Source organism: Phocoena sinus, chromosome 8, assembly GCF_008692025.1.
Source record: "Phocoena sinus isolate mPhoSin1 chromosome 8, mPhoSin1.pri, whole genome shotgun sequence".
NCBI classification, from domain to species: Eukaryota; Metazoa; Chordata; class Mammalia; order Artiodactyla; family Phocoenidae; genus Phocoena; species Phocoena sinus.
The window spans coordinates 109,659,407-109,715,981 of record NC_045770.1 but is presented as its reverse complement, the minus strand read 5'-3'; the positions used below and the strand labels follow the sequence as shown (position 1 = coordinate 109,715,981).

General features: G+C 58.3%; 1 protein-coding gene across 1 annotated transcript; it reads left to right on the top strand.

Annotated features, from left to right (window-relative positions):
* Positions 1-10,591: 10,591 nt before the first annotated feature.
* MUC2 (mucin 2, oligomeric mucus/gel-forming) lies at positions 10,592-40,638 on the top strand. The gene is made up of 50 exons (XM_032641239.1): positions 10,592-10,667; positions 11,733-12,003; positions 12,809-12,923; positions 13,216-13,306; positions 13,387-13,496; positions 13,655-13,865; positions 14,054-14,179; positions 14,666-14,783; positions 15,211-15,349; positions 15,439-15,549; positions 15,635-15,704; positions 15,848-15,985; positions 16,080-16,244; positions 16,712-16,806; positions 17,351-17,477; positions 17,872-18,127; positions 18,249-18,301; positions 18,420-18,520; positions 18,908-19,059; positions 19,352-19,490; positions 19,808-19,918; positions 20,004-20,183; positions 20,311-20,550; positions 20,995-21,151; positions 21,302-21,433; positions 21,914-22,061; positions 22,397-22,440; positions 22,813-23,010; positions 23,374-23,409; positions 23,954-24,260; positions 27,513-31,639; positions 32,378-32,668; positions 32,952-33,136; positions 33,507-33,681; positions 34,155-34,402; positions 34,967-35,150; positions 35,439-35,664; positions 36,337-36,515; positions 36,797-36,866; positions 36,987-37,087; positions 37,200-37,231; positions 37,704-37,881; positions 38,096-38,200; positions 38,430-38,470; positions 38,688-38,810; positions 38,905-39,006; positions 39,423-39,551; positions 39,756-39,795; positions 40,123-40,249; positions 40,356-40,638. Exons 1-50 carry the CDS (start codon positions 10,592-10,594, stop codon positions 40,636-40,638), a joined length of 11,163 nt encoding a protein of 3,720 aa, XP_032497130.1.
* The last annotated feature ends 15,937 nt before the right edge of the window (positions 40,639-56,575 follow it).

The window sequence follows — 56,575 nt, the reverse complement described above, 5'->3', positions numbered from 1 at the left end:
GGGCGGGACAGCAGGCCTTCGCTCCTGACGGTGGACGCTTAGGGGGGCGCTTATTTTCTGACGTCACAAAATGCTGCTCCAGGTCATCTCAATGTTCTTGCCCAGAAGCTCAGCTACTTCTCCAAGGAACCCTGGTGCCTTTTATTGGAGGATGGTGTTGAGAACCAAGAGGGGCTGTGCATCACATTGGGTGGTCATTGCTCGTGAGGTGTCCTGTTCGCAGGCCCTCTCGGTGGACAGCGCTAGGAAGACACCAACTGCATACACACCTATCACCCATGTGTCTATCTATCTATCTCCCATCTGTCTGTTATCTATCGCCTGTCTATTATTATTATTATCTATTACCTTTCTATCTACCTCTATGTATCTATCTATCTGTCTATCTATCATCTATCTATCGTCTACCTGTCACCTATCTAGCTATTATTATTATCACGATTATTATCTATCACCTATCTATCTATCTATCATCTATATATCTATGTATCTATCATCTATCCTGTGTTTATGGTTTGAACACACTGGATTTGAGGTGCTGTGCTGTGAGTGATGGCTGATTTATACCTGTGGCTGGGGACTCCCTGGCCAGCTGCCTCCCTGGAAGGCACTGTTGGCGGGTGGGGAGGGGAGAGGGAGGAGGAATTCCCGGCCCCTTTCTGGCTTCTTTTGGAGTCCCTGCTGTCCCAGAGGGTGGCTTTTGGGTGGTCCCACCACCAGCTGCGCCCTAGCCCCAGGAGGCCCCTCCTCTCTGCTCCCCCCAGCCCTGGGGGTGGAAGCCACTTCCTGCCGCTCCCTCAGGGCCTCCTTTTGTCCTCACAACTTCCAGCACTTGCGTAACTGGCTCTGTGCTGAATCCTGTCTGTTTGAAATACCTTCTGTGGTTTCATTTTTCTGATGGGACAGTAATTGGTACCGGGTGGACTTCCGAGGTCAGCCCAGGGTCCAAAGTCAGGAAAGAGACTGGAGGGCAGATGGGCACCCTAGAGACAGAGCCCCAGGGAGGAGGGGATACCGTGAAGGCAGTGTTTGGGGGACCTGTCAGGCACGAAGCAGCTGCAATAGAAATGAGGAAAGAAAGGTCGCACATCAATGCCTCAGAGTCCACCTTCAGAAATTAGAAAAGACAAAGAGCAAATTAAATCCAAAGTAAGTGGAAGAAAGGAGTATCGTTAATAAGATGAAGCAGAAAACAAAGTACTGGAGAAGAAAGCAAAAAGGACCCAAAAGTAGGCCTTTGAGAAGGTCGATAAAATAGATAAACTTCGAGCCAGACTGATAGAAGGAAAAGAAAGAAGACACAAATTACCAGTATTAGGAATGAGAGTGGGGACATCACCACAGATTCTATAGATATTAAAAGGATAATAAGGGAATATTATGAACAGTTTTCTGCCAATAAATTTAGCAACTTGGGTGAAATGGACAAATTCCTTGAAAGACATAATTCACTCAAGAAGAAGAAATAACTGAATACCCTTATATATTCAAGAAATAGAAAACAAAACAAAACCAAAAACCTCCCCACAGAGAAAGCTCCAGGCCCAGACTGCTTCAGTGGTGAATTCCATCAAGCATTTAAGGAAGAAATAATACCAACTCTGCACAGACTCTTCCATAAAGACTGAAAAAGAAGAAATATTTTCTTTCTTAAAAATTTATTTATTTATTTATTTTTGGCTGTGTTGGGTCTTCATTGCTGCATGCGGGCTTTCTCTAGTTGCGGCGGGCGGGGGCTACCCTTCCTTGCGGTGTGTGGGCTTCTCGTTGCAGTGGCGTCTCTTGCGGAGCACAGGCTCTAGGCGCACAGACTTCAGTAGTTGTGGCTCGCGGGCTCTAGAGCACAGGCTCAGTAGTTGTGGCGCATGGGCTTAGTTGCTCCGCGACGTGTGGGATCTTCCCAGACCAGGGATCAAACCCGTGTCCCCTGCATTGGCAGGCGGATTCTTAACCACTGCACCACCAGGGAAGCCCCAGAAGGAATATTTTCAACTCTTTCTATGAGGCCAGTATTACCCTGATGCCAAAACCACACAAAAACACCCCACGGGGGAAGAAAACTGTAGAGCATCTCCCCCATGAACATAGAGTCTGAACAAAATTTTAGCAAATCAAATCCAGCAACATATGAAAATCATGGCTAAATTTTTTTTCCCCAGGAATACAGGGTGGGTTTAACATTCATGGATCACTATAATTCACAATATTACCAGACTAAAGAAGAAAAATTATAGGATCATCTCAATAGATACAGAAAAAGGCATCTAACAGATTTCAACACCACTTCCAGATAAAATCTGTCAGCAAACTAAAAATAGAAGAGAACTTCCTCAACCTGATAAAGAGCATATCTACAAAAAGCCTACAGCTGGAGTCATACTTACAGACTTAACGCTTTTCCCTGGAATCAGAAACAAGATCAGGATATCTGCTCTTATCACTTCTAATCAACATTGTGCTGGGAATCATTACCAGTACAACCAGGAAGAGAAAGAAAAAAAAAAAGAACTAGACTGGAAAGGAAGAAGTTTAGTTACAGGTAACACGATCTTCTATGTAGAAAACCTGAAATATACAAAAAAGCTACTATAATTAGTGGGTGAGTTTATCAAGGTTGTAGGTACCACAAAAATCAACTATTTTTATATATTAGGAACAATCAGAGATTGACATAAAAAGACCATTTACCATATGATAAAAAACATGAAATGCTTAGACGAAAATCTGACAAAAGAAATGAAAGACCCGTACATTGAAAACTATAAAACACTGCTGATAGAAATGAAAGATCTAAATAAATGGAGAGATATACCTTGCTCATGGGTTGGAGGACCCAGTATTTCTAAGATTTAATTCTTCCCAAACTGGTCTATATATTCAATGCAATCTCAGTCAAACTACTAGCAGGCTTTTTCTTGGTAGAAATTGACAAATTGATTCTAAAATTCAGATGGAAATGTGGAGGACAGAGAATAGCTAAACAAAACAAAACAAAACAAAACCCACAATTCTGGAAAAGAAAAACAAAATCGGAGGGTGAGCATTAGGTGATATTAGAATTATTGCAAAGCTACAGTGATCAGAACAGTGTGGTATTAACACAAAGATAGACAAATAGATCAATGTGACAGAAGAGAGTCCAGAAATAAATTCACACGTATAAAAAACTAAATTTTTACACAGGATTAACACAGGGAAGCAAGGATAGCCTTGTCCAGAAGGAGGTGGAACAATTGGGAAAGGAAAGGAAACTTCAGGCCATGCCTTACACCATATGCAAAAATAATCTCAGAATGCATTGCGTAAAACCTAAAGGTATAATACTTCTAGAGGAAAATGTAGGAGAAAATATTTGTGACCTTGGGTTGGGCAAAGCTTTCTTACCTATACCCTATCATCTGGAAGGCACCATCCATAAAAGAGTAAATGGGTGAACTGGGCCTCATCAAAATGAAAACCTTCTACTCTTCCAAAGACACTGTTAAGAGACTGAACAAAACAAGCCACAGAGAGGAAGAATATTTGCAAAGAGTATCTCTAGCACCGAACTGCTATCTCGAATAGATAAATCACTCTTAGAACTCAGTTAAAAATACCACCCAAATAACCCAATAAGTAATTGGCAAAAGATCTGAGCAGACACTTCAGCAAAGAAGATAGGTAGGTGGCAGATAAGCACACAGAAGTGTTCTCAACTTCATTAGTGGATAGAAATGCAAATTCGAACCAGGATGAGATACCACCATGCACCTGTTAGAACAGCCAAAATGGAAAAGGCCAAAGGCATGGCTGGGACGGGGTCGGGGAGGTCTCATCCACCGATGAGGGGATGTGATGCACAGCCCCTCTGGAAATTTCAGAGAAATTGGAACACGCACATGCCGTGCGGTCCAGACACTCCGCTCCCAGGTCAGTGCAAAGACGCCTGTGTACACGCTCACGGCAGTGTGATCTGTGATGGTCCCAAACTGGAAACAGCCCGAAGGCCATCAGCAGCTGAAGAAATGAACACTTTTATTGCCACCCAAAAGAAAGCCACTCAGTAATAAAAAGGAATGAACCATCCCTGCAGGCAACATTGTGGAGGCATCTCAAAATAATTATGCTGATTCTGTGAAGAACTAGTGGCAATAATGACAAACAGAGGAAGTAGCCAGAGACCAGAAGCTGGAAAATCAGAATAAAAACCAGTTGATGGGGACTTCCCTGGCGGTCCAGTGGTTAGGACTCCGCGCTTCAACTGCAGGGGGCCCGGGTTTGATTCCCGGTCGGGCAACTAAAATCCAGCAAGCCGTGCAGCGTGGCCAAAAAATAGGAAAAAAAAAACAACAGTTGATGATCCCCTGAGAAACTGACCACCCATGTCCAGAAAGCAGATCCCCACAAAGTAAGCTTTCTCTTCCCCCGCAACGTGTGTGAGGAATACGGGTTGACCCAGTGAACGGAAATAAGAGGGAAAAATTCAAAGTTTAGACAATACAGAAGAGACCTCAGAATTTATAATAGTCAAAAGATATGGATATATCTGGAAAATAGGCCGGGGTTTCAAAGGCTTTTGCTCCACTGATTTGGAAGCGGTGAGATTTATAATCTCTCCAAAATAAAAGTCACCCTTTTTTGGAAAAAAAAAAATTATGCTGAGTGAAAGAAGCCAAACCAAAAAACAGTACCTGTGTATGGATCTATTTACATAAAATTCTAGAAAATGCAAGCTAACCCTTGGGGCCAGGAAGCAGTACGTGGGGAAGGGGTATGAGATTTCCTGGGCGACTGCTGTACATACATTGACCGTCCTGATGGTGGCGATGGCTTCAGGTGTGTATTTATGTCAAAACTGATCAAATCAACACTTTATTGTATATCAATTTCACCTCTGTGAAACTTCGAAAAAATATTTCAGCTTGGTTCTGTTAGAGAAAATTTTGTCCTGAGTCTTCCAGACCAGTGAATCCTAAGTGTTTTCCTTCTTGCAACACAATATCATAGCCATAATTTATAACGGCTGCGTGATGTTCTAGAATTAATTTAGCAGTTAGAGATCTAAAATTAATCATAAAAATATATTCAAGCCAAAACTATAGCGATGGTGAAAAAGATCAGTGCTTGCTGGGGTTTTGGTGGGGAGGCTTGAGGAGGTGAAAGGAGATTTGATACATAACGGGGGTGCATGACACAATGTATTTGTCAAAACCCATAGAACGTTGCAGCACAAATAGTGAACCTCAATGCATGCAAAATACAAGAGCTAATTAGGAGGTTGAGGGACCCCAGGATGGCGTGCAGAAATGTGACACAGCAATCTAGCTGTATTGCAAATGGATGAATCAGCTTCACTGGCGGGGGCGGGGGGGGCAGTGCAGGAAAAGCGGGGGATGGGGGGAGGTGCTCTGTCCTTGGGGAACCACTCCAGGAAGGCAGGAGAAGCAGATTCCTCCCCTGGGGCTATGACACCACCCAGGAACCTGATTTTCTGTTACTCATACTGGTTTCCGCAAAGAACAACAGTCAACCTTCTTGAAAAATGGTCACACAATTGCCAAGTGGTGGACAGCGTGGGCTGGGGGCAGAGAGGACCACTGTGAGTGGCCTCTGGCTGGGCGAGCTCAGGGGGCTCCTTCACTTTCTCCGATCATTGGTTTCCCTGTCTCTAGAATGAAGTAGTGTGAGCACCTGCCTCCCAAGGTTGTGGAGGACTTTAATGATAAGGGGGGTGATTGAGTACCTGGCCATTGCCCAAACACAATGAACCCTCATGAGGTGGGAGCACTGTGGAGCTACTACAAAAGGCACACCCCACCCCTCCTAGAGATTTTGTTTGTTTGTCCACTCATTCACCCATCCATCCATCCAGCCATCCATCCATCCACCCATCTACCCATCCACCCACCCATCCACCCATCTACCCATCCATCCACCCACCCATCCATCCATCCACCCATCCATCCACTCACCCATCCATCCATCCATCCATCCACCCATCCACCCATCCACACACCCATCCATCCATCCATCCACCCATCCACCCATCCACCCATCTACCCATCCACCCACCCATCCATCCATCCACCCATCCATCCACTCACCCATCCATCCATCCATCCATCCACCCATCCACCCATCCACACACCCATCCATCCATCCATCCATCCATCCATCCACCCACCCACCCATCCATCCACCCACCCATCTACCCATCCACCCACCCATCCACCCATCCACCCATCCGCCCACCCATCCACCCATCCGCCCACCCATCCATCCACCCATCCATCCACCCACCCACCCATCCATCCACCCACCCATCCACCCATCCACCCACCCATCCACCCATCCGCCCACCCATCCATCCATCCATCCACCTATCCATCCATCCATCCATCCATCCATCCATCCATCCATTCATCCATCCATCCACCCATCCATCCATCCACCCATCCATTCATCCATCCATCCACCCATCCATCCATCCACCCATCCATCCATCCATCCATCCATCATCCATCCGTCATTTACCCACCTATGCATCCACTCATTCACCCATCTACCCACCCATCCATCCACCCACCCATCCATCCATCCATCCACCCATCCATCCACCCACCCATCCATCCATCCACCCATCCATCATTTACCCACCTATGCATCCACTCATTCCCTCATCTAGTCACCCATCCACCTAGCCACATACCTACCCAGAAGCAAAGTTATTGAGTGTCTACTGTGACGCTAGCCCACAGAGGAGCCCACATAGGCTGCTGCCCTCAAGGTGCTCACAGCCTGAAGGCCAGCAGTGGTCACACAGTGCAGCCAGGTTGGTGAGGAAAATGGTCAGTGTAAGGACCAGGTCTCGAGGCGGGGATGACTGCTGGAAGGTGACTGGTCTCCTGAGGTGCAGTGGCCCTTTACCCTCAAGGAGGCTGGGCCTGTGCCTGCCTGCCTTGCGGAGCAGAGCCCGCTGACCTGGCCCTGCCCCACTTGCTCGGGAACAAACACCTTTGTGTGTTAACCCACCTACTCTTCAAGCATGGCAGGGGCAGATACGTCATGTCCTGCTGTAAACCCTTGCAGGCCAGGGGAGGTGGTATGAGGTCTGGGCCTGCACACCCCCAGGTCTTTCAGATCCTCTGAGGGTGCTGGCCAGGTCTGAGTTACCCTTTCCACTGCCTCAGGGAGCACATGGGGAGGCGGTGGGCATGGCTGGTGTTCTCTTTGCCTGTCTCCGAGTCCTCAGACACTTATCTACCGGGGACTCTGTCCGGTGGCTGGCTGGGGCTGTGGGCTCCCTTGGGTGTCCCGAGGGCTAGGAACCCACGGCTTCCCTGGGCACACCCTCCATCTGCCCACCGAGGCCGGACCACCGGAGCCGACGGCCTGGGGTTGGGCCCAGGGTCTGAGAAGGGTCTACACATATAGATCCTTGTTCTTTCACAAACCCCCTCCGCCCTTCCTCCCTCCCACTCCCGATGAGTCGCCCCCTCACGCTGCCCCCCTTCCCCGCCCTCCCACTTCCTGATGAGGCAGGGTTTGTGGACAGATCGCCGTGGCCAGTTGTTTTAGGCTGCGTTTTGTGACGTCTCAGTGGCCTCCTCCCTGCGGTCAAGACTGTGATTCCCGAGACTGTAGTCCTGGGAACAGTGTCCTGTTGGGGTAAACACTGCTGGGTGTGGGGCCTGGCGGAGGGAGGCCCAGGGCTGCCCAGGCCGCTGTGCGTGTGTGTGTGTGGGTCTGTGCCCCGGATGGTCCACCTGACGGGTGGGCAGGCAGTCAGCCCCCTCAGCAGCCCCCGACTGTGGCTGGCCAGAGTAGTGTCCTGGTGGCCTTCGGGTGTCACAGCCTTGTCACAGAGGGCCGCCGGGAAGTTTCCTCAACTCTGCCTCAGTGAAGGGTGGGGGTCCCAGTAGGGCGGGAACGGGGCTCCAGCGCACTGAGTGGAGTGTCACAGGCTGGGGGGCCTCCTGCTGCATCCACAAGAATTAAAGTGATGGATGGATGGACATGTCTAAGCACTCAGGTGTCCTAGTCAGGTGCTTTCCAGGGACTTACCTGCTAGGGGCCCGCCATGACTGAGTTTGCCCAGCGGCTGGGAGACTGACCAGAGGTCGCATGGGGCCCCCGAGCCCTCCATCTCCTCCCGCCAGCCCCGTCCCTCCTGCCCTCTCATGCCCACCCCAGTCTGAGCGCCTGATGGCACTGCTCACGGGTCCCACCCGAGAACCTGCGTCTGTGCCAAGAAGGGTGTGGGCCTTGGGACACCGGCTTCCCCACCCAGAGGGTCCATGGGGCTGACCTTCTTAGACCCAGGGAAGACCCAACCCCACCTTCTCAGACTCGGGGCTGTGCTGCGCGTCCTGTCTCTGGCCAGGAATCTCTGATTCCCACCAGGGCAGAGGGAGCCTGGCATGGAAAATCACTGCCCCTGGGGGCCGCAGAGGGGGCCCTGTCCTTGGGTTTCCCCAGGGCGCAGTGCCAGCCCATGCAAGCCCCACGGGAAGTGGCACGATGGGCCTGCTGGGCCAGCTGCTCTGGTCGCCTGATCCCTGATCCTCCTGGCTCGAGCCAATCGCTGTCCCCCACGTGCCTGGGTCCCTGGGCCTGGGGCTGGCAGCACAGCAGGACAGGATGAGGGGCTTTACCTCAGGCCCCCAGGAGGGTCAGGCCTGGGGACCAGGGCTCCCAGTCACTCTCTTTGACCCTGGGGGTACCCGTCCTTTGATGTCTTGGCTCCGCGGGGACCCCGGGAATCGTCAGGTGCTGTGAGCAGAGCTCGTGGCCCTGGGTGCTGTTGCAGTGGTGTGGAGGGCCTGTCTGCAGAGGAAGGGCCCCCGGGAGGTGCCAGGCCAAGGCCCCGGCTTCTGGTCACTGCCTCTGCAGGGGCGCCGGACTCAGGGTCCCACGGCCCCCACCACCGGGCAGCCCCCTTGTCCAGAGTAACAGTTGAGATGAACCTCTCCCACTCGCCCCTGAAACTCAGGGGCCCCGAGGTTGGAGACCGAGGCCCCCCAACCATCAGAGCTGTTCTCCACAACTGCGCTGGCCAAAGTCAAAAGCCGAATCCAAGATGCACATTTGTTTTCAGAATGGAGGAATGCAGGGAGGGGAGGCCCCGACCTCGGTTTACCCACCAGCGACAGGGGTGCCCACCCAGAGGTTGCTAAGGCTTGGGGCCAGCGCAGCTCAAATGCCACGTCCTCAAGGCATTTCCAGACGTGCTCGGGCTCACCTGGAGGGTCTGAGATGCCCTGGAGGCCATAGTTCCTCTCTGGGGCAGGACCCTCTTCCCACCAGAGGCCCGGCCCGGGAGCACCTGCGTGGCTGCCCCACCCTCTTCCCTGATTCTCCCCACCGTCCTGGGGAGGCTGCAGGGCCGGGCCTATGCCTGCCAGGCCATGCCCGTGTCCGGCCCCAGCCCCATTCCCCTTGGGGACGGCTACTCTCAGCCTCGAGCCAGGTGCCCTGTGTCCCAGAGGATGTGATTCTGTTAAAGCATCCCCTGCCTGGGCTCCCCAAGTTCCAATTACATGTAATTCCAGAGGCTGGCTTGGCCTGGGAAAGGAGGGGATTAGAGGGTGGGCCAGAGCCGGGGGCCCCTGACCAAGCTCAACGAGGTATGGGAAGGAATTGGTGCGGAAATGGGGCACCCCCTGGACCCCACAGGAGCCCATGCCCTCCCTGCCTCGGCAGTGGGGTTCAGGGAGAGCAGGGGCCCCCTTACCCTGACCTGGAGCTCGGGCCCCTGGCTGGGGAGGCTGAGGTCCAGGAGGTCTCCGATAGGCCCCCAGAGTGGGAGCCCACACCAGGCAGTAGCAGGTCGGGGCCCCTTGGGAGGCACCCCATTTGACATTCGCCGTGCCAGAGATGCTGAATGGGTGGGGTGGGGCTTGGGGAGCCTGCTGGCTGCCAGGACGTGCTTCCGGACGGCCCTTGTGGCGCAGTGGTTGAGAGTCCGCCTGCCAATGCAGGGGACACGGGTTCGAGCCCTGGTCCGGGAAGATCCCACATGCTGTGGAGCAACTAAGCCCGCGCGCCACAACTACTGAGCGTGCGCTCTAGAGCCCGCGAGCCACAACTACTGAAGCCCGCACGCCTAGAGCCCGTGCTCCGCAACGAGAGAGGCCACCGCAACGAGAAACTTGAGCTCCGCAACCAAGAGTAGCCCCCGCTTATTGCAATTAGAGAAAGCCCGCGTGTAGCAACAAAGACCCGACACAGCCAAAAAAAAAAAAAATTAGATTCCACATTAAAAAAATGGGGGGCCAGGTCCTCCCTGTCCCGGGCCTGGTTCCGCTAGTGGCTGGGAGGGACGGAGGTCCGCCTTGGGTGTGTGTTGGAATTGGGTAATTGGGGCTGCCACATTCTGGGCAGAGCCAGCTCTACCCCGGGAGCAATAAAAAATAAACCTCAGATAACCTGAATCAATATTTCCCCACCAGGGCCCTCGGAGCCCCCGCAGCTGCTTTCCTGACAGCCTGGCAGGTGCCTCACCCACCTCTCGCCCCTCCCCTGCCCTCCCCACCCTCCGACGCCTCTGCGGGGCCATATAAGGCCCAGACCCCTGCCCCGGTCGCTCTCCCACACCAGGTTTCTGGCCACCATGGGGCTGCCACTAGCCCTCCTGGTGGCCCTCTGCCTGACTCTGACCTGGGCCGGGGGCTCAGAGCTCCGGAGAGGTGAGAGGGTGCAGGCAGGAAGGCCGGGCGGCCCAGGGCACATGGTCCTGCCTGGGGTAGAGGTGTTTCCCTCGGCCCGGGCTTTGGGGTGGACAGCGTGGGCCAGGCCTCCTGCAGCCCCACCCCTGCTGACTTTGGGTGGAGGGATGGAGGAAGGAAGGAAGGGAGGGAGGAAGGAAGGAAGGAAGGAAGGGAGGGAGGAAGGAAGGAAGGAAGGGAGGGAGGGAGGGAAGAAAGAAGGAAGGGAGGGAGGGAGGGAGGGAGGGAGGGAGGGAGGGAGGAAGGGGGTCTTGGGTTCTCACCATGCTTCTGAAGGTGATTGCCTGGCCAGAGTGTGTATCCAGGGGACAGTCCCAGGCGGACGCACTGGTCTGGGTGGCTGCCTGTGGGCCTAGGGGAGGCAGGGGCCTGCCAGGAGGGGCTGGGCCAGGGGAGGCCCCCAGTCCCGGTCAAGTCCAAGCTGGGCCCTTCATGGGGTGGCTTCAGCCAGAGAAGACCATGCAGATGTAGGATGGGGACATCTCTGTCCCAGCAGGGCATTTGGGGACAGGGTGGTGGCGGGGCTGGGGGAAGGGGGAGCTGGCCCCATATGGATGAACATGACGCAGGCTCCCTCTGAGGGGTCCGGCACAGATCTTCTGCGGGATGAGGGGCGGCTGGAGCGGGGCTGGGGTGCTGGCTGGGGTGTCGATGGACGGAGTGTGGTGGAGACCGGGGTGGGGAGCTGGGCCAGGCTGACAGGGCGCCAGGGAGCCCGACAGCCCCTCTGGCCCTGCTCCCCGCTCAGCACACAGCCGCATCCCCCGCAGGGTCAGGGTGGGAGGGCGCGGCAGCTGGAGACGCCCTTTCAGGGGGCTGAGACCGCGTGGATGGGGTGGCCAATGTCCGGCAGAGGACCCCCGCAGGGCGACCCTCCCTGGGGCCTGGGCCGAGACCCCGACGGGCTCTGAGCTGCTGCGGGGCGCCTCTGGAGGGTCCTCAGAGGGCCGCTGCCAGGCCAGAGCCTCGGACGGACGGGCTTCCTGGCGACATGGGCTGCTCACGTACCCACCTGCTGCGCCCCAGAAGGCAGGACCCGGAACCACGGCCACAGCGTCTGCAGCACGTGGGGTGACTCCCACTACAAGACCTTCGACGGAGACATCTTCCGCTTCCCCGGGCTGTGCGTCTACAACTTCGCCTCTGACTGCCGGGACACCTACCAGGAGTTCGCTGTGCACCTGAAACGGGGCCCCGGCCGCAGTGGGGGCCACCCCCAGGTCGAGTACATCCTGCTGACCGTCAAGGATGATGCCATCTACCTCACCAGCCAGCTCGCTGTGGTGAACGGCGCCGTGTGAGTGCTCAGGCAGTGTCCCTTCCCACGTCCTGTGAGCAAGTGAGACCCGGCCGGTGCCCCCGCTTGCCCTCCCTTCCCCCCCCCTCCCCCCACTGCCCCACCGGCTAAGAAGGAGAGTGTTGGGGAGGGAGCTTTATTAAACCAGTGAGTCTCCTCCAGCCCCGCTGCTGGCAGCCCACCAGGCTCTGGGCTGGACCGTGCTGGGCAGGGTGGCCTGGCAGCCCAGGCTAGGGTTACAGGAGCCCATGGGAGGCCCGTTCCTCCTTCCCCCACTTTGTCCTGCGTTGTCTCAGGAACAAAGGGGCCCTGAGCTCATTCCTGCCCCGGGCGGGCGGGGGGTGGGGTGCAGGGGGGTCCCCACCTGCAGGGTTTGCCCTTCCCCTGCTGCAAGGGATTTCAATTCCCCGAAGCCCAGGCTCAGAGTAGGGGGTGGGAACAGGGCCCACAGGGGCAGTGTGGGGTGGGTGCAGCGCCTGCCCTGGGCGATGGGGTGGGTGGGGCTTCTCCAGCCTGGTCCTCCCTCCTCCCAGGGCTTTTACGGGCTCCCTGGGGGCCCTGCCCAGAGCAGAGCCCAGGGAGGGGGTGTGGAGAAGGCATTGGGCCGGCGGGTGTGGCTCGGCCCAGAGGACCTAGCCAGGCAGGTGGACAGGGGCTGGGCCACGGCTCGAGTGCCCCCAGAGGGTGGCCACACTGCTTGTGGCTCCCGGATGGGAGCCGGCCACCCCACCCACGCCCACAGCCTCAGCCCCTCTGCCATGTGGGTGCTGCGTGGGCCGGCATGAACCCGGTGCCCATCCCCCAGGGTCAGCAGCCCGCACTACAGCCCGGGGCTGCTCATCGAGAAGAATGACGCCTACACCAAGGTCTATTCCCGTGCTGGCCTCACGCTCATGTGGAACCGGGAGGACTCGGTCATGGTGTGTCACGGGCCTCGGGGACCCCAGGGGACCAAGAGGGGACTCTGGGCGGGCTGGGGCACTGTGTGGCCTTTGGGCAGGTGGAGAGGCTGGAGGCAGAGCGGGGGTCAGGTGGTCCACCCCGTGAGGGGACCCTCTGGCCCGGGGTGGTGTGCTGGCCCTGCCCCTTCCCCCACCCCCTCCCCCCAGCTAACCCCAGCTCTCCCACCACGGCTGACACCCGTTCAGGCAGGGTTCTGAGGCTGACCTGGCTGCCCCACGGCCTGCTCACTTGTCTCCCTTCCCCGGACAGCTGGAGCTGGACAGTAAGTTCCGGAACCACACATGTGGCCTCTGTGGTGACTACAACGGTCTGCAGACCTACTCTGAGTTCCTCTCCGATGGTGAGGGCCTCCTCGGGCCTTGGCGGCTGGGCTGCGGGCAGGCTCCCCGCCCGGCCCCGCTGAACGGCTGTGCCCCCCAGGCGTGCTCTTCAGTCCCGTCGAATTTGGGAACATGCAGAAGGTGAACAAGCCTGAGGAGGTGTGCGAGGGCCCCCAGGAGGTGCCGACCCCTGCGTCCTGCTCTGAGCATGTGAGTCGCTGGCCATTCGGGGGGGAGGGGGCCGTGGGAGCGGAGCCTGCACCTCCCCCCAGAGCCGTGCCCGCTGGCCTCTGTTGGGGACCCCGCGCCCGCCCCGGTGGCGCGGAGGGGAGAGGAGGCCGTGAGCAGCCCCACCCACTGCCCGCCAGCGCGCCGAGTGCGAGAGGCTGCTGACAGACACGGCCTTCGAGGACTGCCGGGACCTGGTGCCACTGGAGCTGCACGTGCAGGCCTGCATGCAGGACCGCTGCCAGTGCCCGCACGGCACCTCCTGCGTCTGCAGCACCATCGCCGAGTTCTCCCGCCAGTGCTCGCACGCCGGCGGCAGGCCGCGGAACTGGAGGACCGCCTCTCTCTGCCGTAAGTGCCGCGCGGCCAGGAGCCGGGGGCACGTGGGGCGTGATCCGCGGGGAGCGCGGTGCCCTTTGCGCCCTGGACCGGGAGCCATGCTGTGCCCAGCTCAGTCGGGGCGCGAGGCCGGCACGGACCCTTCGTGGCGCCCGCTGCGCTCTGCCCCTCGGCTCAGGGCCCTGCCTCTGCCTGTCCAGCTAAGAGCTGCCCTGGGAACATGGTTTACCTGGAGAGCGGCTCGCCCTGCATGGACACCTGCTCACACCTGGAGGTCAGCAGCCTGTGTGAGGAACATCGCATGGACGGCTGTTTCTGCCCGGAAGGTGAGTGCTGGGGACGCACGCAGGCAGCGGGGTGGAGAGCACTGCCCTGAAGTGCCACCTGCCACCTGTGCCTGGTGGGACGGCCGCCTCGCTGCCTGGGCCTCGGCTCTCAGCCGTGCTGAGGGAGAGTGACAGGTCGGGGCCCTGCAGGGACATCAGGGGACAAGGTCCAGGTAGAAGGGCTACAAGGGCTGAAGACTCCCCAACATACACACAGCAGTGTCACCTTCCTGCTCATCACCCGTGGATAGACCTCGTCCTGCCTGGCCCGTGGCTCTGAGCCTGGAAGCAGGTCCCTCTGATACAGTGTGGGGACCACAGTTGTCCCCCAAAGGACCATAGGTGTCTGTGGCTGGGAGGCCTGGCTGGCAGCGCCCCTTCAGGGAGGCCGGCCCCTGGCTGTGGCCCTGGAAACGGCAGCCCCGCCAGGCGGGACTCTGGCACTGTTTGGGCCGGCTGAATGGAACGTGTCTTGCGCTGTCCCAGGCACTGTGTACGATGACATCAAGGGTGGCGGCTGCATCCCTGTGAACCAGTGTCACTGCAAGCTGCATGGACACCTGTACGCGCCTGGCCAACAGATCACCAACAACTGCGAGCAGTGGTGGGTCCCGGGGCTGGGGTCCAGGTGGACTGGGGTCCAGGTGGGCTGGGGTCCAGGTGGGCTGGGGTCCCGATGGGCTGGGGTCCAGGTGGGCTGGGGTCCAGGTGGGCTGGGGTCCCGACGGGCTGGGGTCCCGACGGGCTGGGGTCCAGGTGGGATGGGGTCCCGACGGGCTGGGGTCCTGACGGGTTGGGGTCCAGGTGGGCTGGCGTCCCGATGGGCTGGGGTCCCGATGGGCTGGGGCCCAGGTGTGCTGGGGTCCTGACGGGCTGGGGTCCAGGGGGAGGGGTTCCAGGTGGGCTGGGGGTCCCAGCGGGTGGGGGGTCCAGGTGGGCTGGGGTCCCGACGGGCTGGGGTCCAGGTGGGCTGAGGGTCCCAGAGGGCAGGGGTGGCGGTCGAGCCTGACCCTGGCCCTGTCGCCCTACAGTGTTTGCAACGCCAGCCGCTGGGTGTGCCAGGACCTGCAGTGCCCCAGGACGTGTGCCCTGGAGGGCGGTGCCCATATCACCACCTTCGACGAGAGGAAGTACACGTTCCACGGGGACTGCTACTACGTGCTGACCAAGGTGGCTGGCACCCGGGGTGGGCATGTGGGCGGAGCTGGACCCCTGCCCCACCCGCTGTGTGGCTGCAACGCCCTCTGCCCTCCCCGTAGGACACCCACAACGACTCCTACGCCGTCCTGGGCGAGCTGACGCCCTGCGGCTCCACCGACAAGCAGACCTGCCTGAAGACGGTGGTGCTGCTGGCTGACGACAAGAAGAACGTGGGTGCCCCTGCCCCTGCCCTCCCAGCGCCCCGGGGGGCCCCAAGGCCTTCTCAGCCCCCTGTACGCTCGGCCTTGCCCACAGGTGGTGGCCTTCAAGTTGGACGGCAGCGTCCTGCTGAATGAGCTGCAGGTGAACCTGCCCCACGTGACGGGTGAGTCCAGCTCCAGGGTGCCCATGCCGGGGAGGGGGTGGGGCGGGGGGAGGAGGGGGGAAGGAGACGGGGGAGGGGGAGGGGAAAGGAGGGGAGCCCTCCCCATGAGCCCTCCACGGCCCTTCACCTCCCCTGCCTTGCAGCGAGCTTCTCCATCTTTCAACCGTCCTCCCACCACGTCGTCGTGACCACCGCCTTCGGCCTCAGGCTGCAGGTCCAGCTGGTGCCGGTCATGCAGCTCTTCCTGACGCTGGACCACGCTGCCCAGGGGCTGGTGCAGGGTGAGCGGCCCCGCCCAGCGCCCCCCACGCAGGCCACCCTCGGGCCTGCGCGCTCTGACCCCCGACACTTCCCAACCCTGTCCTGGCCCCTCAGGCCTCTGCGGGAACTTCAACGGCCTTGAAGGTGACGACTTCAAGACAGCCGGTGGGCTGGTGGAGGCCACGGGCGCCGGCTTCGCCAACACCTGGAAGGCCCAGTCGAGCTGCCGCGACAAGCTGGACTGGCTGGATGACCCCTGCTCCCTCAACATCGAGAGCGGTGAGGCTTGGCCGCTGGGGAGCTGGCCCTGAGCACACAGGGCTCCTGGTGGGACGTGGTGGGCGGGTGTAGTGTGGAGACAACAGAGCCAGCCGTCCACCTGCTGCTGTCTGCCTTGCGGCTGGTTTATGGTGGCCCACGGTGGCAGCCTGCCCAGTGACATGGCAGAGGGGCCGGGGCTACTAATCGCAGGCTGGTGGCCCTCATCCGGGGGCTGGCCTGGTGCCTTGACAGGACACCCTAACACCTGCCAGGTCACCTGCCATGTCCACAAGGTGGGGAGAGGAGAGGGGTGGGAGCCCTTGCCTTACAGAGGGGCACCGTCCTGTGCTGACCTGCCCTGAAGGGAGGGGCCTGGGTTCGGTCCAGCAAGGGGACAGTGTCTGCTCCAGCCTGGGCGGCTGGGCAGCCTGACCTGGGGGATTGTTGGAGGGGCCATCCGCACTGACGGGCTGAACCCTCTCCAGCCAACTACGCCGAGCATTGGTGCTCCCTGCTGAAGAAGACAGAGAGCCCGTTCAGGAAGTGCCACTCTGCCGTGGACCCAGCCGAGTACTACAAGGTGGGTGGGCCCACACAGGCACCCCCCTCCCCGCGGCCTGGGAGGCTCCTGTGGGAAACGGCTGCGTGTGTGTGCAGAGCACGTGTATAGCTGGGTGTGTGTGAGCACAGCACATGTGTACAGCTGGGTGTGTGTGTACAGAGCACATGTGTACAGCTGGGTGTGTGTGTGCAGAGCACATGTGTATAGCTGGGTGTGTGTGCAGAGCACATGTGTATAGTTGGGTCTGTGTGCAGAGCACATGTGTATAGCTGGGTGTGTGTACAGAGCACATGTGTATAGCTGGGTGTGTGTGCAGAGCACATGTGTATAGTTGGGTCTGTGTGCAGAGCACATGTGTATAGCTGGGTGTGTGTGCAGAGCACATGTGTATAGCTGGGTGTGTGTGCACAGCACATGTGTACAGCTGGGTGTGTGTGTACAGAGCACATGTGTACAGCTGGGTGTGTGTGCATGTGTGTAAATGCTGCGTGTGTCTGTGCTCACATGGGCGTGATGTCCCCCAGCCAGCTCTCCCCGTTCACTGCCCTGTTTGCCCCCACAGAGGTGCAAATACGACACGTGCAACTGTCAGAGCACGGAGGACTGCATGTGCGCGGCCCTGGCCTCCTACGCCCGCGCCTGCGCCATCAAGGGCGTCATGCTGTGGGGCTGGCGGGAGCGCATCTGTAGTGAGTGCCAGGTGTCCTGGGCCAGGGCCGGCCTCCAGGTCACTGCTGTCCCAGGTGGCAGCTCGCCTTGGCCGTGAAGGGTCGAGGGTGCAGGGCGGCGACCTCACTCCCAGCTTCCTCGGCTAGGAAGCAGCAGGAAACCAGCCCTGGGCCACTCTGCTTGCAGGGAGGGGCCTGGGGGCCTGGAACTGTGGCCACGATGCCTTAGCTCAGAGGGGAGGTGCGTGGGGGGGGGCTGGTGCACCTGTGTGGCCAGGGGTCCCGGGGTGACTGTCCTCGTTGGCCCCCTGGCTGGGTGGGTGTCCTGGCCAGACGTGGGGCTCGGGGATGGCTTTCGGGGAAGGGAGCTGCGGGCCGTCCTCCTGCCCCTCAGGCTGGCCCCTCCCCTCTGCAGACAAGGACGTGGGCTCCTGCCCCAGGTCGCAGGTCTTCCTGTACAACCTGACCACCTGCCAGCCGACCTGCCGCTCGCTGTCTGAGCCTGACACCCACTGTGTCAAGGGCTTCGCACCCGTGGATGGCTGCGGCTGCCCTGACCACACCTTCCTGGATGAGAAGGGCCGCTGCGTGGCCCTGGCCAAGTGTTCCTGCTACTACCATGGCCTCTACCTGCAGGCGGGGGAGGCCATCCTGAGGCAGGAGGAGCGATGGTGTGTGGCCTGGGGCCGGGGAGGGAGGACCGGCTCTGCTGGGGGCGCCCACACCCCCGCCCAGTCCCACAGAGCCACTGGGCCCGAAGGGCCCCATTCACCCCCCACCTCTCCCTCACAGCGTTTGCCGGAACGGGAGGCTGCACTGCCTGCGGGTCAAGCAGCCCTACCAGCGTAAGTGGCTGCTGCCCTGTGCACGGCCTGCCGCCCCCCACCCTGCTCCCCCTCCATCGCCTGCGCGAGCCCCCCACCCAACTTCACCTGAGCTGAGGTGGCCCCTTCCGTCCCGCAGGCTGCACGGCCCCGAAGATCCACGTCGACTGCAACAACCTGACGGCGCTGGCCACCCGGAACCCCAGGCCCGTCAGCTGCCAGACGCTGGCTGCCGGCTACGTGCGTGCTGGGTGGGGGCGCTGTGGACGGGGGTGCAGGCGGGCTCCCGTACCACCGGTCCTGCGGCTCTGGGCCCTAGGTCCTCTGGACACATGCGCTTCGCCGGCCCTCCTCGTTCCTCGGGGGAGGTGGCCACCTGTGGGTCCCCACCCAGACCGCTGAGGGCACAGGGACCAGTGTAGGGGCCCCTGGCAGGCTGCTCTCCCCCGTCTCCCAGCCCAGTGGTGAGCCCGGGGGCAGGGCTCCGGAGGCTGGACCAGGGAGAGACGTCAAGCGTCAGAGGGTGGGGGGTCGGGGCACGAGGGGTGTCTGCAGCAACAGAAGAGGGGCCAGCCACCCTGGGCCCGGCACCTGACCCCCGAACCCCGCTCCCCAACCGCCCGCCAGTACCAGACGGAGTGCATCAGTGGCTGCGTGTGCCCTGAGGGGCTGATTGATGATGGCCGGGGTGGCTGCGTGGTGGAGGAGGCGTGCCCGTGTGTGCACAACAAGGACCTGTACTCCCCCGGGGACAAGATCAGGGTGGACTGCAACACCTGGTAAGCACCCTGGCCCCCGACCCCCAAGCGCTCCGTGGGGAGCCGGCCCTGGACCACAGGCTTCCTCCACGGGGGTCTCCTCTGCAGGGCTGGCCGGGGTCTGCAGGGCCCCGTGGCCTCCCACCTGGCTGGCAGGGCCCTGGCCTGGGTGGGCGCTGGGATAGGAGGGCCTGGAGGTGTGCTCTGTGAGCTGCTGGGGGGCTTTCCGCACAGCGCCAGGATACACGCTGAGCAGGGGTGGGGGACCTGGGCCCCTGCAGCCCCTCCAGGCCCCCCATCTCGCTCTCCTCAGCACCTGCCAGAAAGGGCGCTGGGCATGCACCCAGTCCGTGTGCCACGGCACCTGTGCCATCTACGGGAACAGCCACTACATCACCTTCGACGGGAAGTACTATGACTTTGATGGACACTGCTCCTACGTGGCCGTTCAGGTGAGGCCGAGGGCATGGCCAGAGCCTGCCTCTGCTTCGTGGCCCCTGCGCTGCTGGCCCTGGGCTGCTCCCAGTCCAGTGAGGAGGCTCCGAGTGGAGGGGGTCTGGGGCGGGACGGGAGCCCTTCCTTGGCCCTCCCATTCCATGACCCTCCCGTGGGTTTCGGGGGTGTGGGGTGCACAGGGGCGTGTGTGTTTGGGGGGTTAAGGCCCCTCTCAACAGATGAGGGGCTGAGGCTCGACCAGGCCCAGCTTGGGGGAGGTGCCCAGGACCCTCATGGCTGGGCCGGCCTGGCTCACGTGCCCATGGGCCCCCAGGACTACTGTGGCCAGAACTCCTCACTGGGCTCCTTCAGTGTCATCACCGAGAATGTCCCCTGTGGCACCACGGGCGTCACCTGCTCCAAGGCCATCAAGATCTTCCTGGGGGTGAGTGCTGCCTTCCCCTGGGCACGCATGGTCCCTTGGGGACCCTCAGACTCGGCCAGTGACGGGGCCTCTCCCCTGGGCACAGAGGACGGAGCTAAAGCTGGAGGACAAACACCGCATGGTGATACAGCGTGACGTGGGCCACCATGTGGCCTACACCACGCGGGAAGTGGGCCAGTACCTGGTGGTGGAGGCTAGCGTTGGCATCGTCGTCATCTGGGACAAGAGGACCAGCGTCTTCATCAAGCTCGCCCCCTCCTACAAGGTGTGCACCGCCTGCCCGTCAGCCAGTCCGTGCCTATGCTGTCCCCGGGCCTCCCAGGCTCGTGAGCGGCCAGCCGCTCCCGCCGGCGAGCCCCCTGGCAAAGCCCCCGGCTGGCTTGTCTCTGCAGGGCACTGTGTGTGGCCTGTGTGGGAACTTTGACCAGCGATCCAGCAACGACTTCACCACGCGGGACCACATGGTGGTGGAGAGTGAGCTGGACTTCGGGAACAGCTGGAAGGAGGCCCCCACCTGTCCGGACGTGAGCGCCACCCCCGAGCCGTGCGCCCTGAGGCCGCACCGCCGCTCCTGGGCCGAGAAGCAGTGCAGCATCATCAAGGGCCCGGTCTTCGGCGTCTGCCACAGCAAGGTGGGCGGGGAGTGGGCGCGGGCGGGGCCGAGGGCGGGGCTGAGGGCGGGGCGGTCTCCCGGCTGCGTCAGCCTGTGCCATCTGTTCTCCAGCTTCAGCTCCATCTTCTGTGTCCTTCGGACACGTGACCAGAGGTCCAGCCTTCCCTCTGAGACCCCTGGTTGGACCCCCGGCCTCTGGACCTTCCAGGGAGGGAGAAAGGACACAAGCCCCTGAGGCCCAGATGGCCCTTAGCTCCCGGCAGCGGTGGGGGGAGGTGGGCAGGGTTGGGCAACCGTCGCTGGACCTCCCCTGACAGCCCCACTGGGGGGCTAGGGCTGGGTGACCACACCCTGTCCCGGGCGCGGAGTCGGCCTCGGGGTCCCGAGCTTCCTGGGCCACAGGGGAAGGCCTGTCCGCATGAGGGCAGTGTAGACACCGGGCACATGGAGGCTCCTCCCCTAGGTGGACCCCAAGCCCTTCTACGAAGCCTGTGTCCACGACTCGTGCTCCTGTGACACGGGCGGGGACTGTGAGTGTTTCTGCTCTGCTGTGGCCGCCTACGCCCAAGAGTGCACCAAGGAGGGGGCCTGCGTGTTCTGGAGGACGCCCGAGCTGTGCCGTGAGTGCCCGCCTGTCCTGGACCTGGGGTGCCAGTGTGGCGGGCCGGAGGCTGCTGCACCGGGGGATGGGGTGTCTGTGGCCCCCTCCCTGCCTCCCCCGCCCGGCCTCGGCCCTCCCCAAGCCTGACCCCCCCTCCCCCCTCCCCCAGCCATATTCTGTGACTACTACAACCCCCCGAACGAGTGTCAGTGGCACTACGAACCCTGCGGGAACCACAGCTTTGAGACGTGCAGGACGATCAGTGGCGTTCACTCCAACATCTCCGTGTCCCACCTGGAGGGTGAGGCGCCCTGTGGGGCCCGGGACCCTGCGTGCCAGGGTGGGCCAGGCTCACTGCGCTGACAGTGGGCTGGGAGCCTGAGTTGAGACCCCGCCCTAGAGGAGAGAGGCAGAAAAGGGGCAGCTTAACATGCCACGTAAGGTCAGGAGACCGTGTGAGGTCGGGGGCGAAGCTGCTGTGGGGAAAGAGCAGAAGAGGGCGAGGTGGGGGCTAGGGAGTCCTCTGCAGCGTCTGTGAGCCGAGAACACGGAGGTCTGGGGAGGGAGCAGCGGGCGTGCCCCCCAGGAGGCTGGGCGGGGCCTGGCTGTCCCTTTGGCCACAGGGCCGCGTCAGGGCCCCAGGAAGGGGGCGGTGTCCAGGCCCCTGCCTTCCCAGAGGACATCTGGAGAAGAGGACCTTCCAGGGTGGGGAAGACGGGTAGGGTCTGGTGGATGTGGGGTCCTCTGTGCCGGTCCAAGCCCCGTGCCCTGTGCCCACCAGGCTGCTACCCCCGGTGCCCTAAGGAAAGTCCCATCTACGACGAGGACCTGAAGAAGTGTGTCACACGGGACAGATGTGGTTGCTACGTCAAGGACACTCACTACTCACCTGGAGAGTCTGTGCCCATGAAGCACATCTGCCACTCTTGGTATCTAAGCTCACGTCGCAGGGGCCCCGGGGGAGATCAGTGCACACGTACACACGCACCCACATCCACGCACACACACTGGCACACAGTGTTGTTCATGTACACACATGTGGACACGTGGCCGCACGCACACAGGAACCAGGGGGAGGGGAGAAGTGGGCCCTCCTTCCTTCTGCTCCCCTTGCCTCGTCCCCTCTCTGCCCACAGTGGGAACCCAGGCGGGGGCTCCTGGACCTAGCCTTTGGGGTAGCGCCCTGAGGCTTTGGGCCGGTGGCAGAGGCGGCTGGGAGAGGCCAGCGTTTCCTCGGGCCTGCAGCCTTGCTCTTGCTTTTCAGTGTGTGTAACAACTCCTCGCAAGTTGTCTGCCAGCCAGACATAGGTAAGCTGCCCGCCCCTGGACTGTCCTCCTGGGCTGTGTTGGGGTCATTCTCCCCTTCCCCCTCCCCCTTTTCTTCTGTGTGGCTTCCCTGGGGCCCTCCCAGCTCAGATGTGCCCCTGATTTGCAGCAGCCCCTCGGGCTCCCCTGAAATGTGTGTATTTCTCCTGATGGGGAGCAGATGCCCCATCTGTGGTGTAGCTTCTGTGTCCTGATGGGCACCACTTAGAATTCTGGGAATGGGGTCCTGACGGGCGCTGGTTTGCCAGTGGTTGGAGGTGGGGGAAACCAGTCTTCCCCTTATTGGGACAGGCTGAGGAGGGCCTTGTGAGTCTCTGTCTTGTTCCTGACGTGTTGACGTCGGTCTCCCCCCAGGGAAGATTGTCACCTCTAAGCAGGATGGCCCCTTCTGCTACTGGGAGATCTGTGGCCCCAACGGGACGGTGGAGAAGCACTTCGGCATATGCGAGCACACCTCACCACCCTTGTCCCCCTCAACACCCGCCACCACCACCTCTGTCTCCCCCATCACCCCCTCCACCACCACGAGCACCACTCTGACCGCCAGTACAGGTAAGGTCTTCCCCTGATCCCAGCAGGGCAGCCTTTCTAGGTAGATGGGGGTGATGCCGACATGCCTCTCAACTCAGGGAGTGTCCCCTGCCTCCCAGCATCTTGACCACACCCCTGAGCCCAGATTGCAGTGATGGTGACTCAGGGCCATCTCCCCAGACCCGCAGGAAACTACCCCTAAGGGTCAGAGGAGGCAGAGAGACACCCTCTAGTCCCCGTGCATTTGCTCGGGCTGAAATTGCAGCTCGCGCTGAACGAGCCACCAGCCACCAGCCACCGGGAAAAGAAACTGGTAAAATTAAAAGGTTGGAAAAACCTCAAAGCTATAGAATGACATTCTCTTTTCCCCCCCTTTTACTGCAGTGCCATCTCCCTCTTCAACAACTCAGAGTAAGTCACGTTGACGGCGTTCCCAATGATACAGGGCGAGGACCTTTAGAAAGCTGCTGGGCGCCTCCCTCGAGACCCAGACACGGGGCTGGGCGGGGCGGGCTGGACCAGCGGCTCGCGGACCGAAGATGCTGTATTTTGGTGACTCGATTCCCGATTTGCTGAGCCCAGGGACACGTGCAGGGGACCTGACCAGCTCAGGGTGAAAACATTGGTCAAGAGTCCAGACCAAGTCCCTGCCAGCGTGCTTCTTCGCTGGACTGGGTGGCCCTTTCCTTATTTATTTGTTTGGCATAAGGATTTGAAAGTAGCTGAGGAAGGGGTGCTAGGCTGGCGCTCTGAGGCCTGGGTCTGTCACTGGCATGGCATTGGGGTCTTGGGTTTTTAGCTGCAGAAGGAGGGGAGAAGTGGAGGGTGGAAGTTAGGGCTCAGCTTAGAGCCTCAGAGCCAACACTGTGCCCTTTGGTGATGATGGGGACAGCTGGTCCTGGGGGTATCGGTTCTCCGAGTCCCACAGATCTCCCGAAAGGCGCGCCCCAGCCTGGCTGACCAGCGCTGCGTCTTGCTCGCCTAGGGCTATGCTGCTCCTGGTCCGACTGGATCAACGATTACCATCCCAGAATTGGCAGTGATGGTGGAGACCGAGAGACATTCAACCATGTCTGCAGGGCCCCCAAGGCTATCGAGTGCAGGGTGGCCATAGAGCCGCACCTCAGCTGGGAGAAGCTGGGCCAGGAGGCTCAGTGCAATGTATCCTTCGGGTTCATCTGCAAGAACGACGACCAGTTTGGAAAAGGACCTTTTGAAGTCTGCTATGACTATGAGATACGCGTCTATTGTTGCTGGCTGACAGATGAGTGTCGCACGAACCAGACCACGACGCCCACCACCACTTCAACTGGGACTCCAACTCTGACCCCCAGCACATCCACAAGAGGGACTCCAACTCCGACCACTACAGGGACCCCAACCACAACACCCACCACCACTTCACCTGGGACTCCAAATCCGACCCCCACCACAACCACAAGAGGGACTCCAACTCCGACCACTACAGGGACCCCAACCATAACACCCACCACCACTTCACCTGGGACTCCGACTCTGACCCCCACCACATCCACAAGAGGGACTCCAACTCCGACCACTACAGAGACCCCAACCACAACACCCACCACCACTTCAACTGGGACTCCAAGTCCGACCCCCACCACAACCACAATAGGGACTCCAACTCTGACCACTAGTGAGACCCCAACCACAACACCTACCACCACTTCAACAGGGACTGCAACTCTGACCCCCACCACAGCCACAACAGAGATTCCAACTCCGACCACTACAGAGACCCCAACCACAGCACCCACCACCACTTCAACTGGGACTCCAACTCCAATCCCCACCACAACCACAAGAGGGACTCCAACTCTGACCACTACAGAGACCCCAACCACAACGCCTAGCACCACTTCAACTGGGACTCCAACTCCGACCCCCACCACAACCACAATAGGGACTCCAACTCTGACCACTACAGAGACCCGAACCACAACACCCACCACCACTTCAACTGGGACACCAACTCCGACCCCTACAAAAGCCACAACAAAGATTCCAACTCCGACCACTACGGAGACCCCAACCACAACACCGACCACCACTCCAACTGGGACTCCAAGTCCGACCCCCACCACAACCACAATAGGGACTCCAACTCCGACCACTAGTGAGACCCCAACCACAACACCTACCACCACTTCAACTGGGACTCCGACTCCGACCCCCACCACAACCACAAGAGGGACTCCAACTCCGACCACTAGTGAGATCCCAACCACAACACCTACCACCACTTCAACTGGGACTGCAACTCAGACCCCCACCACCACCAAAAGAGGGACTCCAACTCCGACCACTAGTGAGACCCCAACCACAAGACCTACCACCACTTCAACTGGGACTCCGACTCAGACCCCCACCACAACAACAATAGGGACTCCAACTCTGACCACTACAGAGACCCCAACCACAACACCTACCACCATTTCAACTGGGACTCCGACTCCGACCCCCACCACAACCACAAGAGGGACTCCAACTCCGACCACTAGTGAGACCCCAACCACAACACCTACCACCACTTCAACTGGGACTGCAACTCAGACCCCCACCACCACAACAGAGGTTCCAACTCCGACCACTACAGAGACCCGAACCACAACACCCACCACCACTTCACCTGGGACCCAACCTCCGACCCCCACAAAAGCCACAACAAAGATTCCAACTCCGACCACTACTGAGACCCCAACCACAACACCCACCACCACTTCAACTGGGACTCAGACTCCGACCCCCACCACAACCACAAGAGGGACTCCAACTCCGACCACTAGTGAGATCCCAACCACAACACCTACCACCACTTCAACTGGGACTGCAACTCAGACCCCCACCACCACCAAAAGAGGGACTCCAACTCCGACCACTAGTGAGACCCCAACCACAAGACCTACCACCACTTCAACTGGGACTCCGACTCAGACCCCCACCACAACAACAATAGGGACTCCAACTCCGACCACTACAGAGACCCCAACCACAACACCTACCACCATTTCAACTGGGACTCCGACTCCGACCCCCACCACAACCACAAGAGGGACTCCAACTCCGACCACTAGTGAGACCCCAACCACAACACCTACCACCACTTCAACTGGGACTGCAACTCAGACCCCCACCACCACAACAGAGGTTCCAACTCCGACCACTACAGAGACCCGAACCACAACACCCACCACCACTTCACCTGGGACTCCACCTCCGACCCCCACAAAAGCCACAACAAAGATTCCAACTCCGACCACTACTGAGACCCCAACCACAACACCCACCACCACTTCAACTGGGACTCAGACTCCGACCCCCACCACAACCACAAGAGGGACTCCAACTCCGACCACTAGTGAGACCCCAACCACAACACCTACCACCACTTCAACTGGGACTGCAACTCAGACCCCCACCACAACCACAATAGGGACTCCAACTCCGACCACTACAGAGACACGAACCACAACACCCACCACCACTTCACCTGGGACTCCAACTCCGACCCCCACAAAAGCCACAACAAAGATTCCAACTCCGACCACTACGGAGACCCCAACCACAACACCCACCACCACTTCAACTGGGACTCCGACTCCGACCCCCACCACAACCACAAGAGGGACTCCAACTCCGACCACTAGTGAGACCCCAACCACAACACCTACCACCACTTCAAGTGAGACTGCAACTCTGACCCCCACCACAACCACAACAGAGGTTCCAACTCCGACCACTACAGAGACCCGAACCACAACACCCACCACCACTTCACCTGGGACTCCAACTCCGACCCCCACAAAAGCCACGACAAAGATTCCAACTCCGACCACTATGGAGACCCCAACCACAACACCCACCACCACTTCACCTGGGACTCCAACTCCGACCCCCACAAAAGCCACGACAAAGATTCCAACTCCGACCACTATGGAGACCCCAACCACAACACCCACCACCACTTCAACTGGGACTCCAACTGTGACCCCCAGCACAACCGCAACAGAGATTCCAACTCCGACCAGTACAGAGACCCGAACCACAACACCCACCACCACTTCACCTGGGACTCCAACTCCAACCCCCACAAAAGCCACAACAAAGATTCCAACTCCGACCACTACGGAGACCCCAACCACAACACCCACCACCACTTCAACTGGGACTCCAAGTCCGACCCCCACCACAACCACAATAGGGACACCAACTCTGACCACTACAGAGACCCCAACCATAACACCCACCACCACTTCAACAGGGACTCTGACTCCAATCCCCACCACAAGCACAAGAGGGACTCCAACTCCGACCACTAGTGAGACCCCAACCACAACACCTACCACCACTTCAACTGGGACTGCAACTCAGACCCCCACCACCACAACAGAGGTTCCATCTCCGACCACTACAGAGACCCGAACCACAACACCCACCACCACTTCACCTGGGACTCCAACTCCGACCCCCACAAGAGCCACAACAAAGATTCCAACTCCAACCCCTACGGAGACCCCAACCACAACACCCACCACCACTTCACCTGGGACTCCAAGTCCGACCCCCACCACAACCACAAGAGGGACTCCAACTCCGACCACTAGTGAGACCCCAACCACAACACCTACCACCACTTCAACTGGGACTGCAACTCTGACCCCCACCACAACCACAACAGAGGTTCCAACTCCGACCACTACAGAGACCCGAACCACAACACCCACCACCACTTCAACTGGGACCCCGACTCCAACCCCCACCACAACCACAAGAGTGACTCCAACTCCGACCACTAGTGAGACCCCAACCACAACCCCTACCACCACTTCAACTGGGACTCCAACTATGACGCCCACGACAACCACAACAGAGATTCCAACTCTGACCACTACAGAGACCCCAACCACATCACCCACCACCACTTCAACTGGGACTACAACTGTGACCCCCAGCACAACCACAACAGAGATTCCAACTCCGACCACTACAGAGACCCGAACCACAACACCCACCACCACTTCAACGGGGACTCCAAGTCCGACCCCCACCACAACAACAATAGGGACTCCAACTCCGACCACTACAGAAACCCCAACCACAACGCCTACCACCACTTCAACTGGGACTCTGACTCCGACCCCCACAAGAGCCACGACAAAGATTCCAACTCCAACCCCTACGGAGACCCCAACCACAACACCCACCACCACGTCACCTGGGACTCCAACTCCGACCCCCACAAAAGCCACAACAAAGATTCCAACTCCGACCACTACGGAGACCCCAACCACAACATCCACCACCACTTCAACTGGGACTCAAACTGCGACCCACAGCACAACCGCAACAGAGATTCCAACTCCGACCACTACAGAGACCCGAACCACAACACCCACCACCACTTCACCTGGGACTCCAACTCCGACCCCCACAAAAGCCACAACAAAGATTCCAACTCCGACCACTACGGAGACCCCAACCACAACACCCACCACCACTTCACCTGGGACTCCAAGTCCGACCCCCACCACAACCACAAGAGGGACTCCAACTCCGACCACTAGTGAGACCCCAACCACAACACCTACCACCACTTCAACTGGGACTGCAACTCTGACCCCCACCACAACCACAACAGAGGTTCCAACTCCGACCACTACAGAGACCCGAACCACAACACCCACCACCACTTCAACTGGGACCCCGACTCCAACCCCCACCACAACCACAAGAGGGACTCCAACTCCGACCACTAGTGAGACCCCAACCACAACCCCTACTGCCACTTCAACTGGGACTCCAACTATGACGCCCATGACAACCACAACAGAGATTCCAACTCTGACCACTACAGAGACCCCAACCACATCACCCACCACCACTTCAACTGGGACTCCTACTGTGACCCCCAGCACAACCACAACAGAGATTCCAACTCCGACCACTACAGAGACCCGAACCACAACACCCACCACCACTTCACCTGGGACTCCAACTCCGACCCCCACAAAAGCCACAACAAAGATTCCAACTCCGACCACTACAGAGACCCCAACCACAACACCCACCACCACTTCAACTGGGACTCCAAGTCCGACCCCCACCACAACCACAATAGGGACTCCAACTCCGACCACTACAGAGACCCCAACCACAACACCCACCACCACTTCAACTGGGACTCTGACTCCAATCCCCACCACAACCACAAGAGGGACTCCAACTCCGACCACTAGTGAGACCCCAACCACAACACCTACCACCACTTCAACTGGGACTGCAACTCAGACCCCCACCACAACCACAACAGAGGTTCCAACTCCGACCACTACAGAGACACGAACCACAACGCCCACCACTACTTCAACTGGGACTCCAACTCCGACCCCCACAAGAGCCACGACAAAGATTCCAACTCCGACCACTACGGAGACCCCAACCACAACACCCACCACCACTTCACCTGGGACTCCAACTCCGACCCCCACAAAAGCCACGACAAAGATTCCAACTCCGACCACTATGGAGATCCCAACCACAACACCCACCACCACTTCAACTGGGACTCCAACTGTGACCCCCAGCACAACCGCAACAGAGATTCCAACTCTGACCACTACAGAGACCCGAACCACAACACCCACCACCACTTCACCTGGGACTCCAACTCCAACCCCCACAAAAGCCACAACAAAGATTCCAACTCCAACCACTACGGAGACCCCAACCACAACACCCACCACCACTTCAACTGGGACTCCGACTCCAACCCCCACCACAACCACAAGAGGGACTCCAACTCCGACCACTAGTGAGATCCCAAGCACAACACCTACCACCACTTCAAGTGGGACTCCAACTATGACCCCCACAACAACCACAACAGAGATTCCAACTCCGACCACTACAGAGACCCCAACCACAACGCCTACCACCACTTCAACTGGGACTCTGACTCCAATCCCCACCACAACCACAAGAGGGACTCCAACTCCGACCACTAGTGAGACCCCAACCACAACACCTACCACCACTTCAACTGGGACTGCAACTCAGACCCCCACCACCACAACAGAGGTTCCAACTCCGACCACTACAGAGACCCGAACCACAACACCCACCACCACTTCACCTGGGACTCCAACTCCGACCCCCACAAGAGCCACGACAAAGATTCCAACTCCGACCACTACGGAGACCCCAACCACAACACCCACCACCACTTCAACTGGGACTCCAACTGCGACCCACAGCACAACCGCAACAGAGATTCCAACTCCGACCACTACAGAGACCCGAACCACAACACCCACCACCACTTCACCTGGGACTCCAAGTCCGACCCCCACCACAACCACAATAGGGACTCCAACTCCGACCACTACAGAGACCCCAACCACAACACCCACCACCACTTCAACTGGGACTCTGACTCCAATCCCCACCACCACCACAAGAGGGACTCCAACTCCGACCACTAGTGAGATCCCAGCCACGACACCTACCACCACTTCAACTGGGACTCCAACTATGACCCCCACGACAACCACAACAGAGATTCCAACTCCGACCACTACAGAGACCCCAACCACAGCACCCACCACCACTTCAACTGCGACTCCAAGTCCAACCCCCACCACAACCACAATAGGGACTCCAACTCCGACCACTACAGAGACCCCAGCCACAACATCCATCACTACTTCAACTGGGACTCCAACTGTAACCCCTACAACAACCACAACAGAGATTCCAACCACTACAGGGACCCTAACCACAACACCCACCACCACTTCACCTGGGACTCCAACTCCAACTCCCACCACAACCACAATAGGGACTCCAACTCCCACCACAACCACAATAGGGACTCCAACTCTGACCACTAGTGAGACCCCAACCACAGCGCCTACCACCACTTCAACTGGGACTCCAACTGCGACCCCCAGCACAACCACAACAGAGATTCCATCTCCGACCACTACGGAGACCGCAACGACAACACCCACCACCACTTCCTCTGGGACTCCAGCTCCGACCCCCACGACAACCACAACAGAGATTCCAGCGCCGACCAGTACAGAGACCCCAACCACAGCACCCACCACCACTTCAACTGGGACTCCAACTCCGACCACCACCACTAGAGAGACAATCCCCACCACTATCACAACCACAGAGACCCCAACATCAATAACCACCACCACAGTGACCCCAACACCACCACTGACCACCACCTCCACAGTGACTCCAACTCCGACCCTCACCATTAGCACCACCTCCACCGAGACTCCAACACCTACACCCACCATAACAGAGACCCCAGCTCCAGCATCCACCACCACAGAAATCCCCTCCCCGACCACTGCCACGTCCACAGAGACTCCAACCCCACTTCCCAACATTAGCACTACCAGCAGCACATCAAAATCTCTTCCTCCGTCTTCCCCTCCAACCTCCCAGTCCACCTATCCCTCTTCCATGGAATCTACCACGCTTGTGACCACCGCCCCAACAACTGTGGAGACATATAGCACACCACAGACCCCAGCGTCGACAGAATCAGCCATCACTACAACAGGACGAACCACGCCCTCTCCACCTACACCTGGCACCACCCCTCCAGGTACACAGAGACCATGGAACTTGCGTGGTTATTGGTGATGCGCTTACCGTTCCTTCTCCCGCCAGGGGAGCTTTACAGCTCTTGGGTCTTGAGACAGGTGCCCCCCACCCTACCCAGTGACAGCGGTCCCCAAGAAGGCTCCAGCAGGGCTCGCCTGCCTCTCCTGCCCCCCAAGTCCTGATGCTGAGTGTTCAGGAAGCTGCTGACCCCACAGTACGTCTCTCCTTGGGCATGGCTGCCTGTGGCCCACATCCCTCAGCCTATGGCTGTAAGATGGGCTACGTGGGCAAAGCCATCCTGAGGGAAGACCACCGAGGCATGTGTGGCCTCATGGGGAGTAGAGGCTGCCAGTCAGGTGCCATGGGAGACCCTCCCTCTGTCCCCCCTCTTCCAGCTGCACTTCCCCCCTGGGGCTTTGGAGGGCAGCTGGTCAGCCTCTCTTGATGGACCAATGTCCTGTGGCTCTCGTGCTGCCTGGAGCTGGTGCCTCACCCCCATGGCCTCCCTGTTACATACACCATAGACTGTGGGCCCTGACACTCTGCTCAACCCTGAGACTGAGGGCTGGGGAAATGGATGTGAGGCCTCCCACGCCAGGTACCACGTCCTTTGAGTGAGCTGCCCACACGCACTTGCCGCCAGGCCGCCTGTGCATCTACGATGGCTGGACGCCCTCAGCCCTGACTGCACCCTCCATTCTTACAGGCTCGCCAACCTCGGGTCCCACCTCCTCGAAGACTGCTCCCACCCGTGGAACCACGACTGGGCCCCCTTCATCCACCACAGGCCCCCCTTCCACACCCATACCCACTCCCACGACTGTGTCAACGACTTCCACGGGAACTTCCACACCAATAGGACACTCGTCGACCATGCCACCCACGCCACAGACCACCAGCACCTTGACCTCCAGTGTGACCACCCCCACGGTGATCCCATTAACCTCACCCAACATCACCACGAGCATCGTCTCAGTCACCACCGGGCCCCAGAGGCAATGCTGCTATTTCAATAACACGTACTATGCCCCAGGTACCCAAGCTTTTCATTCTGCTCAGGCAATGCAGGCTGGCGGGACTTTGCGTTCCCAGCGCCCAGGGGTCAGTTGAAGGTCTAAACTGGGCGCTTGCTTGGGAAGCTGTATGCCAGCACGGGCGGATGTCTCCATGGCCAGCCCCGTGTGCTGCCACCACAAATCAGGGCTGAGTGAGGGTGGTGTGGACTTCTCTCTCGTGGCCTCTGTGGGGACCCGCCTGGGCACTCTGGTGGCCAGCCCTGTGTGGATGGGGTAAGGACTGGGTCTCTCCCCTTGCAGGTGACCTGGTGTACAACAGCACCCATGGGGACACCTGCTATTACGTGAACTGCTCGCTGAACTGCATACTTGAGATTTTCAACTGGTCCTGCCCATCCACACCCACCACCCAGCCATCCATGACATCCAGTGTGCCGCCCACCACCAAGCCTCCTGCATGCCTGGACTTCGATCCTCCCAGACAGGTCTGTGTCTGTGGGTGGCTTTTGTCCCCACGGGCACACCCCCCCCACTATCTGGGCATCCAAAGCCCCAGGTGCTACCTTTCTGCTGGTTATGCCCCTGCCCCTATGCCCCACATCCCCAGTTGGGAGAAGGCTTTAGGCAGCTTGCTGGGCTCAGGGTCTGCTGTGGCCCTCCTACCTTCTCTCCCACGTGCCCCTTGCTGTAGTGAGGTGGCTGGCTGCCCTCCTGGACGGGGTTGCCCTTCGCCTTCAGCCTCCTGGGCAGGGCTCTTAGGTGCTCACCTGGGGTCTCGCCTGCACGGCCCACCCCTCCTGTGTGAACCTGGGCACCAGGCTGGTGCTGCTGACCCTGTGCCCTCCCCACCTGCAGGAGAACGAGACCTGGTGGCTGTGTAACTGCACCATGGCCATCTGCAAGTACAACAACACTGTGGAGCTCGTGGAGATGAAGTGCGACCCCCCACCCATGCCCACCTGCTCCAACGGCCTCATGCCTGTGCGCGTCGAGGACCCCGACAAGTGCTGCTGGCACTGGGAGTGTGACTGTAAGCCCGACGCCGCAGAGACCCACCCCACCTGCTCCCCACTGTGTGTGTGGGGGCTGCAGACCCCAGGCCGTCGTGATGGCTTTGATGGCTGAGCACCCGCGGAGAGTCAGGCCCACGTTTGGAGCAATTTCTCACGCCTCCTGCTTATTCCCCATCTCAGGCTAGGGGTCCGGGGAGAGGGAGGGGCTTGCCTGGTAGAGCATGGCCACCGCCGAGGGGCCTGGGGTGGGGGTGGGGCAGAGCTGGAGTTGGAACCGAGGCCTGGCCACTGCGGACTGAGTGCGGAAGGCACTCTTGGGGCCCAGATGTCCCACGTGCCCCAGGAGCCAGACTTCGGGGCTTCCCTCAGTTTCTGGTTGCGCTTCCCACCTGACCCTTGACCCTTGGTCCCTGTCCTTGACTCTGTCCCTGTCCCTGTCCCAGCCCCCAGCCCATGGCTCGGCACTGGCTCACCCCAGCTCCCTCTGCAGGCTACTGCACGGGCTGGGGGGACACGCACTACGTCACCTTCGATGGGCTCTACTACAGCTACAAGGGCAACTGCACGTATGTGCTGGTGGAGGAGATCACTCCCACCATGGACAACTTCGGGGTCTACATCGACAACCAGCACTGTGACATCAACAGCCAAGCGTCCTGCCCCCACGCCCTCATCGTGCGCTATGAGTCCCAGGAGGTGCTGATCAAGGCCGTGCACACGATGCCCATGAGGGTGCAGGCACGTTGGCTGGGGAAGGGTGTCCACGGCGGGGCGCACTGATGCGGGCTCCCTTAGCCGGTGGGAGGCTGGGCTTCCTCCCCCAGAGCCAGGCTTGGAGAGGGCAGGGTGGCGCTCAGCGGACACATTTCTGTGTCTGGCCCTCTGGAGGCATTCAGGGACCTCTTGACCTCCCCCTCTCATGCCCCTGCCACCCACCCTGGGCACAGGTCTCTGTGGCAGAAGCCCCCTCCCTGAGGACAGGGGTGAGTGGGGAGGGGCCCTGAATACACTGCACGGAGTTGTTGGTTCCCGTGGCCCGGGGAGTCCTACCCCCTGCACGGGGGCCCCCAGGTCTCCGGGGGACTCTGAGGACAGAGGCCCTGCCACCTTGCCCCTGAGACGAGTCAGGACAAGGATCAGCGCGATGGAAAGAAGAGGGAAGGGGGAGAGGGATGGGCAGAGATCCCCACACTGGGTGCTCAGCCTGAGGACAGGCGGGGGTAGGGTGACCCCAGGTGCCTCCGGAGGCACAGCTCGTCCCGCCCTGCTGGCCTTCCCTGACCCCAGATGTCTCGGCCACAGGTGCAGGTCAACAGGCAGGCCGTGGCGCTGCCCTATAAAAAGTACGGGCTGCAGGTGTACCAGTCAGGCATCAACTATGTGGTGGACATCCCTGAGCTGGGTGCCCTCATCTCCTACGACAGCCTTTCCTTCTCCATCCGGCTGCCCTACCACCGGTTCGGCAACAACACGAAGGGCCAGTGTGGTGAGCCTCTCGCCCCCCGTGCGCTGCCCCAGGGAGGGTGTCTGGGCTGCGGCTGGCTGCGGGCGCCTGCCCCCGCGGTTGTGGCTCTCAGCGCCGTGCAGGCCCCCACCGCCTTATCTGGGTTGGGCTCCTGTGGGAAGCCAATAGGAGCCTAGTCTAGTCTGTGCCCTTGGCCCCGGCCAGCCGGCCAGGGACCCGGGCTGGGAGGGGCTGGGGTCCTGGGGCTTTGCCCAGCCTGCTGGACGGCTGGGCTTGGCTCAGGGACGCGTGGCCTTCCTGCCGACACAGGTACGTGCACCAACAGCACCTCGGATGACTGCACGCTGCCCGGTGGGGAGGCCGCCGCCAACTGCGAGGTCGCGGCTGGCCACTGGGTGGTGAACGACCCCTCGGAGCCGCAGTGTCCCCATAGGGGCTTCACCACCGAGCGCCCGGCCGCCTGGCCATCGGTGGGCAGCAGCACAACCACCGGGACACACTCTCCGTCTCCGCTCTGCGAGCTCATCAAGGACAGGTGATCCCGGCCCCGGCCCAGCTGCACCCCTGCTGGTCTGCGGAGAAGAGGCCACAAGGGCTGAGCCTGGGGCTGGGGAGGCAGAAGGAAGTCACAGTGGGGCCTAGGACTCGGGCTCCTGATTTCCATGGGGCTGAGTGGCCCGTAAGGCATCCCTGTGCCCTTTGTGACCCCCCCATCTCTCCTGCCTCCTGGGCTGGTGCAGGGGCGGTTGGGCTTGAATCCTGGGTAGAGACTAGTTGACTCGGGACAGAGTTCGCATCCAGGACTGATGCTGGGGAGGGGTATTTGGGCTTAGACAGAGAGGGGGCGCTCCCAAAGCTGGCATCCCTGGGAGCGAGCAGCTTGTCCCCAGAGGTGGGCGAGTCGGGGCTGGGAGGTTCCCTGCTGGTGTTGCTGGAGGGGGGTCTTGGCACCCCGTGGCCGTTTAGACACGAAGCTTCCAACTCTGGGCCTGAGCACAGCGTCTCATCCTCGGGCCACAGTGCTGGCCCCCCTACCCCAAGGCCAGCCCCGCCGCTCTGCTCCCACCCTCAGCCCACGGGCACCTGTCTGGTGGTGCAGGCTGAGCCGGGCCCCGGGGGACAGCCCGGGTGGAGGTGCTGGGCAGGGGGTATTGTGAAAGAGGCTGGGGCACTGGCCAGACCGTGACCTGCAGCCCTCCACCCGCAGCTTGTTCTCCCGGTGCCACACTGTGGCCTCCCCCAAGCACTACTACGAAGGCTGCATATTCGACAGCTTCACTGGGCCCGACTCAAGCCTGGTGTGTGCCAGCCTGCAGGCCTACGCAGCCCTCTGTGCCCAGAAGGGCATCTGTGTCGACTGGCGGAGCCGCACCGGCGGGGCCTGCCGTGAGTGCCTGCCCGCTCCGTCCCGGGCTCTGCTGTGCGCTGTGCCAGGAGCCAGACTGGGGTGGGGGGACAGGCCACCAGAAGAGCGGCCTTGCTCAGCACCCGGCGGGCTGGGTCCCCTCCTCCTGGCTCGGGACAGCGTGGGGGGCTGAGGCCACGCTCAGCCCGTGCGGGTGTGTGGGGTCCTGTTTGGGAGGGGTTGGGCACGATGTCACTTGGGGGTTAGGGTGGGGGAGACAGGCTTTCCCCCTCTGACCCTGGTTCCTGCCCCCTCCCCACAGTGGTGACGTGCCCGGCGCACCGCGAGTACCGGGCCTGTGGTCCCGTGCAGGAGCCCACCTGCAAGTCCAGGTCAGTCACCGTGGATGCGTCGGGGCGGTAGGCTGTCCCTCTGACCGTGCTCCTGGCCGGTGTGTCGGGGCTGGTCGTCCAGTCTGTCCCCTCGCCATCTCATGGTGCTCTCCCCCCCAGCCCCACCCAGGCAAACAGCCCACGCCTGGCGGAAGGCTGCTTCTGTCCCGAGGGCACCACCAGCTACGCGCCCGGCTTCGACGTCTGCGTGGACCTGTGCGGTAGGCTGCCTGCCAGAGGCCGCTACTCCTCCCTGGGGCTGAGGCCAGCTCCCACGTGCTGGGGCTGTGCTCACGGGGCTGTGCTCACGGGGTCTGTCTCCTTCCTTCCTAGGCTGCGTGGGGCCTGACAACGTGCCCAGAGAGGTAGGCCGACACCCTCGGTGCTGGGACTGGACACTCCCACGAGCCCTGCATTTTGGGAGGTGGGATGGGTTGGAATGAGAACCTGGGATCCTTGGAGGCTATAATGAGTAATGAGTGATTTAAGTCCTGGAAGGCTGAGCTAGCAGGGGGATCCACCCACTAGCCGTTTCACGCTCTGTCTACACCTGCGGCGGCGTCTGCAGCGCTGAGCGTGTCTCCTGCGCGTGGTTGGCTCTTTAGCTCCACGCTGTGTGAGCCCCACAGAGGCACGTGGCACGTCTGCCCCGCACCAGCCCTGTGTGTGCACATGCTGGTGAGCAGGTCTCGGTTGTGATGTGAGTGTCCTGGCCCAGAACCTGCCCTGTGCGCTCAGAGCAGGGAGGGCGCGGGCTTTCCCGCAGGCTGCCGGGTGCAGCGCTGCCTCGGGCTGACCGGCGCCCGCTCTCCCCCTGTTCGCCCCTCCTCCCTGCAGTTTGGGGAGCACTTTGAGTTCGACTGCAAGGACTGCGTCTGCCTGGAGGGGGGCAGCGGCATCGTCTGCAGGCCCAAGACATGCCACCCCAGGCCCCGCATGGAGTGCGAGGAGGAGGGCACCTACGCTGTCACAGAGGTCGACCCCGCCAACATCTGCTGCAACATCACCTCTTGCAGTAAGGCGTCCGCGGGGCAGGGAGCGGGCCTGGCCCTGCTGTGGTTTCTGGAGGTGGGGGCCTCAGGGCGTGTCCGCAGGAGAGTGGGCGTTGGTGGGGCCACGGGGCTCCAGACCCCGGGTCCCTCTGCTGCAGGCCCCAGCCCTGTGCAGGGTGGCGTCGGGGCTCGGCCAGCTAGCAGCCGTGCTCACTGGGGCGTCTCCCCCGTTTTCAGAATGCAACGTCAGCCTGTGCAGGGAGAACCCCCCGCCGTGCCCACTGGGCTTCGAGGTGAAGAGCAAAATGGTCCCTGAGAGGTGCTGCCCCTTCTACTCGTGTGGTAGGTGGGCCGGGGTGGGGGATGAAGGAGGTCTAGGCCGGGCAGCCGGGCTGGGGCTGGGCAGCGGTGTGATGGGGGGATGGGGGGGTGGGGGGGGTGGGGCTGAAGTGGCCCCTGCCTGGGGGCTCAAGTTCTGCCCAGCGGATGCACCCAGCCCAGTCCGCTGGCTCTGCGTCCACGTGGGCTCAGGCAGGACAGTCTGACCTTCGTTCCTCTTCTTGCCCCCAAGTGCCCAAGGGTGTGTGTGTTCTCCAGAACGCTGAGTACCAGGTGAGCCCTGACGGGCTGCGGGGAGCGGGGCCGGGTGCACAGAGGGCTTCGGGGCATGGGGTTTGGCAGGCTCTTGGCTGGCCCGGTGAGGGGCCCTGCTCTGGGGGCTCTCGGCCCCCGGGGCACCCAGCTCACCTGCTGGTGATGGGGGGCGGTGCCCTGGAGGAGGGGAGGTGCCTTGGAGGCCCCGCCTCACCTGCCCTCCCTGTGCCCGAAGCCCGGTTCTCCAGTCTTCTCCTCCAAGTGCCAGAACTGCACGTGCACCGAAGGCAGGGACAACGCCACGCAGCTCAACATCATCTCCTGCACCCACGTGCCTTGCAACACCTCCTGCAACCCCGTAAGCACCCCCTGCCCAGACAAGTGCGGCCCGCCCACCGCGTCCCCGCGCAGCCCTTCCTCTTTCGATGCCAGCCCGCCCGGGTGTCCTGCAGGGCTTTGAGCTGGTGGACAACCCCGGCGAGTGTTGCAAGAAGTGTCAGCAGACCCAGTGCATCGTCATCAACCGGCCCGGCAGCCAGGGCATGGTCCTGAAGGTGCGCACGCCTGTCCTTCCCCGCCTGGGGCAAGGCTGTGTCTCCCCCGGGGCTGCAAGGCTGTACACGTCCTGTCTCTTATCAGGACACCTGCCATGGGATTTTGGCCCCCTGTCCCTCCCCCACGCCCCGGGTAATCCAGGATGGTCTCACCTGGAGATCTTTAACTCAGCTCCCTCTGAAAGACACCCTTTCCAGATCAGGTCACCTCTGCGGGATGTGCGGTTTAGGTTGTGGACCCGTCTGTGGACTACAGGCTGGTAGTCCCTGGGCCCCTCCTGGGTGCCGCCGGCCTGGTGGCCCCGGGCCTGTGGGCTGCACTCGGCAGGGTGTTCGGGGAGCTGCCAGGTGTCTCCAGTTGCCTTTCTGGGTGGGACTCCTGCCAGGCCTCCCACAGACCCTTCTCTGCCCCACAGCCCGGCGACATGAAGAGAGACCCCCTGAACAACTGTACCTTCTTCAGCTGCATGAAGATACATGGCCAGTTCATCTCATCCGTCTCCAGCATCACCTGCCCCGACTTTGACCCCAGCACCTGTCTCCCGGTGAGCGGGCCCATCACTGCTGGGAGTGCGGGTCCCCGATGTTCCTGAGCGGCTGGACCTCCAGCACCAGGACAGCAGCCTCCAGCCTGGAGGGTCTGCTGTGGGCCCTTATGCAGGAACGGCCGCTTGCACCCCCATGGCAAGAGGGGGGCTGTCACTGCTCGGGGAGGCCTGCGAGTCCCAGCTCTTTCTCCTTCCCGCCAGGGCTCCATCACACTCATGCCCAATGGCTGCTGCAGGAAATGTGAGTTCGGGCGGGTGGCTCCTGGGGCACGGGGCGCGGCGGCCTGGCAGTGGGCTCCACCCGGGCCCCTTGAAGGGAGGACAGCACGAGGGGATGGTGCCCCGGGAATCCCGTCCCCTCTGTGCCACTCTCAGCTGGACGCTGAGTTCGAAGGCATCACCTGGGCTGCCCAGGAAGCCTGAATCCCTTCCTGAGAAGCAGGACAGAGCTCAGCTTGCTTGAGGGCGGCCTAGGTGGGGTGCTTGGGGAGGGGAGAGGAAGCAGTGAGGGGGAGTGAGAGGGCCCTGGATGGTGGAGACCCCCCGAGCCTCTGCCCCCTCTCCCCAGGCCTCCCTCGCAATGAGACCAGGGTCCCCTGCTCCACTGTCCCTGTCGTCAGGGAAATTTCGCACAACGGCTGCGCCAAGCTGGTCACCATGAACGACTGCTTCGGGTCCTGCGGGACCTTCGCCACGTGAGGCCCAGGCCGCGAGTGGCCCTGGTGGGGGCGGCGGGGGGGGGGGGGCGGGGGCTGCGTCCGCGCCAGCAGGCGGTGGCGCCTCACCCCGGCTGCTCTGCAGGTACTCGGCCGAGGCCCAGTCCCTGGACCACAGGTGCTCCTGTTGTATGCAGCAACGCACCAGCCAGCGGGAGGTGATGCTGCAGTGCCCGGGCGGGCGCTTGCTCCGCCACACCTACACCCACATCGACAGCTGTCTGTGCCAGGACACCATGTGCGAGCTGCCCCCCTGGCGCAGGGCCCGGCGCTCTGGCCTCAGGGCCCCGGGCCCCGGGGCGGGGGTGAGCGGGGAGCGCTCGGCCACCCAGGCCCCGCCTCCACCGTCCATACACCCCGTCTATTGACGCTCTGAGCTTCCTCGCCTCCTAAGCTGACCTTCTCTCTGCAGATATTTATTCTCCCAGAGCCTTTGTTCGACTCTTTGCTTTTCCGAAATAAACTCAGGCAGACGCTGCGCTGCTGTGTTTCAGTAGAGGCTGGGCGTCGGGTGGGCCGCCGTGCACGGCCGAGGTCTGGCTGATTCCTGGGGAGCGAGTGGGCTCCGGCCACCAGGCTCTGCACACAGGATCGGGGGGACACAGTGCACAGGGGCCTGGCCTGGCTTCGGCAGACCCCGGAAGACACTGTCCTGCCCTCTCCTGCCCTTGGCGTGCACGAAGCCCTGGCTGGGCCACCGAGATGCAGTTGGCCCCCCGCTGCAGGAAGCCCCCTGAGCCCGATTTTGCGAAGAAGGACGCAGTCCCTTTTGCAGCCATTATGCTGCCTGTGCAGCTGTTTGCATGCATGTGAGTGTGTGCGCGTATGTGACCTGGGTGTGAATGTGCACACGTTTGCACGTGTGTGTGAAATGCGCCAACCCCTGGGGAAAATGGAGAAGGTCCTGGTCCACAGACGGGGGCAGCATGCCGACGCCTGCTGCAAAAACTGACAAAAAGTGACCTTATGGGTCCTTCCGGGCTGCCGTGACGCAGCTGGCCGCAGGGCCTCTGGCTGGCTCTGGGGACCAGGCCAGGAAGCGGCCCTGTGTGCGTGCGTGTGTCCACGTGTCCACATGCCCACGTGTGTCTGGGGAGCTGCTCTGTGCGCTGGCTGAGATACCAGAATGGGAATTCTAGGGAAGGGAGCCTCTGGTCCTTTTACCGTAGAGCGAGGCTGGCAGCCGTGGAGACCCACGGGCTTGGGAGGGGAGCAGTTGCTTCTCTCTGACCAGGTGGTGGGGGAGTGGGGGCCCTGGGTTCCTGGGCTGAGGACCCCCAGGTGTAGTAATCCAACCTGTGAGCATCCTTGGAGACCTAAGGGGAGGGGACTCTCCCCCCGGGGCCCAGGTACAGTCTGCTGTCACATTACACCTGATACCTGTCGGCCACATTTACACCTGGCTCATGGGTGCTGGATGAAGCTGCCCAGGGCCCAGCTGCGCTTGCACGGGGCGGACCCAGGCCCCCTACCTCCCCTCCACCCACTGCCTCCTGCCGAGCTGGGCTGAGGCCACTGCCCTCCCCTCAGCCACCTGCCTCCCTCCCCAACCTGACCCCCACCTGACACCAGGGCAGGACACCCCAGCACAGCAGTACCACCCTGGATCCCGGGTTCCTGGTGACTTCAGGAGCTCATACTGCGCCTGGCCCAGCCAGTGGACCCCTCGGTGGTCAGTTGGCCTGGGCTGGACTTGGAGCCACCAAGTCCCCTCCTAAAGCAGGTTTGTTAAGGGGACAGAGGGGTTGCCCACCCCTGCTTTGTGGCCGCGTGGGGTCCTGGGTGCCTCAGAACCAGCCCTGCTGGTAAGCGGTCACTGAGCCCACCCCAGGCTCTCAGCTGTTCCTCTGTCCCTCCTGGGCCATGAAGCCTGTGAACTCCGTTCGCTCAGTGTGTGGCCTGTTGCCTGGACCTGGACCCGAGCCCCAGGCCCGGCAGCTCCAGCCCCGGCTGCAGAGACCTGTAGGACAGGACCGGGGGGAGGGCGCTGGGGCCGGCGCCGGGTCGGGGGGTGGTGTCAGGCTCTGGCCAGCATCCTCCTTGGCCTCCCAGGTCCCCACTGCTGCCCCACTAGCCCTGGCCTCACAGCTGTGGACGGGGGCTCCCGGGTGACCAGGGGTGGGCAAAGGTGGGTTGCGCCCCCAGGCCCACTGATTTAAGCAGAACAGCCCTGGCTTTTTTCTCTTGGACACGGAGTTTCCATGAAGTTTTGCTTGGAAAGAGGTTTTTGGCTTAAAAATAGTTTGACAGGGACTTCCCTGGTGGTCCAGTGGTGGCTAAGACTCTGCATTCCCAGTGCAGGGGGCCCGGGTCCCGTCCCTGGTCAGGGAACTAGATCCCGCACACCGCAGCTGAGTCCGAATGTTGCAACTAAGACTTTAATGTTGCAATTAAAAAAAATAGTTCGACAAAATCATCGGCAGATGGCGGGAGGTCGCGGCCCCGTCCCCCGAGAGGAACCCGCGGGCGCCTCCCGCCCACCCCGCACGTCGAGCGCTCATGGACGAATGAACCAGGGAGTGCTTGAGCAGAGGAGCCATCCGCGCATGCCAGCCTCCGAAGACCCAGGCGGGGGCGGGGCGGGGCGGGGCGGGGCGGGAGGTACCGATTCGTTGTTTCGCTTCCGTCAGGGCAATGGTTCCTGCCCCACCCCCCTGTTTAGATGCGGGCTCTGAGGGCTCCGCTGTCTGCCGGGACAGCTGTACGGTGGGTGGCAACCCGGCCCTCTGCTCAGAGAGCAACCGCCTGGGCCCTGCCCCTCCCTCCGCGCTCCCAGCCCAGCCCCTCTCCCACTTCAGCCTTCCGATCCTGCGGAGACCCCAGGCCCTGGGGCCGCTCCACAGGTGTTCCCCGCCTGCCCCAGACCTGATTTCTAGCTGAGGAGGGGTCCCCACGGAGACCCCAGGCCGGGCCCACACCGCCGATGGATGCAAAGCCCAGATGACGGGTGGTTCCCGGCCCCCCAGTCCGCGGCCCCTCTCCTGGTCTGGGTCTCTGGGCCGAGCTCCCCTTTCCACTGACGTCTCTGGGGCCGATCTCTCCTCTGACCAGAGGCAGAGAGGCCTCCACCTGCCTCCACGGCCTCTGCCCACCCAGGCTCTCAGGCACAGCTCTGCCAGGGCGGAGGCGGCAGACGTTCCCAGCCACCTGGGTGGCCCGGGGGACACCTTCTGTAAATGGGGACTTGGCAGAACAGGTGCGTCCCGGTCCGGACAGCCTGCCCCCTCCCCCTGCACACGGCCCACTCAGGTCACAGAGGCGTTGGAGGGTCAGGATGGCGGACAGGGAGGGAGGAGGGTGGGCAGCCTGCAGCCCCCTCCCCTCTCCAGCTGCTCTCTCTTCTTCCTCACCTGGCTCACCACCCAGAGCTGTGCCCTCCTAGGGCTGCCTAGGGGTACGCACCTGGAGCCACGGCCATCTGCTTCTCCCACGGCCCATGGTGGGCTGTCCCCTGTCTGGGGTGCCCCCAGGGCACAGGAGACAAGGACCAGGTCAGCCAGGTGGGCGGCCCTGCCCCGGGGACCTGGAAGCTGGGCTACAAGGTCTCCGCCGCCGTCTTGGGTGCCGTGGAAACAGGCCCAGGCTTGGGACAAAGTAACTGCCCCTCTCCATGCTGTCCCACCAGCCCTGGGTCGTCACAGCTCCTCCCCCCTCCCCCCAGCCTGCCCACCTCTGCCCCTGGCCAGGAGGCTATGTAAGAATAAAACACCTCACTGTTGGCTAAGTGCCTGTTTCTCCTGCTGCCCCCGTAGACCCTCACACTACAAGGGCCCTGACACAGGGTTCACTGCAACCCCGTTTTCAGTAGGAAAACAGGCCTGGAGGGCAAGGGGCTCCCAAGGCCACCAAGTGGACCCCGAGGCAGAGTTGACCAGGCTGTGGGTCCTTCTGCTGCATGCCACCTTCCCTACCCCGCCCCACCCCAGCAGGTGCCCCCCGCCCTGCCGCCGTTCCCTCGAGCTCACTGATGCTGGACCTGCCCCAGGGCAGGGCCCACGAGGTCCCACCAGGCCTCGTGGCACTGCAGCTCAGCTACGCTCGACCCCTGGATGCCGGCTGGCCCACGCTGTCCGGGGTGGCGGGCCTGCAGCGTGGCCTTCAGGGGTGCCCATGGCCATGGTGCCCACTCGGGCTCCAGCTGTGCAGGCCACTCCGTGCCTGCTGTGCCCCTCTAGGTCCTCACTTCGCAGCGGGATTGTGACCATAACAACCGACAGGTAGTGCCTGGCTTGCTGCCGCCCAGGCCTTCCAGAGGCTACGCTCGCCCCCAGGCACTTGCCCCCCACCACAGGAGAAGGCCGCAGAGCCAAGATCCCTGCCTGGGGCCCGGGAGGGATGGGGTCTCCTAGGCACCCTGCGGGATCGCAGGTTGTCAACCCTGGGGTAACACTTCTCGGGCTCTGTGGGGCTCCACCGGTGAGGGGAGCCCTGGGCCCACAGCCTGGCCCTTGATCGCAGGGCTGCGGTGGAGACCCCAGTGGTGAGAACACAGCCTCGTTCTGAGATGCTGCCCGGGCCTCCCATGGTGTGATAGCACTGCCCACACCCAGAGCCTGGACATTAGGTAAGGACCGGACTTAGGATTTCCATCACGAGCTCCCACCTTGCTTTTCCCGGGGCACGTTTTATTTTATTTACTTATTTTAAAATATTTATGTATTTAATTAATTAATTTGGGGGGGCTGCCTCGGGTCTTAGTTGAGGAACGCGGGATCTTTCGTTGTGATGCTTGGGCTTCTCTCTAGTTGTGGCACGCAGGGTTTTCTCTCTCTAGTTGTGGCGCGTGGGCTCTGTACTTGGCGGCACGCAGCCTCTCTCGTGGCACGCGGGCTTAGTTGTTCTGCGGCATGTGGGATCTTAGTTCCCCAACCAGGGATCGAACCCACGTCCCCTGCATTGGAAGGCAGATGCTTTACCACTGGACCCCCAGGGAAGTCCCTCCCGGGGCACGTTTATTTATTTATTTATTTATCTCTCTAACATCACCTCTTTACCACAACAACGCTAGCTGAATCAAATATCACAAAGTAAACCCCAAAGGCCTCTCAAAAGTCATATTTACACAATATTTTACAATATACGGAAATGTTTATTCTACAGTAAGTTTTTAAATACTAAATTTGATCCGATGTCATATGCAAAAAGTATGCATAGAAAAAAAATTTTAACATATGTATATAGGTGCATGGACAAAAACAGAAGAAAAGACACCGAAATGCTAGCAGTGGTTGTCTGGGTGGTGGGATGCCGCCAGGCAGGCGGGGAGCCTCTATCTGGGAGCTGCATGGAGGGGACCCTGTCCCATCCTGCCCTGGATTTCTCTGCACAATCCGAGTGTTCTATCACGAGCAGGCATTCTAACAGCAGAAATTCTTTTCAGAAATCACTGAAGATGTGGGAATTTCCTGGTGGTCCAGCAGTTAGGACTCCTCTCTTTCACTACCCGGGGCCCAGCTTTAGCCCCTGGTCGGGGAACTAGGATCTCGCAAGCTGCACAGTGCGACCCAAAAAAAAAAAAAAAAAAAAAAATCACTGAAGATAGAAATCTTTTATGTTCACCTCTGCCTTGGCTGGGATGGCTACACGTGTGTGGACATTGGTCATGACCCCTCAAACCACACACTTAAAGTCTGTGCATTTATTATGTCAAGTATGCCTCAATTTTAAACGATAGCAGGACAAAACCAGTCGCTGTGGAGCAGGGCTGCTTCACATCCACACACTTCTGGAGCAGAAGCCTTCCCCAACCGTGCCTGTTTCCCCTCCATCCCGACTTCAGGAAGCATCCTTGTTCTGAATAGGATTCGGGGTAACTTAGGAAACTGCTCTCAATACAGTATTTTAAAGTTGAAGAAATTGACAGGAAAGGAAATCAGTGGGAATATCGAGGTAGTAATGGGAAAAGTTAGCACACAAAGGAGGCACAGTCATGTCACCATGGCCAAAGTGGGGGCAGAGCGGGAACCTTGTGGCCACAGGCCATCACAGGGCTGTGTGTCCCTTTTGGGCTCCAGGCACAGGGTCACAGTACCTTGGTGACGAGCAGCCCAGCTTTCTCTGTTCTCCCCGACAGGCGTCTAGGCTGCAGAGATTCTGGCCCCTGAGCTCTACCGAGTTGGAAGTTCACTGGGCCCCTGGATGGGCATGGGGGGGGCAGCACTGGCAGGAGTGGGGTTTTCCTTAGACAAGGTTCATGGAATGAAGAAAGTGAACAAACGAACCAAGGCGCTTTGCCCCAGACACGTGAGCCTTGTCCCAGGCAGAGCCATTGCCTTTGAGAAGCCATCAAGGCCACCTGCCAACAGCCAAGAGCTGAGTCTCCTGGCTGACTCTGGCCCTCTCCAGGCCTCCCTGCTCATTCCGGGGCACTTTTAAAAAGACCACTCAGAGCTGAGCCTGTGAAAGTTAGTGACCTCTGCCCCAACAGCCTTGTAAGTACTAGATGCTCAACTGTGACCTGGGACAGACGACCCTGCGCACCAGCTGCCCCTTGTTTCTGGGGTCCGTAGGTAATAAATCTTGTGACTTTACTTCCTTTGTGGGAGTGTGTTGAAACTGCGCCTGCAATCGAAATGGTCCTGGGGTTTTCCCTTCCCCAAAGCGGGAGGTCAATGCTGAGGGGCTGGGGTGGCCCCTCCTTCAACAGACAGTGCTCTGAATAGTCTTAATATACCAGCTCCTGGCTTTCCAGCTGGAACTCCAGAAAAGAACCTTCTCTGAGAAGCAGCTCTGGGCAAGTAGGGAGGGGGTCCAGGGGGGGCTGCTCCCTTCTCAGGGGACCCCAAGTCCCTCCATGGCTGTCTCTTAGCTTCTCTTTCCAGGGAAACACTTCCCGGTGTCTTAAACTGGAAACGAGCCTGATTGACATAGAATATTCCACCTGACACAGCAGAAAGCACATTCTTTTTAAATGCACGTGGACTGTTCACAAAGATGGGCCGTACTCCAGTCACAAAACAAAAGGAAACATGTTTAAAACAGTAAAAATTATACAAAGTATGTTACACACATGGGGCACATGGAATTAAACTAAAAATCAACAACGGAGAGAGAGATATCTGGAAAATTCCAAATATTTAGAAATTAAAACATACTTCTAACTAACATGAATGACAGAGGAGGCCACAAGAAATCAGGAAATATTTAAAATAGAATACAGATGAAAACAAAACCTATCAAAAATTGTGAAATGTAGCTAAAGCATGTCTTAGATGGACTTTTATGCATTTAATGTTTGTATTAGTGAAAAGGAAGCTCAAAGCAAATAGAAAGAAGCAAATAAGAAAGAGCATAAATAAACAAAATTTAAAACAAAACGAACAACAAAACCAAAAATCCAATGGAGATTGTCAATGAAAAAGAAAACTGGCTCTTTGAAGAGATTAAAAATAAAACTGACAAATCTCTAGTGGATCATGAAAAAAAGAGCAAAGACATGAATGATTAATATCAAGATTAAAAAGGGACATAACTACAAATCCTACAGACATTAAAAGGATAGTAAGGGAGTATTATGAGCTACTTTATGCTAATACATTTGATAATTTAGATTAAGTAGACAAATGTCTTGAAGGAAACAAGTTAACAAACTTTGCTCAAGAAGAAATTGAAAACTTGAACAGCCCTATGTTGATTCTAGAAAACTAAAACTCAAAAACTTTCCCACAAAGTTCAGGTTCAGGTGGTTTCACTGGTGAGTTCTATCAGGTATTTAAAGAAAAAACAATATTGATCTTACATAAATTCTTTCAGGAAATAAAGAAGGAGGGGACAATTCTCAACTCATTTTATGGGGCTAGTATTTATGTTGATTCCAGAACCAAAGATATCATAAGTAAAGCAAATCACAGATCAATTCTTCTCATGAAAATAGGTGCAAAAATCCATAACAAAATATTAGCAAGTCAAATCCAACAATACATACACAGGCTAATACCAAGTGAGGTTTACCCCAAGAATGCAAGATTGGTATAACATATGAAAATCAATCAGTGTAATTCCCCATGTTCATAAAATAAAGGAGAAAAACAAATGATCATATTATATGCAGAAAAAGTGTTTGAAAAAAATCACAACACTTTAATGATAAAAACTCTCAGAGAGCTAGGAAAAAAAGAGAACATCTTCAACCTGATTGGGGACATTTACAAAAACCTGAAGCTAACATCACACTCAGAGATTAAAGCCTATTCCAAGATCAGGTAGGAGAGTAGTCTGTGTGCTCTCACCACTTCTGTTTAGCATTGTACTAGAGGCCCTTGCCAGTGCAATAAGACAAGTAAAAGAAATGAAAGATGTTCAGGTTGGAACGATCTGAATGGTATATTTTATAAAGATGTCTATATTTGAAGATGATATATTTATGTATGGCGATAACCCTAAGGAACCTACAAAATATCTACTAGAAAGAATAAATGAATTTATCAACATTGCAGGATATAAGGCAATGTACAAACATTTCTATATAGTATAAAGGCACAATTAGAAATGAAATTAACGAAAACAGCTCAATTTACAATAGCATTGTAAATAAAATACTTAGGAATAGATTTAGCAAAAGTTGTATGAGATGTGTACAGTAAAATCTACAAAACAGTACAAAGCAAAACATAAAGGCTGAAGTAAATGGAAAAGTATACCATGCTCATGGTGGAGGATTTAATATTGGGAGCATGGCTGCCCTTTCCAAATTTATCTAAAGATTCAATGGAATACCAATTAAATCCCCAATAGGCTTTGTTGAAGAAATTGACAAGATGATTTAAAGTTCATATGGAAAGGCAATCTGGTATAGTCAAAACAATTCTGAAGAACAAAGTTGGAGGGCTAGCATTACCTGATTGCAGGAAAATGTTGTATAAATACAGTTTTATATTATTTATTATTTATATTATATTAATTATATTATTATAAAGATATAGCCTATATAATTAATAGTGTTCTATTGGGATAAAGATAGACATACAGATCAATGCAGCAAGACAGAGAGTCCAAGAATGGTGGCGCAGTGGTTGAGACTCCGCCTGCCGATGCAGGGGACACGGGTTCGTGCCCCGGTCCGGGAAGATCCCACATGCCGTGGAGCGGCTGGGCCCATGAGCCATGGCCGCTGAGCCTGCGCGTCCGGAGCCTGTGCTCCGGAACGGGAGAGGCCGCAACAGTGAGAGGCCCGCGTACTGCAAAAAAAAAAACCAAAACCAAAAACACAAAGGTAATTAATAGGATAAAGGTAGTCTTTTTTAACAAATAATGCCAAATGTCTATCTGTGTGGAAAAGAAATAAACCTTGACCCTTAGCCAACACCATATACAAATATAGCCTAAGTGCAAGAGCAAGAACTATTAAATTTATAGAAGAAATACAGAAGGAAATATTTATGACATTGGAATAGGCAAAGATTTCTCAAACCAGACATAAAAAACACAAAATATAGAAGAAAAAAACCAATGAAATAGACTTTATTAAGATTAAAATCTTTTGCTTTTTGAAAGACATGGTTACCAAATTTTTGCAAAACATATGTCTGAAAAGGAACTTACATCCAGAATATATAAAAAACTCTTACAACTCAATAAAAATAAGTTAACTCAATTAAAAATAGGCAAAAGATTTATAGGATCCGTCACAAAATATGATATAGGATCGGCCAGTAGGACGTTCAACGTTACTGGTCCTCCAATAAATGCACAAACTACAAAGATGTGTCGGTCTTCACAAACGGACAATACAGAATGTTGGCAAGAACATGGAGTAACTGGAACTCTCAGATGTTGCTGGAAGGAATGTGAAATTGTACAGCCTTTTGGAAAACAAAACGTTACCAAGTTAAATGTATACTTACTATGTGACTCACCAGTTCCCCTCGTAGATGTTTACCCAGGACAAAAGAAACCACATGGTTGAAGAAGACGTATGTGAATGTTTGAGGCACCATCCTTGAAGATTTCTGAAAACGAGAAGTGATGGACTTGCCCGTCCACTGCTGAATGGATAGACAAATGGAAATATTGGGTTGGCCAAAAAGTTCGTTCGGGTTTCCTATAACAAGTATCGCTGTAGGCAGCTGGGATAAGTATCAAAAGCATTGTGTTAATTGGAAGTAGTCAGGCATAAAGGACTGCAGGATTCTGTACCACAGAATTCTAAAAATGACAAAACTGGGGGGAATGGAGAGCACCAAAAATGGTTTCCTGGGACCAAGGATGTGGAAAGGGACCAGCTGCAAAACGGCACAAATAAGCTTTCTGAGTTCCTCCATCCTGATTTTGGTGGTGAGTACATGATTGCACATAGTTACTAAAAGTTATCAGCTGCTTGTCACGTGTCTGCTGTCAGCCGGTGGGTCTGCAGGACTGGACATGGTCGGAGTAGCTTGGGTCACTGGCACCTGTATCCATAAGTCGCTCCTTCTCCAGAAGAAGGTGGCTATTCCCATGGCGGTCACTGTTCTCAAGAGCCACGAGAGACCCGAGGGCACAAGCTCTTTTCATGCCTCCACATGTGTCGGATTTACTGCTGTTCCAGTGGCTATAACTATCCATGGACACAGCAAGCCCAGATCGGTGAGGATGGGATACAGGGGTGTGAACAGCTGGGCCTTTGACCACATCGTGTCACACAGACTTTCCCAGAAGGCAGAAAAAGTGGGAGGCTGAGGCCTCTCATTTCTGAAACTAGGATAACGGTGATACAAAAATCTCTCAAAAGCAGCCCAAGGAAAGGAAATTGCAGACACCCTGAAGAATTTACTAGTCCTTGTGGGGCTTGCCTTTTTCTCTGTAGCCACATCTCTTTCCATGAGGAGCTGGTCCTTCTGTTCCTGCCCCTTTGTCCTTTACGTCCTCCATCTCGGGGAGAGTGCAGTGGCTTAAAGGCTTAATCCACACCCGAAAAGAGAAACAGGGTGTGGGCATCCCTCCTCTCTTCTCTTCCTTCCTCCCGGGCCTGACCTGTTCTCCTTTGCTTCTCCAAGGAGGGGGCTTGTCAGGGCCGGCCATTGGAGGGTTGTCTGTTTAATTCGAGGGGTCAGAGTAAGGAAGCCGACTTACCCACAAGTGCGATCCATGGTCTCCAGCCAAGAATTTATAATTTACGCAACTAGGCTTGGTCCTGCACGCGCCAGCTCCCCTTCCTTCCTTTTCAATTGGTTCAAGCCTTCAGGTGGGGAGGGCTGTGTATGAAGCTCCCCTAAGATCCCAGAAACCGTGAGCAAGGAGGCTTATCCAGCAAGTCAAGTATTGTTCAACAGCAGAAGATCTACTAACGTAATGTCTCAGTCAGGATAGCTCTGCTGTGTTGCAGTAACAAGAGCCCCCAGGTCTTGGTGACCTGTGACAACGGAGGTTTCCAGGCACCCTGGACTGGTGCTCTGCTCCCATTTTCTCTCCAGGACCTCAAGTGATGGAGCAGCTGTCATCTCAGAGATCACGTCTGTCACATGAAGCATCTTGCCCAGTGTCTAAACCCTCAGAACAAAGGGTCACCTGGTTGCTGGCAGCTGCCAGGGCTGGGATGTGAGATGTGGCTTTGCCAACAGGAGGGGAGCCAGTAACGTTTGGCGATTTCCATGGACAGATTAAAGGAGAAAAACCATTAAGAGATGCAGAAAAAGTACCCCATGAAAGTAAACAGCTTGTCTTCATTTTTTTTTTAAAGCAAACTAAGAGTGGAAGGAAACATTCCTCATCTGTTAGTGGGTATCAGTCAAAAAACGGCAGCAAACATCAGATTTAGTGCTAGAGCTTTAGAGTCATTCCATGAAAGTCAGGGGACGTGGAGGTTGTCTACAATGACTACTTTCTTTTTTTAAAAAAAAATTTATTGATGTATAGCTGATTTACAATGTTGTGTTAATTTATGCTATACAGTAAAGTGACCCAGTTATACATATATATTCTTTTTCATATTCTTTTACCATCAATCTATGGGGTCTAGAAGTTCTTGCCAAAGCAACAAAACAAGAAAAAAAAAAGCATCAGGATTGAAAAAAAATAAAACTGTCCTGATTTAAAGATACTGTGATTATCAAGATGGAAAAGCCAATTAGAGCTCAGTAACATTGTTGGATACAAGGTTAATGAAAACAAGTACACAAAACCAGTAGCATTTATTTATGCCAGTAAAAACCAAGTAGAAAAAATAATAATTAACACAGCCACAAACCCACACAGATTCCTAGGAATAAATCAAACAGAATATGTCCCAGGCTATTAAGAGAAAATTACTACAGTTACTGGAAGGCAAATAGGAAGACCTTATTAAATGGAGAGAGATGCCCTGCTCACGAACGATAAGATTCAATTTTGAAAAATAAAACCGTTTCTTGGCAAACAGCTGTATAAACCTAACAAAATGCCTTTCACGATCCCAGTAGAGTTTTTCATGGACTTGTCAGGTTGCTCAAACAGCCCACGTAAGACCAAAGAGCTAAGAAGAGCTGAGAGTTTTCAAAGAAGCACGAGGTGGGAAGGCTAGTCTCTTCTCACAGAGCAGCGTGGGCTTGCTCAGGGATAGGCAAGCGGGCAGGTGGAACAGACCACACGCCAGGACAGTGACTGCGGTGGGAGGGACTCCTCATATGCGGGGAGGGGGGACCTTCAGTAGAAGCTGCTGGGACAGCATTCTCTCACTGGGGAAGTAGGAATGAGGTCTCCACCTCACGCCCCAAACTAAGATCAGATACCAAGTGGCTTAAATAGCTAGATGTGAAAAGCAAAACTTTTAAACTTTCAGGAGAAATTAAAGGTGTAATGTTTATGACCTCAGGGGAGGGGAGGATTTCTTAACCAAGTCAGTAAAATCACAAGCCGTCGATGTTGCAGTGGAGACACTTGATAATATCCTGTTTGCCAAAAGACAACCCAACAAAGTGAAAATAAAGGCCAAAGAGGGAAGGAAGCTTCCGTGAGGATGACTCATGAGGACCAGTGTCCAAAGAGCTAAGGAATGCCCGTGATGTCCACCACCTGCTGGACCCTCATGGGGTGAGGGGAGGAGAAGGAAGGGGAAGGGGAGGACGGGGGAGGCTGAGCCCACCCACGGCCTAGACGGAGAGTCCAGGGCGCCCACCTGCTGCCTTGGGGCAGAGGGCAGCTCACCTCCTTTCAGGCACAGGTGACGAAAATAAGCAGCAAGTCAAGAAGCTTGACCACAGGGATCCTGGAAACGCGAGAGAAACCCCCCTTGGGACCCGCATTAGCCCACCAGCGCTTCTGCCTGGGCCGTCCTGCCGCCAGCCGAGCCGGGTGTCACAGCCCTCTCGCAGGAGTGAGCCCCCACCCTTCCCCAGAATGCAACACGGCCACTAAACCTGCAGGAACCGGAACCACAGCAGGCTCACGCAGACCCTGATTCCATCACCGGGGATTCACGCGTTATCCCTGCTTTATAACTTGCACATTTACAAACGTGGTAAAACTATAAAAACTTTTGAGAACCATGGAATTCAGGATTGTGGCCACTTCTGGGGAGGGGGTGGGTGGCGAGAGGCACCCGGTTCTATCCATAATATTTTATTTCTCGATGGAAAACATATCTGAAGCACAAAGGTCAAGGAGCTAATGTTAGTTGAAGCTGGATGGCGGGTACACGGTGCCCACGTGTCAGTCTGTTCTCGATGGTATGTTTGAAATCTTTCCTGGTGGGAGGATGGGAGCTGGTGAGTGGGCCCTGCAACGTCCAGCGCAGCCCCTGGGGCCGCGGCAGGAGCACAAGGAACGTGCTGCGGTGGGGGGAGGGCGTCCCAGTTCTCAGGCTGCTGAGGGCGTCAGCTCGGCCCAAGCCAGCCGGGCCGAGCCCACAGCCTGCGACCAGGAGGCCAGAGCAGGACGTCACCGGGCTCTGAGAGCCTCATGGCGCCCTCGGACCCTCAGGAGAATCTCCGCCAGGGTTTGCTGATGGCATCAAATCAGATCCTGTCTGTTTAGGGTTCTGCTGGCCACTCCCTGAACCCCACCTGCCTGCCGGTCCCTGACAGGAGCTGGGGATTTTCTCCCTGTGCAGTGAGTTTCGACTCACTCTCTCCCCTTTTGTTCTTATAGGTTGTCGTGGGCTGAACTGTGTCCCCCAAATTCATACATAGGGGTCCTGACCCCCAGCACCCCAGAATGTGACTATTTGGAGATGAGGTCTTTAAAAAGGTGGAAAGTAAAATGAGGTCACGAGGGTGGGCCCTGCCCCAGTGTGACTGGTGTCCTTATAAGAGGAGAAGGTCAGGACACAGACACACACAGAGGGACGACCCCGTGAGGACACAGTGAGGAGACAGCCGTCTACAAGCCGAGGAGAGAGGCCTCAGGAGGACCCAGCCCTGCCCACACCTGGATCTGGGATTCCAGCCTCAGGACTGAAGACAAAAAACAATGAACAGTGTTGCTCCGGTCACCCCAGGAAACACACCCTGATCAACCCTGCGGCTACACGGAGGGAGGACCCAGGTGGACAGGATGGGCGCTCAGAGAGGACATAGGGCTTTCGGGCCATCACCTGTTGGCGTTCCCCCTGAGAGTCCACCCCCTGCCAAGCTCGGGGAGTGACAGGGGAGGTGTCATTGGCTCAGTGATCCCGGCCGAGGGTGAAGCAGCTTCCTCTAGGGGACAATCTTGGTGCGGGGGGGGGGGGGGGTTGACTATCACTTCATTTAACAGACGGCAAAACCTGCCAAGGTGGGCCAGCAACCCTGGGGGTCACGCAGCTGGGGTAGGCAGCACCTCACCACGCTGATCCCCCGGAGACCCTGGTCGGGCTGGGCGAGGGAGGGGTCCCTGGGGACAAGGCCAGGGCCTCCCCAGCTCCCCTCCCGGCCCGGTCATGCCGCAGAAAACGCCTGCTCTGTCCTGGCTGGAAGTGCTTCCGAGCCCCGATTTCCCGCTCTTCCCGTGGCCGGGATGCCACCCGCCCGCCGCAGAGATGGGACCCGCGGCCATCCTTGCACCACGTGGCTGAGAAACGGGTACCCGGGCCTTGCAGCCAGGCCACCTCCTCCTGTGCTATGGGGTGGTGGGGGGGTAGCTGGGCATTTTCCATCCCCAACATCCTCGGCGTCAGCAGGCCTGTTAACAAGGCCCCAGGGAGATCGGGGACGTTGCCACCTGGCATCGGAGGCCTGCCCCCCACCGGTCTTCTTGGCTGTCCCTGGGCTGCCCTGAGGACCAGGAAATGGCCGTTTCCTGTGACTCAGCATCTCCAGGGCAGTGAGCGAGCTGGTCATCTTCCCACTTCCTCCTCGGGGGACAGCGGCTCTGGGCCAGGCTGCAGGGCAGGCCGTGGCTCTAGTGCCCGGCCAGACCCCACCCCAGGGAGCCTGGATGCCGCCCGCCCCCCAGCACTGCGTGGGCTGCCCTCTACCGCCTCTGCTTGAGGATGGGGCCCCACACAGAGAACTTGCAGGGGGAACCCCACAAAGTGGGCCCCGGGTGCTCCTTACTTAGTGTCAGCTTTCAGGACTCTTCCTGCGAACGACGCCTGGACAGGGGTCTTGGGGGAGGCGTCCTGTAAGGACACCAGTGTTCACAGCGGCCTCCCGTCTGTGAAATCAGGGCTCACACAAACCCAGCCCCCAAGCAGCAGCTCTTGGCCAAACTGCAGGCATTTCAGGGCCCTTTGGCCTGTTGGTCAGAGATGGGCCAAGCGCCAGGCCACGGAGGAAGTTTACCCAGGGGCGGGGTCTTCTGCCAGTCCTTCTGGTGGTGAAGCGTTGCCATATTTTACTGAGAGGCCCGACAGAGGCTCGCCGGGAGGGCCAGTGCCGACCGCACCTTTGAACCTGAGGGCCGGCGCTTGGTTGGGTGGGGGACGGCTGTCTCCTCTGTCTCTTCCCCCGGGTGGCTGTGCCAGGGGCATCTCCAGCCACTGCCCAGAGCCCGTTGGGTGACTGGGGGTGGTGATGGGTGAGGGCGCCTAGGGCAGCCCAGCCCGGCCACGGGCGGAGGTGCCCCAAGCGGCCCGCTGGCCACGAAGCTCAAGTGTCTGGAGTTCCAATTGCAGCTCACGTGAGTCTAGCTCTTCCTTGCGTTTGGCTGCGGTGTCCAGGATGGTGGTGAGCGCTTCTGGGGTGTCACAACCCCCACCCCTCACGCTGGCTCTCAGCACCCACACGTCTGCGGCGAGCTCTCCCAGGACCCCCGAACCCGAGGGTCCTTTAATGCCCTCGAGTTGGAGCAGCAATTGGCTCAAATATCAAATAAAGTTCAGAGTTCTTTTCTTTCAGCATTTAAACATATCACTCCTTGGTCCCATAACCAGTGTCATGGAGAAGTTCAAGGTCGACCCCATCTCTTTCAGAATCCTACCGTCTTCTACCCCCT

Excerpts from the sequence above, each read along its gene's own strand:
- MUC2 (XM_032641239.1), top strand. The coding sequence starts at position 10,592 with ATGGGGCTGCCACTAGCCCTCCTGGTGGCCCTCTGCCTGACTCTGACC. Across the intron at positions 19,919-20,003 it reads CCATCAAGATCTTCCTGGGG|AGGACGGAGCTAAAGCTGGA; the intron begins GTGAGTGCTGCC and ends CCCTGGGCACAG. Across the intron at positions 21,434-21,913 it reads CTCCGTGTCCCACCTGGAGG|GCTGCTACCCCCGGTGCCCT; the intron begins GTGAGGCGCCCT and ends TGTGCCCACCAG.